The following is a 72,089-nucleotide window of genomic DNA, read 5'->3' on the forward strand; positions in this document are numbered from 1 at the left end:
CGATGGTCAGAAAATGGAAGCTGTGAACTTCCTCCCATATTTGGGCATACCAGGGGTTGTGACTTTAATATATGTTTGTTATATTTGTGCTGATAAATAAATAAAGGGAGACTAGTATAGATCTATTTCAAGCTATTTAGCTCTCATCAGCTAGCCATACCCTTGTTGGGAATCGAACCTGTGCTCTATTGCCTCTTAGGCAGATGTGTTAACCATTGAGCTACAGAGCTCGACTCCTTATCAGCCAGGCCAGGGTGAAAGGTATATATTTAAAGTCACAACCCCTGGTATGCTCAAATATGTATATATATTCATTATGGTGCTGTTTATATATATGTTTGTGTATGTATTTGTATGTGTGTGTGTGTGTGTGTGTGTGTGTGTGTATGTATGTATGTATGTATGTATGTATGTATGTATCTTGTGACGAGCTGAAGGACAGAGAATGGAAGTAGTGATCTTCCTCCCATATTTGGGCATACTGGGGGTTATAAAAAATCTAATATATATCCATTACAATGGATAAACAATTATGAATGTGAATGGAACTATGGGATTTTCCCACAGATTTGGAGAAATAATTTTTCAGGAAGTTGGGAGAACTTTAACTATGTTAAAACTAGTTTAATGCCCAGTTAGGTGGCAGGAGCTAAAAAATCTTTGCTGATCTTGAAAAAAGGACTGGTTAGTACTGGAATAACAATAATAAATTAACAGGTAAATATCACTTCCATATTATAATCATGAAAAACCTAGAAGACAAATTCAACTTGACGCAGTCTTTGTCTTTATCTTAATTGCAATGTACATTGTAGTCAACCTTGCCAGAAATTTCGGAAAAAGGAAAACATGTCACTGAATCAACTCTGCTTCACTTGCCTATGTACCATACTGCACTTCCTGGGAGGAATAAGGCTGGAGGAAGAAAGCAAGAAAGCTCTAAAAAAAACAAACCCAGTTACTGTTTCAAATGCAGCAGGTAAAATATTTATAAACTCTTCCTCCTCCAGAGGGAGTTTTCTGCACAAATGGAACATTAACGCCAATCCAGCCTGCTACATAATATATATCCATAATATATATTGTATTGTTTAAAAAAACACTAGAACCTAGAAAAAAGATTGAGTTAATTGAAGAAAAAAGCATTTCCCGTTTCCTCTCAATGTTGGATACGCTTTGCAATATAGACTAAAGGCCCCAGGTTTTAGTTTACTGCTTTGAAGGAATGGAGCAGAAGGAGATGGGGACCAAGGAGCTAAAGGATGTTGGGGAAAAATGCCAAGGACTTCCCTGGGAGCACATGTCCATATATTGTTTCTTTAATTAAATTCTGGCAAATTCAGGAAAGTTTTCTCAATCACTGAATTTGTTCTTTTAATATTCCAGATCTAAATGTAGACAACACATTGTCTTGAGCAAGAACACATTGGTCCCTTCTTTGCCTATCAGCTGGAGAGAAAAAAAACATTGGCTACCAAATTTCCTGTTTGAATGTTTCCAGATATGTGAAAGACCACTTTAAGTGATGATAGCACTAAAATTTCCATGACGATAGCTTAACACAATGTAGTGACCTGCTTCCTGGTCAAGACCTTCTGCTGTGAGTGTCCTCATGAAACGTGTGAACCAGCTGTGAAATGTGTGAACCAGCTGCTGAGTATATAGCCAATATGCAAATATTTGTACACACAAAACACAAACTATCTAGTGACCACATGCCCTCTTCGTTATGTCTACCCAAATTCTCCAATGAAAACAATTTTAAGAAGAAATTGACCGTGTAAAGGTCTTAATTCATGGCAATCAGACTCCCCAAAGTATAATCTGAAAGAACAGAGGATTGAGTGTTAGCAACACGTGGATCTTGCCAAGACTTAAGAACAAGATAGCTCTCGTGTGAATGCAATAAATACACTTTGCTTGATGTAAAGAGCAGCACAAGGAAATCCTAGGGAAGGTTGCCATTTGCAGTACTGAAGGGGGACCCTTCTTCCCTCAAATCTCCCTGCTGGTTCCTAACTGCAAGGGAAGAGAAATTCCTTCCCCCTTTAACCATTACGCAGTTTTGCGGAGAGGAGTAGGCCATTCATGAGGTGAATGCTGATGGTTTCAACAGAAGTAGTTACTTAGTAACGTTTAATTTGAGTTATGGCACCTCCATTTGTCAAGAACAGAGCAAACGAACTCTGGGTGGGGGGGATCTCAATTGTGTTTGGAGTAGTTTCAAATTGTTCTCTTGTTTTGCCTATGGAAAAGTGATGAGGGGGGGTCATCTCAAATGGAAGAGCCGCGAATTCTAAACTGAGGGCAGACAGGTGAGGAGTCCCGGGCTCTTCCGTGTCTGAAACAACCAGACAACTCAAAAGATGCTGTCTTTTCACGCCGCGTCCGGGACGCAGTTTCGTTGTGCAGCCTCGGCGAAAGAGCCGCACCTGGCGAGCTGACCCATTTGCGCGCCAATCCGGTTTCTTGGAGAGGCGGCAATGCGGAGGAAGGTTACGCGCAGCTCCCAGGCTATGGACAAAAGGGACCGTGAGGAGAACGCGGCCGTCTCCCGTCTCGGCGAGTGACCCCGAGCTGTTGCTGGACGCAAGGGCGAGCGCGGGTCGCAGCCGCCTGGTCCCCTCGGCGCCTCTTTGCCACCGCAGCTGGCCAAGGGAGGCGACTCGGCCGGTTGCTTATGCTCGGCCCCCTAGGATGAAGGGGCGGAGCCAGTGCCAATCCAGCACTGCTCTGTCCGCTCGCTTTGCGCGATACGCATCCTCCTCTTGCGGCGGAGAGACGAGGAGAAGCCGACTTCGCCGCTTGGGGATCGGCAACCTCCGGACCCGGGACCGGGACAGCTGAGGCGAAGGACGCGCGAGCGTGAGAAGGGAACGAAGGGAGAACCGGGACGCGGCTGGGCGGAGAGGCGAGGCGAGGCGTGGCGGGCGGGCGGGGGGGGAGGGGTATCCGGTTGCAGGTGTTTTCGAGCAGGATCCCACTGCCGTAAAGGCGACTGTGCTGGCTCGGCTGAAGGGAGGAGGTTTTCCCGAGGTTCCGGCTCGCTGCTCCTCGGAGCGCGGTTCCGGCTAGGTCGAGTGCGGATCCAGAGCGCGGGTACCTAGGGGGCGCCACTCGCCTGTTGGAGCCGCTCCGCCCGTCCCAGCAGGGACTTACTCGGCGAAGGAAGGCGGACGAAGGCAGGAGCGCAAGCCGAGGATGTGGCGGTGGGATGCGCGGGTGACGAATCTCTTCAAGAGGAACCTTCAGCCCACGCTGACCTACTGGAGCGTCTTCTTCAGCTTCGGCCTGTGCATCGCCTTTCTGGGGCCCACCCTGCTCGACCTGCGCTGCCAGACCCAGAGCTCGCTGTCGCAGATCACCTGGGTCTTCTTTTCGCAGCAGTTCTGCCTGCTGATCGGGAGCTGCTTGGGCGGCGTGTTCAAGAGAACGTAAGTCAGCGATTCCCGCTCTGCTCTCACTGTCTCGGGCTCTCGCCGTCGGCATCGCCTGCCGCCTCCATCCTTTGGGAGCGAAGATGCTCTTGGTCGGGCCGGGAGAGATGGAGGGGAGGGAGCCCCTTTCTCTTTTGCCACTTAGGCACCTTTTCAGTATCCAGGAAGGGAATGCCGACCGTCGCTTGTTGGGTGGGATGCGTGCCAAGCTGTGCCCTAGAAATCAGTGCCTGTTTCTACGCCCGCGTCTGTTTTCCGGTGCTACAAGGCTGGAACAGATGTGATGCTGCAGTTCCTGACCGTCTAAATTAACGACCTTAAGCAAAGTTTAAGGCATCTATGCCTGTTGAAATCCATGCCCAGTTTCTCATAAGTCCCATCCACAAGTTCAGGCATAAATCAGGACTTAATTCTCCCTACATGTGTGTTGAATTGACTCCAGCAAGCAGAAACACTGAAGGGATTCTTGTTTTTCTTTAAAAATGACTCGCAGTTTTATTCCTGGCTCCTAAATACATAAGGAGAATCGGTAGACGCCAGGTTCTCTGGCTTGGACTAGAATAAGTCAGGGAAAAACGGAGAAGCCTGCCATACAATGCTTTGTTTGGTGGAAATACATTTTGATGTGCAGGCCACGGTGGTTCACACACAAACTATGACTTAACTTTATGAACATAGCCTATGTGTTGCTGCAGAGACTGGATTTAATGGATGGTACAATCCAGAGGACATTTCTGGTGGGTGGATGTGTGGGTGGATGAGTCAGATTGTGTAGGGGAGCTAACACAGTAGTGGGCAACACCTATTCAAGGAGAACCTGGTCCCTGTGTCTTTAAGAGCAGCACTTCCCTCCAAAATCAAGCAGTTAGTAACTACGTATGTAATTGCTTGTTTAAATGATAGATTACAATGACATAAGATGAAACAATGATAGAGATGCAGTCACAAGGGAAATTTAAAGTCAGTTATCTTAAAAGCAGTTAACCAATATCCCTCTTAGATATGCTTCTTATACAGGCAATTGTAAATGCAACACACACACACACTTTCCCACATTTTATTGCTTTTGCTAGCTAAGTTTGATTTTTTGCAAATTAGGCCAATGTCTGGTTCCAAAATCAATGTGCTTCTTTCTATTCATGAATTATTTAAAACATATCCTTCAATAACTTTCAGAGAGCTTATCCAAATAAAATCAAAGTCAAAGATCAAATACGAACAAGGCCTATGCAAAATGATCCTTATTGTATTGATATGTACCTGTCAGTTGAGAAATCCCACAGAAATCAACCATGTTATTGGATCACCTCCGAGGGCCTACATTAGCAACCCTTGGGTCTGTTCACATGACATCATTGTGGTTATGTGAAGTCTTTTGCCTGCATAGAGGTGGATGCAGACTTGGGGGAAATGGAGCATGTGGCAGGATCCCAGAAGGATTTACAGTGGGGAACCAGCAGAACACAGCATGCCTGATGGACATTGACATAGAAACCTCAGGCTACAGAAATCATGCTGAGAATTTCTCTTTGTAATCTAAGAGGTTTGTTGTAAAGGACTTGTTTTAATAACCTCAATGTCCAAATTCAAGCTGTCTTCTTCTCTGAAAAGTTGGCAGTTAACATCTAGCGGCCAATAAGCATTTAAGTTGATGTACGGTAAAACAGTAAATATTCCATTTTCATACAGAGTTCCAGGACAAGATGATGTTATTCTTTTGAAATCATCAATAAACAATTAATAAGGAAATGGTCCCTGTAAAGCAGAAAACATGAACTGTAATTCCCCATCTCATTCCCAATTTGTGCTGTATAATTGATGCTATATTAATTTGTTCGAAGTTCCCATCTATCAACTGATGTTTAAGCTGGAAAACAGTTTTAACAGTCTACATGTTTTAAATCTTGGTGTGTTAAAGGTATTGACTATATTTTGATCAAGGTTTTCTATAAAACAGTATTTAAAAACCAATTCTTTTAATTCATGGGATGTTTGCATAATATTTAATAGTCTCATGATCAATGCATGTTTTAGAATTTCTTAAATCAAGGCAAGCATACCAAATATTCATGTAACAACAGTTTTGTACACAAAGATATTGTTCCATTACAACAACACTAAATAAAATCAGTCACACTAATTATTCTTTTCAACCTGTAGTAAAAAGAACAGGCCTGCTTAAACTTTTAACTATTTATATGTCTAAACATACATCACCCTATATAATTATTTGACTTCAACTTTATAGTGTGATGTGAAATTGTTCCATAAAATCTTTAGAACATAATTTTTTATAAGTGTATGATTTATGTGGACAAGATCACAGAGTAGCTGTCATTTAATAATGAAAGAGAAATTGTGTGTGAATTGGTTTCAACTATTTTGAGAAAAATATGGGATTACATCTTGATTTCTAATCATTTGTCTTGGCAATATTGGACATTGTCTTCATTGACAGAAACTTGCTCTTTTATTGTCCAGTATCATTCTTCTAAGACATCCCCATAATTTGATTCTGTCCAATAAATCTTTGAAGGAAAAATGAAATTAAAAGCAAATGATTATGGTATTTAGAATAATAAAAGGGCCCTATTCTGTATGTTATGTATATTGCTTGTATTATCTATAGTAACAGAGCCTATTTAAGCATGAAAGAAACGGTTTGGTCATTCATTTTTATCATTAAAGTAAAATTCATTGACAAAATTTCTTAAAGATTCTGTAAGCTAATCATTGTTGATCAATACTGCATTTTTCCCAACCGTCCTAAATATGTCCATTTTTGCTGACTAAATGTAATTCCCAGCATTCCATTAGATGTAGTCTAAGAACCAAGACTGCAATTAACTTGTATACAGTGCAACTAGTAAATCATAGCATTGATGTGCAATTTTCTAAAACCTCAATTGAACTTGAAATAACATTAACTAGTCTTTTAAATTAATCTGTTTTCATCCTACAATATACAATATGTTTCCTGAGTTGTGAAATATGCTGCAATTCTCACTTTACTGGGGAAAAACAGAGATAGAAGGCAACTTCCTAATTGCCAGGTAGACAGCTGTTAATAATTGTGGAATCCTTGGTGCTCTCTCAGCTTGGTTGTTTGCCTGCACCAAGGACTCCTCAATTCAACCCTGAATGACGTATATTGCCCTCTATAGATGTTAACAAACTAATACTGAAGAATTCTATTCTTGTCATCAGATTATTGCAAAGTCGTGTCCGACCCATTGTGACCCCATGGACAATGTCCTCTACCATCCTCTGGAGTCCATTTAAGCTCACACCTACTGCTTTGATGACTCCAGCCAGCCACCTCATTCTTTGTTGTCCCTTTCTTCTTTTGCCCTCAATCTTTCTCAGCATTAAGCTCTTCTCCAGTGAGTCCTTCCTTCTCATTAGGTGGCCAAAGTATTTGAGTTTCATCTTCAGGATCTGGGCTTCTAAAGAGCAGTCAGGGTTGATCTCCTCTAGGACTGACCGGTTTGATCGCTTTGCAGTCCAAGGGACTTGCAGGAGTCTTCTCCAGCACCATAGTTCAAAGGCCTCAATTCTTTGGTGCTCAGCCTTTCTTATGTTCCAGCTTTCATAGCCATTCATTGCAACTGGGAAAACTATAGCCTTGACTATACACACTTTTGCTGTCAGGGTGCTTTTTAGTATGCTGTCTAGATAATCATCAGATAATCAGGTACATTTGGAAGCAGAAATGTTGATGGTTGTGCTTAACACAGTTGTGGAGAGCTAATTGACCCAGAGAACAAAATACTTTTGAATGCCTTTTAGTTCTCCACCCACTCCCATGAAATCCTTAATGTTCCATCATCCAGATCTCAGCAGTTACTTTTCAAGACACTATAAAAATGATGGCTTGTCTCATACAGTGTTTGGAAAACACATGTTTCTCTAACTGATGCTATCTTCCAGGATGTTATTTGAACTGATGATATTGACTTAGATGGCATTTTTACATCTAAAAATTAATTTTCCAACTAAGTCCTAAAACTAAGATCCATTGACATGGGAGCATAGTTGTCCAAAATCTGATATGTCATTTTCTGTTGACTCTGTCACAACATTCTTAATTGAATCTACAGAGGTGATAGGTTATTGTGTAATGGAATTAGAAGTATTCACTTAAATGACCTCGATTATTAATTCAAAGGAGAAATTATTTTTATCCCCAGATAAATTGGGCTTATTTGGGAGCTAAGATAACTTTGCCCATGTATCCATGCTAAGGACCACTTGTAAGTAACCTGTCTCTATATGATTGAGGCAAATTCCTAGAGAGGCCCTTTAAACAGGTTTCCTCTAGCACCCCATTGTGGCTGCCTTTTTAGAGTCATCTACACTTAACTAGTCTGCTCTAACACACATTCCATTCCCTATACATGCCAACAAGAGGAAGAATGATAAATCCACAGCCGCTGCCCCCCCACCTCACCAATCTGCAGTGCAACTGGCCCACTGTTTAATCTGCATTCAAAGAAACAGTAATTGTCAGGTACAAGAAACCAGGAGCCGAGATAGAGTTCAAAAGTGCTACAAGTTTATTTCATGCTACCTATGTATATGACCCCTGCCCTCAGGGTCAACCTGGTCATCTCCAACAGGAACATATGAAAAAGCAAACAGCAGCCTCCAATAGCTAGGACTTAGAAAATGGCTGCCAGGGTGGTCTGACTCATGTACTGCTGGTGTAATGAGGGAAGATGATTCAGCAGAGATTCCTTGGGTCAACCAAGACATGTGAATGGGACCTTTGGGTCCAACCTCTTATTGCAGCATGGCAGGTAATTCATTTAGCAATCTTTTTGCAGCGAGGGAGGCTGCTTGCTTGCTTGTTTGTTATTATTTATTTATTTATTGTCTTTGGGCTTTTCAGATCTGTGTTATGGTGTCCTTGGAGGAAGCAAGATGTTTAGCTCTTTTTAGGCTTGAAACTTTTTATTTTTTTAGAAAAATAGTTAATAAAAACTTGTTAAACCTAATGAAGTATAACACACATTCCATTCCCTATCCATGTGGATAGTATTGAGTTGGATGGATTAATTGCCCGGACTTCCTTCTGCTATTTGATAGGACATAAACATGGATCTCCTAGTCCAACTGCTTTGTTGATATATAATATCCCTAACAGCTGACTTTCCAACTTTTATTTGAATGAATGAGAATGCTTCACTTCTATAACATAATTGGTTACTATGTTTGGGTCTTAGATATTGTAAAACTTGAAGGGGCTTTCATGGGGCTTTCCTATTTGAAGCAGGCTTCTGCATTCCAATGGGCTACCTTCACAAGGGCCAAGAAAAGGATGGTAGGGTAAGAAGGGAATGTAGACAGAGCAAATGAAAATGGCACAAATTTATCTTAAATAAATCTATGAATTAAAAAAAATGTTTATCTCACTAATGCAGTCAGATGATCTGAAGATGCACCTTTAAGATATGTGATGAATGTTTTTATAGCAGATACTGTGTCCAAGTTTTTCATGTGCCAATTGTTCAGCTTTTCAATTGTATGTACATTCAGTTCAGTTCATAGTGGTTGTTGATGTCTTTACATTGTATTTTGTAGATGGCACCTGTTTTTCCTTCTGGGGCTTCTGGGGCTTTTGGTTTGCTTAGAAAGTTTTGGAGGGCTTTAATTGGTTTGATTCCATGAAGTTATAATAGTCTGTTGGTGGTTTCTGAGATTTTTTTATGTTGGCAGTGTTATCTTTTTTTATTACTTGTATTGGTTGTGCTGTATTGGTTGAGTGGTCACGCACTTTTTGATGAAGTTGCACTGATATCCATTTTGTTGGAAGATGTGTTTCCTTTTTCTGCTGTTCAGAGTTTCTGCAGTGTGTTCGTACTCATCTAAATAAAGTTTTTACAGCTTTTCTTGTAGGAGGTTGCATTATTACTTTGATAGTGGAGCATTTGATTGGTGTGGGTGGTTTTTTGGTACACTTGTGTTCCTAGTTTGCCATCGTAGTCTCTGCTGATCAAGATATCCAGGAAGGTTAGTGAGTTGTTGTTTTCTTTTTCTCTGGTGAATTAGATTCCTTTGAAGATGTTGTTGATGGTTTTGTAGGTATTCCCTAATTGATCCTTTTTATTATGATGATGATGCCATCTACATATTTGTGGGGCAGCTATCGATTCTAGATATTGCATTATGACCTCCACTATGAGTCCCGAAAGTAGTGATCCTATAGGTTCCCACAGGAATCACCTACCACATACAGTGTAAAAACTGCAACAGTCAATACTTAGCACAAACACACTGAAGACTAACAGAAAGCATCCATGAACACCAATTAGCAGTCAGAAGACCTGATAAAAACTCTTTAATGTCACAGCCTATGGACAGACTTAATCATAGTTTCAACTGGGAAACTGTGACCATCCTAGACCAAGTCAAGTTCAAAAACATGAGATAATTCCTGGGAGCCTGGAGAATATAAATTCAGAACAAACCCACTCCTTACTAGCACTGATCATGTTACCTAGTTTTAATAATGAAATGTCTGCAGAAAAAAAAACAAGCTCAGAGAGCACCAAGGACCCCACAGTTCAATCCTGAGCTACAAATATTCTCCTTTTTTGGTACAAGCAAAGAATATTGAGGCTTTAGATCCTCCTCCCAAGCAGATTTTCAAATCAAGTCAATTTGTGCTAAAATCTACTCTGAAGTGGTGGCCTCAAAAAGGATCATTCCATTATTTAAACTACTGCAAATGAACATCCTTAAATTCTTGGGTTTAGAGGAAAATCTTCTTACTATATTTGGAAAGAGAAATGCAATTACCCCTTGCTGGAGATGTATGCTGGAAGACACACCCTTAAACTAACAGCTGCAGACCCCAGTGCTCACAAAATATCAGTCTCCTATCATGAAGATTTTGTCTTGCACTACATGTGATGCTTAGATCATCCAAAAAGATTCCATTATTTTTATTGGCATCCTTGTTTTGACCCATCAGGGGTTTGGAATTTATACTTCTCTTGGAGGATATGAGATCTCAGAAGAATATGAAAGAAACTCATCTTAAATTCATAAGTCTCTAAATGTGTGCTAGCAATGGAGTGGGGGGATAGATAATTAAAGATGATGAGACATATCACAAGAGTTGGCAGTACTGTATATCCATTTTGTTTTTGTGAACAATTTTTCCCTAAAAGCAAAGAGTAGTGCTTTTAAGCTCATTCTGTATTATACTGTATTTAGTGTGCCACTCTTTTACGATTAAGCACATTCATAGATTTCAGTACACATTGCTTTCTGTATTACACATCCTTAATTCTTTTTGTTGAAATTACAAAGAAGTATATGATAGGCTCTTTTTTGGTCTTTTTTTAAAAAATCAAAGAAGGAAACACTTTTTGTTAATGGGCCAATGCCTTATTAACAATTCTGAGGTTGAAAGTTGAGAGTGACATTAGGGAAATATTTTTATTATGATGACTATTAACAATTTTATGGTCAGAATAGACAATCAGAAGAAACATACAGGCCACACATTTCTCTAAACGACAATATGGTTTGTTTTTCACTTCATATAGTGATAAACTTTAAAAACTATTGGATTTTAAAGCATGATTTATCTCTTAATATTTACCCAGGAACTCAGATAGGGTACCTTTGATCAATTCCAGCAAGACTTGATTCTTGGCACATGCATGGACAAATGCATAGGTCTTCCAAGAATGTGCTGTAATTTCTTGATTCTGTCTAGTCATCTTAACAGAGAAGTAAATAATTTCTTCTTCAGTTGTGACTGACTGGTTTTTGTTGCAGTCCATGATATTCTGTGGCAGTCGCTACCTACTGATCCCTAATTTGAAGATCTCTGTCTTCTTTCTCTCACTGTTTCTTGTCATAGTTTCTACATTATCAATGAAAAGACCATTGGTTTAAGATTATGAGATTAAGATCCTCTTTAATTAATAATGCATCTTTTCTTGAGCCTAAGCAAACAACACTATTTATCACCTTTCCTTTTTTGCCACCCATTTAAAGTTTACTAATTAAGTTGATTGATATTAAGCTTGTATTAATGTTTTGCAGGAATCTGGACTTTTCACATTCCTTTTTTATTTTTGCTTTCATTATCTTTCAGCTTCATATTTTCATTCAGGACATCACCTTTCCAATATTGCTATTTATAAGAACAGATTCATTGAACATAAAGAGGAATGGGGATAACAAGTAGGCTAATCTCACCCTTTCCCCTGTGTTTCTCCAAACTCAGTTCTTGCAGTACGTTTTGTTATAGTAATTGTACTTGTTAAATATATTTTTAAAAAACACTTTGGAAGAGTAATCAGGTGTTCTGGGATACCAATCAGTCTTATCAATAAAGGAGAAAATTTGTAGCTCAGGGTTGAAATGAGGGGTCTTTGGTACTCTCTGAACTTGGTTGTTTTCTTGCAGATATTTCATTACCCAAACTAGGTAATATCATTGCTAAAGTGCTACCACTGATGATATTACTGTCAGCATTCTGGAAGAAACAAAATAATCTTCTACGGTGCCAGTTACCGAGTTTGGTTGTTTCCTTGCAGAAGTTTCGCTACCCAAATTCAGAGAATGATGAGGAGCCCTCAATCAGTCTTAATACATTGCACATTCTCAGGTGTTCTACACACAGGCCTTGCTATAGCATCTTGTATTCTCTATTCTTCTATTTAACCCATCTTTTGTTAGCTATGCGGGTATAGGGTTAAAATACAAATACAGGTAGTCTTGACCATTATTCATTCAGACCATTCAAAGTTATTATGGCATTGAACAAATTTTGGTTATAACCTGTTCTTGGAGTTCCAGCCGTCCTAGCACACCCATGATCACAAGATTGCAATCTAGGTAGTTGACAACCAGATCCTACTTATGGTGATTGCCATGTAATTGCCATGTGTGACCTTTCCTAGCAGCTTCCTTGTAAACTCAATGGGGAACCTGGCAGGGAAGGTTGCAAATGGCTGGGATAAATCCCCCTCAGCCTCATTGTGCTCCTGCTGTGCTGGCCACTCATGCTGCGCACCCTCTCCAACTCTTACCTCCATCACAACCTTCTATGCCCTCCCTGACACTCACACCCTTTTGTGCCACAATTGTGAGAAGGGAGCAACCCCAAACAACACCCCGATCCTCACCATGGCTTGCTCATACCTTTGGGTACTCTCACAGACTTTCATTGTACTTCCTTGGACCCTCGCACACCTTCCTCACCTCCTCCTCCTCCTCACACCCTCATGCCTCTCTCACCAGGCAGCAGTCACTTCCCTTCTTGCGAGCCACCTGGGACTTGCTATTTCCTGTCAGCTTTCCCATTGATTTGCTTGTTTCTTCACCTAATGACCATTGGATTTGGTTAACAATGGCATTTCTGACTGCCTCACCAAACAGTGCGTTCCTGCTTTATGACTTAATGATGGAAATCCCACTCTCAATTGCTACCTATATTTGGACTACCTATATATGAATCCAGCCATTAAATAGAGAGAGTCCTGGATAAAGAAACTCTGAAAATACTAACATCTCTTTAAATATATTGGTCCTGTGGCTCTGGTTATATTTATCTGTACCCCACATTTTAAAATAAATTCACATATACCATGTTTCCCCAAAAATAAGACAGGGTCTTATTTTCTTTTGAAATAAGTGCTTGGCCTTATTTGGGGGGAGATCTTATTATTTTTGAGGTGCAGGAGGTGTCGAGCATGGTCACCTCATGGCTGCTGCTGTGTTGCAATATTTTCAGGGAGGACTTATTTTAGCACATGCACTCAAAAGCCCAATTGGGCTTATTATCTTAGAAGGGCTTATTTTCGGGAAAACAGGGTACATACAATGCATTAAATAATAAATGTGGTCCTCAGATCACAATAGCTCTGTATCACTAGTGTGGGTGTCCTTAGGTGGCTAGGAAATTCTGGGAGTAGAAGTCTACATATCTTCACATTGGTAAGTTGGAAAAGCACTGATTTAGCACAATATAGTGTTTGTGTCATCACCATTTTATATCTATCTGTAGTTGTCTTTCCTCTTAAATGCTCCTTCCAGCTACAGCCTTTCCCCATTTCATACTTTAGGCTTTTTTTTAATTAAAAACTAGTTCACATTTTTTGGATCCTACACTCTCTAAAAAGATGGAGCAGTTGTTGAATCCACCCAAGGTGCTTTAAAGCTATTACAGTTATTTAACAATGTTGTGTTCCTTTCTAAATTTCAAATCATACTTTTGTGCAGGACTTTGAAAAGGTTTAGGTTTTAATCTATTTATGAAAGTATAAATTTTTGTTCAGCTGTCTGGAAGATTATTTCAGAATATATGAGTGTTGTTAACATGGCTGGATACTGACTGTGAAGAATCCTTTTAGTTGAGGCCTAGTGCCTGTCAGTTTCAAGGCTCAGTTTCTAAGATGCCAACCACATGTCTCTGACAAGCAAGCAAGCGAGATAGTCTTGTTTCTCCCACACATCTATTGTCCAAAAGATTGAAATGTGAAGATTACAATTAGAATGAATCATATTGTTCTAGTCATTTAAAAAATACATTTGGAAGAGTTATCTACCTTCCTCTTATGGGAATTCCACCTTAGGAATTATTTAGGGCAATTCCTTATGATTGTGGACAAATACTCACTATCTCAACCTATGTATAGTAGAAACTTGTAGCTCTAACAAAGGCAGTTCTGTAATTCTTTGATACCATCAATCTACTTATCAGTTTCCCTTCTTTCACTTCTCCCATATTTGCAAAACAGTAATATGTTTTTTTCTGACATTGATTTGCATCACATGCCTGCTTGCATATCATCATCTTCTCAGGGGAGTAACAATTTGTTCCAGGATTGATTGATGATTTTTTCTTGCAGCCCACAGTATTCCTAGCAACCATTTCCGGACCTATGCTTGAAAGCCTTTTGAAGACCATTTGTGCTATTTATGTTAGGGAAGTTCTTTTAGCAGAAAATCAAATTTACATTTCAATTTGTAGTACATGCTTTATCCTTATAGCACAGGCAGGTGAAGCTGATTTTGTGGCATTTGTGAAAATGTTCATTTTCCTGTGCCGCTCCTAGTTGTAATTTAAAGTCATACAGGAAGTGTCAGTAAGATATTGTACACTCTGCAATGATTAGGGTGTGCAATACAGATCCCTGTGTACAGTGACTCTTAGCTACTCATCCGTACCTGGGTAGTTGCTTGTAATTCTGACTAATTCCTTCTTTGAAGTTATTGCCTCATTTTATTTGGATTAAAGTTGAAAGGATTAACCAATAGATTAAGTTTTTCTTTACCACCTATTTTTTATGTAGTTAGGAATTTGCCTTAGACTGAATTTGTCTATCGGTTTCACGTAATTAAATTCTGATGATATTAGATGGTAGCAATGCTAGGGTTTAAAGCAGAGGTTTTTCTTGGCCCCTAGGATTGGACATGGGATGGTCTGCATTGAAAGCCTGACTATTCCACCAGGATATAGCCCTCCTGTAGTGCAGGAAGAGTATGACCCCTTTGCATAACAATGTAAATTAGAAATCTAAAAAGCTTATCCACTTGCTATGATTTAAACTTTTTAGATACTTTTGGCCTGGATGATTGAGTTTTCATTTATATGTTGCTTTTCATTTTGGGAAGAAACTCTGCAGTCCGTTTAGCAAGAGTTGGTTCATTCCAACAACTCTCTGCCTACCCAATTTTTTCATTTTGACTGAAGAAGCTATTTGGATGAGTAACGAAACATCTCCGTTTTCCATTTGCTGTGATGTAACCTTTTTAGATAGAAATCTAGTGCTTGTGTTCACATAATATGATAAGCTTGATTAGTTTCATATTTAAATTGAGATTGCAAAAGTTTCTTTATGCTTTATTAAAATGAAGTTTCTATAACAAATTATCTTACTATATCAGACCACTTACCATACTTATTTACCTAATTGATATAGCCGCCGAGCTCACAAAATGCTAAAGTTACCGGATATACTTGCATATATGGCTGTCTTGTGCAGAAGCTGACCATCAATTGTTTAACCCAACTATGGTGAAAAATGTGCCATCTGCAGACAAATCAATCCATATTTTTCATGGTATTTTGGTCAAATATTTAAGGGTAGGCTTTTCCATGTTTAGGCTTATATGTGAGTACATAGAGGAAATATAGGTGTTTTTTTAAAACCATTACTGTATATACTTGTGGATAAGTCCATCCATGTATAAGCCAAACCTTGTTTTATCTCAGGTTCTCTGCAAGTATATATGGTACATCTTCCACACAACCTGAAAGTTGCAGGTAGTCCTGGTGAAACAATTACTTATTGTCATGGTAGGCTCAGATTTGGAATCAGAGGAGGGGACTAATAATGAGTAGAAAGTGCCGGACCCAGCTTCAAAAGTGCTGACAGATGAGGAACAGTGAACTCCCGTGCTACCAGATGGACTGCCATCTGAGCAGGCAGAAGTGGTGGAACAAAACAGCAACCAGCAGTTAGAGCTGCTGTCCCTCTCTGAAGATGAGGGTGTGGCATTACTGCAAGTGTTCGGCAGGCTGCAAAGAGATTGGAACAAAGGCGTTCTGTGAGATTGTTCAGCAGAAGAAGTCTTGCCCCATTAAATAAGCTATACCAGGGCTGTTTCTGTTAAAATGGAGCATCAAGCACAAAGTTCTCCATTAAGAATAAATGTCCATTAATTCTCATGCCATTGACTTGACTTGTGAACCTTGCAATCCAGATTTTGAACCTGGAACAGCCAATGAATCCGCTACAAGCTGTGACCCTTGGACTCCACCTGACAATTGTTCTGCCTACCACTTTGATTTAGAAAACTTGTAAGCCAGGCTTGCTGAATGTTTGGAGGCAACTTGTCTGTATACTGCAAATGTATGTATTTGCAAGCCTAGTTTAGTGAAGAGAACAAATCCATGCTTTCGTGTATTTATGTGATATTGGTTTAGGACAGGACTCTCATTAAGTGATGGTTTGAAGTTACAACAATTGAATTAGGGTCTGTGGTCTTATGATAAGTTGTGGCCATTGCAGTATCCCCAGAATGTAATCGCAATTCAGATGCTCAACAACAACAATGGTCACAGTGTCCCAAAGTCACATGATTGCCATTTGCAACCTTCATTGCTAGCTTCCAAAAAGGGAAGTCAATGAGGAAGCTGGCAGGAGATCATAAATGGTTATCATGTGACCATGACTCTGTGACCACATGGGGTTCATCTAATGACAGCAGCTGGCATTTCCATAACTGCTCTCCTAAGATGGAATGATCATTTGATGGCATACTTTATTACTGCATTGCTTAGCAACAGAATTGCCAATCCTACTTATCAGAATTAAGCAAGTACTACTTGTATTCATTTTGTCATTTATGAAATATAAAATCTTGCCTATCTCAGTAAAATAATGAGTTCTCAATTATATGTTTCTGAGTGATGAGTTTTGCTTAATTTGAGTTAGTAAAATTTATATACCCTATACACTAAGTAATATATATTTTAAGAAGGACTTATACCTGTTTGAGTAATATGATTTAAATTTGATTAGGGATTAATCCATGTTTTTGTCATTTTGCATAATTTTCAACAATTATTGATATAAGAAATTCTTTTACTTAATTTTTACTGTTTCTATTTTCTCAATACCAGCATAATAGTTTTTTGTTGAATGGGCAGCTATATATAGTTGATTAATACAAAAAATAAATAAAAATTATACTCAGGTTGTCCCCATAATTCTCCATAATAGATCTTAATAACTGTTTCACTAGCTTCTGTAGAAGTTGATCTGCTTCTAATTCAATGCAAATGGAAGCAAATATGAGCAGTTTATTGTCCAATTTCTCTTTAACAAAAATACAACTCCTTACTTTAAAATTAGCTTTAAATAGAATTTCAACCCCTCTAAATAATTTGTTACTGCTGAAAGATATTGTTTATCAAAATAATTTTCTACATGTTCTGTTTTGCATGTTTCTTGAAGTAACTTCTTCCCATATAGTATGTGTTGCTAAATACAGTAATAAATTTATCTTTCTAAACAAAAGCAAAACCATCATAATAGATTGATTACTCCTCCCCTTTTGCTGTATTCCTTCCTTTCTTTATCTCACATGTCCTTTTGTCTTCCCATAGCCAATCCCACCATCCTAATTTAGAAAATGAACTTCAGTAGGTTAAAAGCAAATTCTGTCCAGAGCTCCTTGCTTGGTCTAATAATTACTTTTAACTCTTTGGTGGTCTAATGTTTACTGGTAGTTTTAAACTTGATTAGATCTGTTAAGGGAGGGGAATTGGGGGATGATTTAGTACAGATATGTCTGTATATTGTATGAGTTCAGATCATTTGGTCATTTAGTGTATTTGAGTATCCAATTCACAGAAACCACTAAATCAGATAATTAAATAAAGAGGAGAGGGTTTTGTATTAATGTTGTCCATATTATTCACCAGGATGGCTTCTTTGTGATCCCAAGGCCTCCAGAGAATATAGATCTATATTAAGTAAATCTTGCAATCCTAAAGAGCTTCTGAAGTTCCCAATTGGAACTTGAAAGTGGACTCTTAAGAGAAATGGAGAGTTGAATTCTGGGCACAATAATGAACAAACTATTCCTCTGTTTTCCCCAGAGGTTTGTTGCAGTGATATAAGATGTGTCGACGTCAACCCACATGCTGGTTGGGGAAATTCTGGGAGGTGAAGTCCATACATTTTAAAGTTGCTGTGTTTGAGAAATTTGGATTATTTTAAATTTTACCTGCTTTTCCACCATATAGCTGTTGATGTTGTTCTAAAGAAATTGGCAATTAATGTTTAACATGTCATTGTGTTCTTAAGCCAGTTGAGTGTAGAAGGTAGCTGTTCTCCTTTGACAAGGCTCATGTGTAGCATTCCAGTTTTGGCACACTGCCCATTCCTAGTTGTTAGCATCTGCATATTTATTCCCCAACTAGCTCTTTTTGTATCCCAGAGGTATGACTTTTATAGCTCTGAGCCTGTTGCTGACACATCACTAGCACTTAGCAGTTGTTGTTTTTTGCTTGCTGCTCCTATTTTTATATGTATTTTTCATTTCTCTGTAAATCAATACCAAGTTCCAATTTGGGGCCCTAGCTGGATATAATGCAAGACTTTTCAGAATCAGTTATTTATAAGAGGTTCCATGTAACTGATCTGTAGATTGTCCTATCTTATTTTGTTCTTTCTAGAATGAAATCTATCCTATTTGATGCATTGTTTACCATGTTTGAAATTTAGTGGGAAGGATTTGTTTTTCATATACATCAGGATATCAATTACATTATGTGTCTTGTGTCAGATTCATAACAAGCATTAGTCAATTTAAAGCTAGACATAATTCTACTGATGAACAAGTAGGGGAAGTTACTCCTTTGCAGGAAGTGGAAACAGATCTACCATAGCAATCCTCATTATAGTCATCTTACTCTATTCCTATTGAGAAAATATCATAGCAAAATGGCTGGGAATGACAAAAAAAGTTATAATCCAGCACAATATATATCATGGGTTGGGAAAGTCTCTTTTTAAAATCTCTCTTAAAAATCACTGGCTTCCAATGCATCTCATTACTATAGTGACCATATTATTTTATTTATATTTATATTCATTTATTTTAATTTATTATAACCAACAACTCTGATAGATTCATGGCACCTTAACAAAATACAAGAAAGTGTTAAAAAAAACCAGTTTAAAAACATCCTACAGCATAGACAGCCTGGATTAAAATAACTAAAATAACCTCGATCATAACAAAGAATCACAATAATGATCTCAAAACACAATAGCCCTAGCACTAAGGCCAGGTTTTGAGGGCTTTTCACTACCCCAAGAGAGAGGGCACCATCCATACTCTGGAGGGTGCGGTTCCAGAAGGCAGGAGCTGCAACAGTTAAGTTAGTACCATGTTGAATCAAATGTCCTATATTAGAAAACCTGAACAAAACCATTATAGTCCTTATAGTAGTGCTTGGAATGACTGGCCTATGATGCAGCAACATAAATAACTTGTGTCTTTTCTTTTCCAGGTTGGCACAGTCTCTGCTCGCTCTCTTTGCTTCATCCCTTGCTATTTCTGTGGTTTTTGCCATCATCCCTGTCTGTCACAATGTGGTGGTTCTTGCGGTGGTCATGGCTGTGGCTGGGCTGGCCATGGGCTGCATCGACACACTTTCCAATATGCAGCTGGTGAAGATTTATCAGAAGGATTCAGCGGTCTTCCTGCAGGTGAGAAGGAGACTGGTGGATGCTGGGCCTAATTTTGTACCCCTGTTTGTGTGCTTGTATTCCCTACTTCTCCATTGATTCATAACTGTTCAAGGTTCCCTAGTCCTTGCCATGATGAGGAATGTTTTCCTCTGATGGGGAAATATGAAGATATATAAGCCGAGACCCTTCTTTATTTTTACTCTAGGAAGAAGAAAGAAAAAAAATCACTGTACTGAGCTTGGATGGTTTATTTTCTTCAGTGCAACATGGAGGGGAAACCTCAACTTTCTTGGTGCTTTCAAAAAGACAGGATCTTCCTAAATACTATATTAGAACAGTGATCTGTGATTAGAAATTGTAAATGCTGCTGCATCTGGGCATCTCTTGCTTTCTCTTGTGTCCCAAATACCCATATATTTTCTTTTCTGCACCCTCCATGTTGCATTTTGGAATATACCATAATATTTTCATTTCCTTTCAGTTTCTATTGCGAGATATGCATGCAAATGCAAGTAGATAAATAGGTACCACTTTGGTGGGAAAGTAACAGTGCTCTGTGACATCATGCTGGCCACATGACTGCAGAAATCTCTTCGGACAGCCCTGGGTCAATGGCCTTGAAATGGAGATGAACACCAACCCAACAATTAGCAGAGTAAACTTTACAGGGACTCCTTACCTCCATTATATATATATATATATATATATATATATATATATATATATATATATATATATATATATATATATATATATATATATATATATATATATATATATATATATATATATATATATATATATATATATATATATATATATATATATATATATATATATATATATATATATATATATATATATATATATATATATGTTATATTTATGCTGATAAATAAATAAAGGGAGACTAGTATAGATCTATTTCAAGCTATTTAGCTCTCATCAGCTAGCCACACCCTTGTTGGGAATCGAACCTGTGCTCTATTGCCTCTTAGGCAGATGTGTTAACCATTGAGCTACAGAGCTCGACTCCTTATCAGCCAGCCAGGGCGAGAGGTATATATTTAAAGTCACAACCCCTGGTATGCCCAAATATGGGAGGAAGGTCACACTTCCACTCTCTGTCTTCGGCTCGTCATGTTACATTGTTAACAAATGTAACAAAAAAGGCAACAGTAAAAAATATTGGGTTTCTGTCTGGATGGTCTCTTGTGACGAGCCGAAGACAGAGAGTGGAAGTGTGACCTTCCTCCCATATTTGGGCATACCAGGGGTTGTGACTATATAGCTAGATAGATAGATAGATAGATAGATAGAGAGAGAGAGAGAGAGAGAGAGAGAGAGAGAGAGAGAGAGAGAGAGAGAGAGAGAGAGAGATACATGTGTGTGTGTGTATTAGCACAAATACAACATATATATACATACATACATACATATACACCATATACATATACATATACATATACATATACATATACATATACATATACATATACATATACATATACATATACATATACATATACATATACATATACATATACATATACATATACATATACATATATATATATATATATATATATATATATATATATATATATATATATATATGTTTAGTTCAAGCAAGAAGATATGTGCCCTATACCATCCTTCTCCCCAGATGAACAGTTGGATACAAAACTAGAAGTAAAGGCATGTTGACTCCAAACAGAAGCATGATATAGAACTAGGGAATCCTGCAAATAATGAATAGATGCAGTCATTTCAATGTTGATCTGGCATTCAGACCAGTCAAGAGAACCAGACCATGAACTTCAAAAGCAACTGAATTGAGTGCATCAAATTATAACTTGTTTCTGAATAAGTAAGATAAGATGTAAGTACTACATTGTGTTAGAATAATGAATGTACAATCCTTTATCAATAGAGGTTAATCTGTGGGTCAGAAGTGGGTTGCTCCCGGTTTTACTACCGGTTTGCTTTGCACGTGCTCGCTTCACTTGCTCGTGTGCCAAATGCGTGCTGTGCATGCGTGCGCATTTCAATGTAAATTGTTCTTCACACATGCACAAAACAATTTACAGTGAACTGTGCATGCACGTGCACTACTAAACAACATGCTGGCAACAGAAGCAGTGACCAGGGAGCCAGTTTGGGGGCATGGTGAGCCTGGGTCGCTGCCGGTTCTGCGACCCAGGCAAAAATGCCATTACTAGTTTGGCCGAACCGGGCCAAACCAGGAGCAACCCACCTCTGCTGTGGATACATTTTAGCAATAAAAATAGCATTTAGACTTATATACCACTTCATAATACTTTGCAGCCCTCTCTAAGCAGTTTACAAAGTCATCATATTGTCCCCAGCAATCTGGGTCCTCATTTTACTGACCTTAGAAAGATAGAAAGCTGCATTAACCTTCAGTCGGTCACAATCAAACTTCTGGCAGTGAGTAGAATTAGGCTGTAATACTGCATTCTAACATTGCACCACCATCTTCTGCTACCAAGAGATAGAGGCCTGTTACAACATTTTCCTGGAGGATTAGTCTTTGCTTAGCCATAAAATAGCCATTAATCCTATCTTGGGTAATACACCAGCTGTGGTTAAAGCAAGCTAATCTATAGCCACAACTATAAACTGAGATTAAATTATTCCTACTCCACCACAATCAAGCAATTATCTAGTTTAGATGATACAATAAACCAAACCATAATATCATTTAGTATGTTATATTGAACAGAATTATGATATTGATTTGCGTCACACCTGAGGTCAGCATCATAATTGTGCTGGCTTATCCTCTGGTTCTTCTGTGGTATAGGAGATATCCATAGTTCTAGTCTCCTGAATAGGAGGAGCCAAATGTCAAAAGCACTTGGGTAGCATATGAAGTTTATGGCACACAGCACACAGCCTTGTAAAGCCTGTCTCTAGAACCCAGATGAATTTAGCGATAAACTATTAATTCATTCTGAACCCGATTCATTTCGTCTAGCCAGATTTGTTATTGGCAATGTTGGATATCACCATCTTTTCTCTTTGTCGTTCTCTGTAGGCCCTTCATTTTTTTGTGGGCTTTGGTGCCCTGCTAAGCCCTCTGATTGCTGATCCCTTTCTATCAGACACCAACTGCATCCTGCCGAATGGCACAGCCAGTGTTAGCAGCAACCTCCCTCACATCCGGAAGTCATTGGTCCCACATCATCCTGGGAACCTGACACATTATGACCTACCCATAAAAGGACTGGTGGTGACCAGAGTGTCTTATGCTTTCTGGATTATAGCTCTGATCAACGTAAGTATGGCCAGGTCAGTTGTTCCGTGTATAATGTTCATACACATCTTCAGAGTAATGCAAGTAGAAGCTTTTGATCCCAGGTTGCAATTTGTTTTGACACTCCGACAGATCAAAATGTTTCCACCATCATCCTTTCTCCAAATATGACAGTCATCCAAAGCTTTATTTTAGAGATTTATATCGCATTTCGAGAGGGCATGAACATAAAATCAACATTCAATAGACTGTTCTGCCTCTGCCAAAATTATCAGATTCACAAGGAATAGATTGCCTAAGTGGTTTGCTACAGAAGAAGCATATTGTGCCTGATATTTAAATCTTCCTAATCCAGGAAACAAATTCATAATCCTCCCCAGTCCCTTTTGAAACAAACGCTGCCTTTTCTTCCTCTTTTACAGAGGCCAGTTAGGTTAATTCACACTTTTCCTATTTTCCCTTGTAAATAAAATTCCACATTTCAAGGTATAAAGTCTGGGAGGATTAGTTAATGACTGTGATCCGTACCATTTCAAGATGGTGTTTACTGATTTCAATATCCTTGAGCTTGTTGGAACTGATAGAACAGGTTGTTAGAACAGCCTGAGGTTATATGTTCCCTTGCAGCCCCCTATCTTTTATGTGGGTATTTCTTTTATTTTTACCAATCTTAATGAACGTATATGTTTACATTATATAATGAATACCACTCAGTTCATGGTGACCGACTCTAAAGTTGGTGTACTATTGAGAATTTGAGTGGCATGCCAAAGGTGAAGCAGTGGAGGTAATCTGTCTTGGTTACAGGCAATAAGAGTGAGCGTTAATTGGCAACTTGGAGATGATAAGGAGGCAATTTGGAAGGTTGGTGGCAATTGTGGAGTCAGGTGCACTGACAGCAGTAGGCAATCAATTCCTACATTGAATAGACAGAGAAATTTAACTAAATCTACCCTGTACCCAGTCAGTCATAGCAATGGCAGCTTTATTTTTTTATGAGAATGTGGGGAAGGGAAAGGTTGAAAGGGAAGAATTAAATCTCCCTTTTCTCCATAACTGCAAGCATGTTGTACTGTAGGAATAAACGTAAAAGAGGAAAATTGAAATGGCAACAGACATTGCTATTATGGCAGCACACAGATTAAACTCCAACAATTAAGATAGTGGGGCTTTTGATATTGTCCCAAATTAGGGGGCAGTTGCAGCGTGGGTTTTGATATGTTTTGTTAATATGTTTTGAAATTCTTAATGCATTTGTACAATTTCAGTACAATTATACCTATGTAGTATTAATTAAGAATTGATACTCCATTATTTAAGATAACCGAGACTGTAGTAATAAAGTAAAATGAAATATTCTGTCAATTTAGGATCACAGTTTTTGAAAGATGGCATTATTTGACTTTTTCAACCAAACTGAATATAACATTAGAAAAACAAAACTGCTGTTGCTTGCATCAAAATATTTGTTATATAGTAAAATTGTCATTCTTGAGCTGATTACTTACTATTGAAGTCATCATCGTATTGTTACTTAATAGTTTTAAATATTACTAAAGAGAGAGAATATAGGTAAGCAAATTTAACAGCAATTAAAATTCCAAAAAAGGAAAACAACTGCTGATTTACAGTGTTTGTAAACATTTTAGTTTCTGGAAAGCTAGACTGTAAAGGCTTGTAGTTGCCATGCTGGGAAATATATTGCATATAGGGAAATCATTCCTGCTAAATTTGATTAAACCTCAATTTTATATACTGTTAGGTTTGCCATTATTTCATATTCTCCAAATTTAAGTTTCCAGTCAGATATTGATGGAGTTATGCTTCTTCCTGTCTGGGGCAAGATTTATTCTTGCTGCTGTAAGCATATATTTCATTAAATCATGGTGATTGTTTTCTAATAATATATACCTCATAAGAAAAGTTGTGGCTTCAGTTCAAATTTAAATCCCAGAGGTTTTTCCGCATTGTATTATGTATATCTTTCTAATAATTTGGATTTTTTAAACATGTCTACCAGATGTGATAAAACATTCTTTCTATATTGAGTCATTTCCAAAATTTATTAGAATATCATCCCACATTGTTATAAGTCTTTTTTGTTAGGTACAGCAAAGACTTTTGGCAGAAATGGGAATTTAAAGGAAGTGCAAATCACACTGTTGTAGTATTCCTGTTATGAGTTTCATATATGAGTAGGTTATAATCTCATCATGTTATATGCTTGGAAAAGGTAGTCCTCAATTTACGACAATAATCGAACCCAAAATTTCTGTTAACAGAGACATTTCTTAAGAGAGTTTTGCCTCATTTTACGGCCTTTCTTGCCACAGATATTAAGTGAATCAGTGCAGTTATTAAGTTAGTAACAAGGTTGTTAAGCGAATATGGCTTCCCCATTGACTTTGTTTTTCAGAAGGTCGCAAAAGGTGATCACATGATCCTGGGACACTCCATCATAAATATGAACCAGTTGCCAAGCAACTGCATTTTGATCAAGTGGCCGTGGGGATCAGTGGTGGGTTTCCATTTTTTTACTACCAGTTTGCTCATGTGCGCACGTACACATGCAGCTTCTGCACATGCGCAGAAGCATCCAGGCAGGTGGGCAGACCCTCCCGCCACTGCCACTATCGGTTCACCCAATCTGGGCCGAACCAGCAGAAACCCACCTATGATGGGGATGCTGCAATGGTTGTAAACATGAAAAACAGTCATAAGTCCCTTTTTTCAGTGGCATTGTAACTTTGAACAGTCACTAAATGAACTGTTTTAAGTCGAGGACTACCTGTATTCTAAATCAGTATTTAGAATGAGATTTGGGGAACTACTGCCATTTTACTAAATGAGGAAAGACAAGTTGTAGACAACAATTATTGACAAAAATCCTTTCTAATTTTCACTTGTAGCTGACTGACTTTCTGTCTGCCCGTTTCTCTGCTGTTCCTGCTTCCTGAGAATAGAAAATTGAACAGTGTGACTCAGCAGAGTTTGGGGGCGGGCGGGGGGGGGGGGAGAAACCACTTGAGGGCCAAAATCTTGGCTGTACACATAGTGAGGTTGACATCTGAATGACATGGGCATCATTGAGTTGAAGAGTCCTTATGCTGAGAAAAGCTATTTCTTTTCTTTTTAAAAAATGTACTTGTTTTAAAAGAGGCAAAAAAAAAAACCTATTAATTTTAAAACTCTAACTTCTCCTGGGTGACAGTCTCATAAGACCTGTTACTGGAGGGAATAGCTTGTTATGATTCTCTGCTGTGGTATTGCAAATCTTAAATCTGCAATGTGCTTGCACAATTTTTAACACTTCACAGCCTCTGCAGGTTTTCCAGCACTTGGGTGGGTGGCACAGCTTCTATTTTCTGTCTCTCTTGGGAAATATAAGACAAATCTACTTTACATGCCAAGTATGATGTAGATGAGCAAAGCATATGGAGCTAGTGGAACATAAGAAATGAATATTCTTCTTCAAAAGGGAAAGTGGTTTTCTTTTCTTTTTTTTCAAATTAAGCAATATGGTGATAGAGTGGGCAGGGTGTGAGAATTCAGTCTGAAATTCTGTAAAGTGTAAGAAAATATGTGGGATTGGTATGAGTGACACCTGCATTGGGTTATACTTACACATAGGCACAAAATAAATATAAAATGTGGGGTTATTTATTTATTTTTTAATCAGAGGAATGCTATGGAGGTTTCAGATTCAAAGACAGAAGACCAAATACTGAGAAATTAGTGGGGGCAGCATGTCAGGCAGAGCAACATTTTTGCAATCCAGTGCTTATAATTTAACACAATAAATCACATCCAGCTGTTTTGAATAGTTGGTCAACAAGAAAGGATGGCCAACTTGGAGGCCTTACACCTCATTTTACCAATCTCAGAAGGATGACGACTGAATCAAACTTGACTTGGTCTGGGTTAGGGTTAGGGTAGGGTTCTACAGGCTCTGGGCAGAGTTTGCCTGCAATACTGCACTTCAACCACTGCACTACCAGGGCTCCTATAATAATGGTCAAAATGCATTTAAATTAACCTAGAGCTACTCAATGAGCTTGGTTAAAGAAAAGTATAATTGTAGCACTGTTAAAAAGTGACAAGGTTTTTATATGATGTGATTTCCATCACACCTACTTGTTGAGTAAAGGAGAGCATACATGAATGAAGTGGAAAATAGTGACAACTGCTAACTCTGCTAACCTTGAAGTGATTTGTGTGGGTCGTCTTTTTTCTGACACTGGATGTGTGCCTTAAATGTTTTTGTGTATTAAGTGTGGCCCGAGTTCATTGGATGAATTGGATGAATTTCTAAGAGCCAAGGTGGCGCAGTGGTTAAATGCAGCACTGCAGGCTACTGCTAGATCAGCAGGTCAGCGGTTCAAATCTCACCGGCTCAGGGTTGACTCAGCCTTCCATCCTTCCGAGGTGGGTAAAATGAGGACCCAGATTGTTGGGGGCAATATGCTGACTCTCTGTAAACCGCTTAGAGAGGCCTGAAAGGCCTATGAAGCGGTATATAAGTCTACTGCTATTGCTATTGCTATATTGAATTTTCCCATTGGGTTGCTGCTGTAATTCAATTCCTGTTCATTCATTCATCCATCCCATCATACCCTTAAATAGTATTCCTTGGTTTCTTTGTGATTTTCTAGCATTAGCTGCAGTTTGTCCTAAATTTCATTTGTTCTGTGGTAGAAAATAAGGGCAGGGTATCTTCTATGGGAAATGATAGCATGTGGTCTCTGAATTGCACTTTAAAGAAACACACTAGTGCGCATACAGAAAATAGAAAAGATGCTAGACCAGTGATGGCTAACCTTTTTCCCATCGTGTGCCAAAAGTGGGGGGAGCGTAGGGGGGTGTATGCAAGCGTGCCCACACCCCTAATTCCATGTGTGACACCCCCCCATACACCTCTGGTCTCCCACTGATTTTGGCATGCGATGGACCCGGTTTTTGCCTCCCCAGGATCCAGAGGCTTTCCAGAAGCCAGGGGAGAGCAAAAATGGCCTCCCCCAGCCCCTCGGAGGGCTTCCCTGAAGGCTCTGGAGGGTGAAAAATGGTCCTACGGGCAAGTCAGAAGGCTGTTCCCAAACTTCCGGTTTGCACGTTGGGTTGTTTTTCGCCCCCCAGAGGCTTCAGGCACAAAATGAAGGCTGAAGTCAGCATGCGAATGCATGTTGGAACTAAGAGGGCAATGCCTCACGTGCCCTAACAAATGGCTCTGCAGGCCACCTATGGCACGTGTGCCATAGGTTTGCCATCAGGGTGCTAGACTATGTGATAGATTGAGTCCAGTTTCTCCTATAGAGATAGGACACTAAACAAAGACTTTTCAGATTGAAAAGCCTTTTGATTGGTCCTCAGTACATTTTTTCAGTAGTTTCTTGACAATTTCCATGGGATCGGGTGGAAAGGGAATGGAGCTTCATCTGCTAAAATTTCCTCTTCAGCAGATTTTTCTTAAAAGCAGTGGAATAAGGCTGGGGGAGAATCTTGACAAGATAAGGTCATTCCTTTCTTCTAATGTTTGATTGAAAACTAACCCTAGGGATGTTTTCCTGTGTTGATTACCCAGCTTCTTAATGGGTCAAATGATATTACTGTGTATAAATGTTGATCAAAAACGATTTCCCTGAGATAGATGGGTGATAGTTATCAGCAATAGAAGTGTTGATGTCAGTACCCCTTCTCACTGGTCAGAGGGGTAATAACACCTAAACTGTTTGGGAAGCAAACACTGCTTATTTGTTCACTATTTATTTGATCTGATTTGAAAAATTAGTTCAGGCCATGGTAGGTCATATAAGATATTACTATTTGTTATGTGGAATGTTGCAACAATCCACCACATCCACAGGGGAGGGGAAGATTTCTTTGAAGTAGACTCTCTGCTGTGAAGGCATTTAACAGCTTTCCCAGTCTCCTCCAGATTTGTTGGATTTATAGTGTCTGGAGGTTGATGGGAGTTGACGTTCAGTTCATCTCTGCTGGGATAATAGGGGAATCCATTGTTTGCATTCTCTGTTTATGCTACATGGGTGCAAAGATGTTAGCCTTGTAGGCAGAGCATTAGTGAAACATAAAACACAAAAGTGATTCTGAATGTGCTGTTTGTTTCGCCTTCTAGTAGGCTGGTGAATCTGGCACCCATGGTTTGTTATTAAGCAACAGAGCCATATTACCGATGTCACTCTAAAAGCAAATTGTGAGATCCTGCAATAAAGTGTCTTGGCTCTGGCCATATGTATCTTGGCAGAGAAACCAGCAGTAGAAGCCAAATTGGCTGATCAGCACCATTTCACTGTTAGAATTAAAGGTGAAAGATAAGCAAAATTCAGAGGAAGAAGAGAATTGAACAGTTGTGTTTGTAGAATACTTAGATTGAGGTAGAAGAATGTTACTTGAGTGTAGGAAGAGCAAATTCAGTTACAGGACAAGATAATGTCTTTTAAAAAGTGCTATCCCTTAAGATATTCAGATATTTCTTTTTTTATTTTTGTTCAAAGTCAAGTGGTACTTTTCCTGGTATGGTAGCTTTACAGTATTTTTTTTCTGAGAGAGGAAGATCCAACTATAGCAATTGTTGCCTTAATCCCTTCTTATTTAAATTCTTGTAACAGACTCCTAAGGCTACTTTTCAGAAGCAACTAGAAACAACAACTAATGCAGCATCTACGTTTTTGTGTCTTTTCACTTGCAATGTGCAGAATATGCCTTTCAACGTCTCTGGGAGCTATTCAGTTGGGATGTATCATGTTAAAGTTCCTGTAGGTGAACTTTAACTTTTCTTAAATAAGGAAGTTTTATATGTGGCATAGAGTGTTAAACTAGGCCTAGCAATCTTCATTCCAATCTCTTGTTTCATGAGAATCTGGTTGACCTCAGGCTATTTTTTTTCTCTCCTAAGAAGAGTTTTGCTGCAAAGACTAGAGCCCTACTGAGTTCAGCATTTTGGTCTTCATAGATTGACCTCATAGATTGTAAATAAGCAGACACCAAAGGTATGCCATTAGAAAACAATCAGAAAAAAAGAACAGGAGTACATTATTCTTGGAGGTATGGTGGAGAAAAAATATCTTAATATCACTGTTGTCAGATGTTTCCAGCATGGGGGTGGAATAATAAGTAAATGAACCAAATATCATTTTCATAGTCACTTTAATTAAAAACCAAATCTTGGAAAGAAAGAAACAAGTTTCTTATTGTAATTCCTTCCTATGGGTTTGCTTGTTTATTCCCAATTTACAGTATAGAGCCTTACTATAAATCAGGGGTGGGTTCCTGCCAGTTCTAACCTCTTCTATAGAAGAGGTTCCATAAATCTACAGTGCCATTTAGAACTGGTTCTAGCTCCCTCCCCCCCGCCGGTCCGCACATCATCAAGAAGAAGAGCAAGAGGAGGAATTCTGGAGTTGAAGTCAACAAGTCTTAAAGCTGTCAAGTTGAACACCCATGGATTTTTTTTCCTAAAGGGTTAGGGGTGCAAAGGGTTAGGAGTGCAAGGATCTTGTAACTTGACAGCTTTAAGACTTGCATGCTTCAAATGCCAGTTTCTGAGCCAACATTTTGGTTGCTAAGCAAGAGCGTTGTTAAGTGAGTTTCACCATATTTTACAAGTTGGCCATGCCCACCCAGTCACATGGCTGGCAAGCCACTCCTACCCGGTCATGTGGCTGGCAAGTCACTCCCACCCAGTCACATGGCCAGCAAGCCACTCCCACAAAGCAGGCCACACCTACTGAAGAGGTTCTAAAAAAATTTGAAACCCACCACTGGTACAAATGATCCTCAATTTATGACCATAAGTGAGCCAGGAATTATGCTCATAAGTCATGATGAGAGAATTACCATGTGACCATACTTAATTGTACAACTGCTTTTCTGGCAGTCCATAAGCAAATGAGACAGTCGATAAGTGAACACTGTGGCCATTAACAAAACACCAAAAACAAAACCTGTTTTCTCTAATTGGTGTTTTTTCCCAGAAATTGGAAACTAACAAAAACTGCCAAAAATTGTTTTCATGTGACTGGGAGATAATAGAACTGATTGCAAATGAGAACTGATTGTCAAGTGCCCAAAATATGATCACACATGCCTTACAGCAGTGGTCTCCAACCTTGGCAACTTTAAGACTTGTGGACTTCAACTCCCAGAGTTCCTCAGCCAGCTTTGCTGGCTGAGGAACTCTGGGAGTTGAAGTCCACAGGTCTTAAAGTTGCCAAGGTTGGAGACCACTGCCTTACAGGACGTGTGTGTCACCATTGGAACGTCGAAATGGGTTGTAAGTAATTCTGGGGAGCTTCATTATAACTCACTAAGCAACTGGTCCAGGGGTGGTTTCCAGCAGTTATTACTGCCAGTTCACTCATGGGCGGGGATGCGTGCGCATGCACAGTACAATAAAAATCGTTCTGCACATGCACAGAAGCAAAAAACAAGATGGCGGCACCTATGGTGCCATCCAGAGAACCTATTTGGGGTCATGGCAGGCCTGGGTCACTTCTGGTTCCAGCAACCCATGCCACCAAACCTCTACTGGTTCAGCCCAAACCGGTCCGAATCGGTAGGAACCCACCATTGAACTGGTCATTAAGCAAAGACTACATGCATCCTTCCTGCAATAGGTTTATGTAATGTTGGAATGTTATTGTGAATGTTGACATCCAGCTAATAGATCTGCAAAAGGAGATTAGAAACAAGCAGAACAGAATCAGAGATTAGAGCAGGACTTCCTTAAACTGGCAGCTTCAAGAACTTATAATTTATAAGATACGTCATTCCCATAACTTCTAATAGTATTGGCTTCAGACTGAAAAGATGAACAATTCTTGGTCTTTCCAATTGGATGGAAGCTTATGACATGAATTATGATGGCAGTGTTGAAGATCTATATTTCTTGACATTAGTCCACCAGAAATGAAAAGCAACTGTGAAATTGAGGACAAGGGAAGTTTGGTGGTGAAGTCAGTATTTCAAGTCAGTGCTATTTACATAACGTGTTTGAAGGAAAGCTATTGTAAACATCTGATTCTTTGTGCCTGTGAGCTATTTCTTCTTCTTGACCCAGTTTGACCTCACTTAGCAAAATGATGCACTTTAGCAAGACAATTTGCCTGATTTTACCAATGAAGGGGAATATCAGAAGTGGTATTCAGCCAGTTCTGGCCGGTTCTGGCAAACCGGTAGGGAAATTTTGAGTAGTTCAGAGAACCAGCAAATGCCACCTCTGGCTGGCTCCCAGCTGATCGGCATACCAGCTGATCGGCTGGGTCTTCTTCTGTTGCCCTGCACAGGAGAACAGAGCTGGAAAGCAGGATAGTGGATGGAGAGGGAATGGGGATTTTACAGTATCCTTGCCCTGGAGTGGGGTGGAAATGGTGATTTTATGGTATCCTTCCCCTGGAGTGGGGAGGAAAGGGAATTGAGATTTTGCAATTATCCTTCCCTTGGAGTGGGGTGGGAATGGGGATTTTGCAGTATCTTCCCCTGCTATGGCCACCAAGCCACGCCACACCTCGTCCACAGAACCGATAGTAAAATAATTTTGAATCCCACCACTAGGGAATATGTAATATGGGACAACCATTAATACCATTTCAGTTATTTGGTTTTGGATTTCTATGAGTTCTTGTATATAATTCATGATTCAGATTATCCTTGCTGCTATCTGGTACTTGTTCTAAATTATTTTATATGCCATGTTAATTTTGTTTGGCAATCTCCTTCAAGGTTGCAGCCAAGATAATAGCTACATGGACTGGCCTTCCTCAGTTTTGTAGGTCTCACATACACTGAACCATTGCTCTCTTTCATCCTTGCATCCATCTGCAAGTGGATTGTTATTCCAATCATATAGGAATAGTCCAACACGTAACAGAGACTGTTTGCCCAATATTTTATGGCTTGGCATTGTTTAAATGATCTATGAAATATGCATCTGTTTTTGCTGTTCTCATTTTCATAGCAAATTTGCCATTAACCTGACCTCCGGAAAGATTCTAACTATTAAAGGAAAATGTTTTACTTCCATGGGGCTGAACTAGCTGTTCTTGTTTCTATTGTTCTATGAACAATAGAGACCTCTTAAATGAATTCAGTTGAGGAGAGGAGAGCAGGCAGAGCTCCATACCTTGAAATAACTCTGTGAGCCAACAAAAATCAGGAAATGTGGATTTACAGCTCTCTTAAGTCACAGACAGAAAAAAAAAACAATCTTAGAGCAATCACTCATTAATTATGAATGTTCTAGCAGTCACCATCAATCAGATGGGACAGGAAAAATATAGCTTCAATTAACATTACTTAATTACTTTCAGATACAACTTCCACCCTGCCAACACACAAAATATTTCACTAGGATTAGCAAAATCAGTGTGCATTTAACAAACCTTTTTATATTGTGGCAAAAGCCACAAAGGGAAGCTGTTTTCATACGTATATCTGAATGCAACAATGTAAAGTAGTAGTGATGAAGTGTCCTCGGGAACTTTCTGGGATCCATGCCTGATCTTTAGACAATGCCTGTCCAGATGGAGTGCAAAATTTAGTTGCAGTCATTAAATACAAGCCTGAATGTTCATGTAGAATGCAAAGCTATTTTCACTGCGGGTACCAAAATTGCTAGCATCTGTGATCCTGGCCTGTCACCTGCTGGCAGACTGAGAAACTGCATTTTGTTTCTTCTGTTGGCAGAGTTTATTTATTTTAAAATGCATGATGTAATTTAAGTGACAAAAAAAACCCCTATCGGATAAGATTTTCTGAAAAACACATCCAATATTATATTTGGGTTGAGTTTTACAGCTTGTCATTTGGAGAGCCAAGCATGCTACTTATAATGGCTGTAATGCATCTCCTCTATTGATCAGCTGAAGCTCAGGTGTATTTTTATGCACTACACATATGCCTATCTTATGCCATAGATATGGAAGATCAAGAGAGGGCCTTTGCATAGTTCCATTTCATGTACAGTTCACCTGGATCAGTCAGCCCCCCAGCCAGTTACTCCCTGACACTTCACAGTTTGACTATAGCTACACATTCTACATGAGGTTGTCCTTGAATACTATTTATAACCTTCAACTGGTCCAGGATGCAGCAGCTCAGGCAGTGATGGACAGGTCTTAGTATACCTATGTGGCACCTCTGTTTTGCAAGCTGTAATGGTTACCAGTATGCTTCCAGATGTGATTCAAGATGCTGGTTGTAACTTATAAACCTTACATGGCATGGAGCCTGGTTATTCAAGGAACCCCCAAACTCTGTTATCTGCCTAGCTAGTAAGAGCTAAGTGAGAGGGCATACTTCAGGTCTCCTTGATTAAATAGTGTCATCTCTTAGCAATCAGAAAGTATATCCTCTGGAATGAGTTCCCTCTTGAGATCGGTATAGTCCCTAACCTGATTGCATTGTTAAAGACCAGACAATTTATTCAGGGTTTAGGATAGGATGGATGGAATTACCTTCTTTGTGATGTCTTATGTCTGCTTTGTAGTCAGGAAGCTATCTTGGAGTAGGGGTGGGGGGTTGTAATTATTTTTGCATTGTTTTGACTAAAATTCTATATTCAGCCATTTTTATGTTGTTAGTTGCCCCAAGCTACTTGGAATTGGGCAACATCCGAATTGAATTAAATCAATTAAAATGTGTTGCTGTCTATATGTTCTAGTGGAACCTGTTCTTTTTTAAAACCTTTATAAAAATGTAGCAAAAGAAACTTCGTAAAGGCAACTTTTTCAATATTCTCACCAGTAGAAGCCGCAGTTGCAAACATTTTTTGCTCCAATTCACTGATTTAAAATCAGGAAATCTATGCTTATCTATATGCAATCATGCTACCTATACCTCTTAGTATATGCTAGGAAAAGATGATGCTATACCCACAAGTAACGTCAGAGAGTTTCCTGAGGGGGAAAAAATCAAATCAGTCCCTTTCAGTAGAACAACTAACATACAACCTATACAGTGGATATAGTACAACGTAGGTCTGCTTGGCTAACTGTCCTTTCTATTTTCTATTGCTTTATAGCTGCCTGTCCCCATTGCAGTATTCTTTTTGCTGTACAAGGAAAGGCTTGTGCCGTGTTGCCCCACTGGCAGCCCTCCACTGTTACCTGCAGATGAATTGGCGATGGAGACACGGATAACTGACAAAGATGACTCTTCTACTTCCTCATCAAAAATACAAGTAGAAATGGGTGAGAACAATTATTCCAGTTTGGGTCTACTTTGCTTTCAGCAAAACCAAGAGAGCGTGATGTGCTGCTCTATGAAGGTCTGGCACTTATACATAATGTTAAAGCAGGCTTATTAAATCATGGTTTATTGTACTAGCCTGAATTGGCCACAGTTCCTGCAACAGAATCAGCCAAAATGGAACAAATCATATAATAGCTGTGTTCGCACAACACATGGGATCAAATAAATTACCTATAATGTACCTCAGGATGTTCAGGCACAGCTTGGATTTATATCCTCTTAAGTGACATAAGTTCAGTGTATGAAAAAGAAAATTGGGTTAATTGAATACAGCAGAGGTGGGTTCCTAACAATTCAGCAGAACCGATAGTGGTATGGTGACTGGGTCGCTGGAACCAGCAGCGACCCAGGCCTGCCACACATACACCCCAAACTGGTTCCTGGTCGCTGCCGTCACCATCTTGTTTTTGAGTTCTGCGCATGCGCAGAACAATTTTAATTGAATTGTGTATGTGCATGCAGCGCATCCAATGTACACACACGCCTGAGTGAGCATGCAATATAATTGCAATAGATTGTCTTGTGGACTGCATTTAGCACAGTTGTTTGTATTTGTCCATTAAAAAAAACTCTTGTTTGTTGAAAATGAGGCTCCATATTCACTTTGGAAGCCATTTTTCACTGGCAAAAAGTAACTCTATCCCTATGCTGCAATAAGTCTCATTAATAAAAAAGGCAATTATTTCACAGTGTGTAGTTTGAAGTTGAAGAGCAATCAGTATATGCCTAGAAGGTTACTTCTAATAGGAAGCAATTTTCTCTATGTATTCTAAAGCTGTGTTGCTTTATTTATTTGATAGCTTCGCAGCAACATCTATCAACTTACACCTTAAGAACTTCAGAAGCATGTGCTTGCATTTTATGGTGGCTTTAAGTAGACCTCATTAAGCCATGCAGTTAACTGCAATACCTGCCAATATGCCTTAGGTGCATATGACAAATGAAGAAACGTTGACATTAGCTTGGGAAGCAAAAACCATGAGAGCAAAGCAGCTTTTAGAAGCAATGAAAAATAATAAGAATCTTGCTGGGTCATACAAACTGCTATCAACTGAATGTTGGAAGGTTTCCAGCAGAACTGCAATGCTCCTGAATTGATTGCACAAATTATTTTGTCACATATTGACTATACCTTTTGTTTCACTTAGATCTAGTGCTTCATATCCATAGTTGCACTTTAATGATAATACATAGGATATGAAACTCTTGGGGATTAAATGAAGGACTGGTAGCATATACCATATTTTTCGGAGTATATGACACAACTTTTCCCCTCAAAAAAGAGGCTGAAAATCTGGGTGCATCTTATAAACTGAATACAGCATGTTTTATGTGCTAAAACCCCACCCCTTCACCAAAATGGTCGTTCATAGCCTTTAGGAGGCTTTCAGAGTGCCCCTGGGAGCTGGGGAGGGCAGAAATGAGTGTAAAAGGCCCATTTTTTGCCCACATTTGCTGCCTCCCCAGCCCCCAGGAGCACTCTATAAGCCTCCTAAAGGCTATTGATATCCTTTTTTTAAATAAAAAAAACAGGCCCATTTTCGTGAAAAACGGACCATTTTGGGGAGATCTGCAGAGTGCAAAACCTTTTATTAAAATTTACCTTTTCATAATCTTGGTGCATCTTATACTCTGAAAAATACAATAGATTCCATCATTGCCTCCTTTTCCTGAAAGTTGCACCTTTCCCAATGGGTGGCTTTCTTCAACCCTAATAAAAGGTATAATTTTTATGAATAGTGGAATATTAGAATTGAGGAAGAAAGATCCAGTTATCTCCTCCAAGAAAATCATCCCTTGCGCTATAATGATGAGTGAAAAAAGGGCTTCTCATTGGTTTCAGTTTTTAAAAAAAACAGATTTTTTCTCTAGAAAGCCCAACTAATTGACGAAGGAAGGTACATTTGAGTGCAGGAGATAGGAGAAGAATGTGAGATTCCATCCACAACTGGCATGAGGCTCCAAGGGTTAATCACAAGAGAATACAACCTTCAGTGCAAAACATTTATCCATATCTCAACTAGAGAAATAATTTATATTATAGCAATAGCAATAGCACTTAGACTTTATACCACTTCACAGTGCTTTTACAGGCCTCTCTAAGTGGTTTACAAAGTCAGCATATTACCCCCAACAATCTGGGTCCTCATTTTACCCATCTCAGAAGGATGGAAAGCTGAGTAAACCTTGAGCCTGGCGAAAATCAAACTGCTGGCAGTCAGCAGAATTAACCTGCAATATGCCATTATTCTTCCTTTCTCTTGCTGGTGGTACCCTTCAGGCTCCTTATCACCATCTATTGACTAATTTGACTAGAAAGCATTAGCACTACGGTCTAACCCACCTGGACATCTTTTGCAGATAAGGAATATATTCATTTTAAAATTTATATCTTTTGTATAAACTTATATAGCCTTGGTTAGTTTTTTTCTCCTTGTAATAATTACAGATTTACAGCAGAGATTGGTGAAGTAAGAATGATACCATACGGTCCTTTAATACCAACACTGTGCTTTGAAACCAACAAACTGTGGGACACAAAAAATATTGCCCTTCTTTTTTTTTTAATACACTAGCAATGGCCAACCAGAATTTTTTGGAATGGCGCATAAAGAAATAAAATTTATAAATACATAAACTAAATATAAAGTGATGAAAATGAGAGTTGTTGTTCAGCTCCTCAATGTGAGTTATGCTAACCTATGTGTAGAAAGTGGCTGGCTATACAGTACTCGCAGTTTAACCAATACATTTACATGGCATTGTTTTCTCTCCTCAGGACACGATGACCTCTTTGGGTGCTGCCAAAGCAAGAATTTCAGAGGACTTCCTTGCTCTTATTTTGGTGTCCATATTACTGGAGCTCTTCTCCTTTTTATGACAGATGGGATCCTGGTAAGGGCAAGTGACAAAGAAAACATCAGGCCCACATCTGTCCGACAAGAGTAGCTTTTCCAGGTCCAATCAAGCTGCTTGGGAGATTGGGGCTTGCTGAGTTGGAGAATGCAAGGAGGCTAACAAAGATGCTAAGCAACTACTATGTAGACAATTCAATTTTGTTCCAGATGTGATCTCAGCAGCTGGCCTAAAATGTTCATATGTCACAAAATCAAAGAGTAGTTTTCAACCATAAACATTTAATGTTTCCTTTTTTTTCTTTTCCAAGTTTGCTGATTGTTGGTTGTTGCTCTGTTGGTAAAATTCTTTGGCAAGGACAGAACACTTTTTACCTTGCTACTTACCTTTTTAAAAAGAAAATTGTATTTCTCCCCTACTTTTATTTCATTGCCAGCATCTAGTACCTTATTCTTACAAGTTATTTTTACAAATTAAGTGATTCTGGGAATTGTTTTTAAAAAAAGTAAAATATTTCAAAATGACTTTTTAAAATCTATCTTTTGATTTAAATTGTGCCAGATAGTACAACACCATTATTTTAACTGTTTTTATCCATTGTCTAGAGAACTGTAATTATATATTATTAATCTGAATGAATAAAAGATGAATGCTACAGTCATTGCTCAATACAGAAAATATAATGAATATAATGCAAATATAATGAATCATGTTTTCATCTCTTCAGGGTGAATACTCTGGCTTTGTATACAGCTATGCAGTAGAGGAACCACTCTCAGTGGGGCACAAGAGGGCTGGCTATCTGCCGAGTCTCTTTTGGGGATTCATTACACTGGGCAGACTCATTTCCATCCCTGTCTCCTACAGAATGAAGCCAGCAACCATGGTTTTCATCAACGTGGTATGGCCAAATCTTATTCACCTAGTAAATGACAAACTAGTGTTCATTGTAATTATAAATAAGTGTTATGTATCTCAATACATCTGGAGGGCATCATGTTTGGAATTGATGGGGATAGATTGATATACTGGTCCTTTGGGGAGTCATATGAACTACAGGTCTAAATGAAAGCTTACAATTTCCAACAAAGCAATCTTTATATATATATATATATATTTCAATTCCAGAAGTTCTTCTGGAGTTGTTATGCCAGTTCTTCTTTTTTTAAAAAAAAAAATAAAGGCCGTAATGAATAGTATGATTATATTCTTTTCCTAAAAATATTTGTGTTTTGGACAAAATAAAACACTTCTCTTCTCTCTATAATTCAATATAACAATGTTAATTAAGACAAAGTACTACTGTAAAGCAATTGCTAATTATGATTCCGATAATTCAGATCCAGAAGTATATTTCAACAAATGGAACATTATTCATAGAAGAATAAAGGATCTCTCCTATAGCGGAAGGTTGCAATGTATGCAGGTGTTCTTATCAGTTCCCCTGTTGCCATGTATCCTACCTTCCTTTCTGTATGACAGGTTCCCTATTTTTTCCTAAACTCTGAAAAATACTTCTCTGAATTAGATTTAGTAAAAACAAAACAATGGCATTAACCATACAGAGTATATGTTAAGAAAATTACACTACAGACAATACAGTAGCAAAATCCTGGAGGAAAATAGTATCAATCACTCAAAATGTTGGCTCCCATTTCAGTTCTTTGCTGCAGGTGTCAAGGTACGAAGTTGAAGTAAGAGAGCAATGAGATGGCATGTTAGTCAATCAGAATGTTAGTCAATCTCTCTCCTGAAAATTTCCTGCAGAATCTGAAATGGTGTCAAGCAAAGAGTTTTGGAACATTTTTGTCAGGCACAAAGACCCAGGACCATACGTTAAGCTCCAATTAAGAAGATTTATAGCACAAACTTATACACAAAGTCAACTAATGGTCAGCAGTAATTTAGTACTAGATAAAAAGTTAACAAAATTCAAGTAGGGGAGTAGACTTGGATCACTTGTGGAAACTTAATGACTCCAGATTGATTCCTCTCTTGACTCCTCCCCCAGACTCTGTCTAAACTTTTCCTACAATTTTAGATGCTGATTTCAAAATCCATAGAGTAGTATTTATTATTTTCTCTCTGATATATTTTTATAATTGCTATTCCTTCTTTCACAGCTGACTTTGACTGTCTTGATTCCTCTACTTTCCCTTTTAATGTCATTGCAGGTTGGAGTGCTTATAACATTCTTCCTGCTCCTAATTTTTTCAACCAGTGTGGTTTTTCTCTTTGTGGGGACTGCCTCTCTTGGCCTCTTCCTCAGCAGCACATTCCCCAGTGTGCTGGCCTATACTGAGGACATCCTCCAGTACAAAGGTAAAGTCTCCCCACGTTTTCTTTTGCTAAAATGAGTGGCTGGAGAATGTCAGTTTAGGAAAACAGGTGATAGGACCCATAGAAGGAACGCATTAATGACTTACTACCTTCTAGAGTCACTGAACCATTATTGTTCTGAAACAGCAGAAAGATTGGTTTACATTGGCTCAGATCTTGCTGAGTGATGCTAAATTAGTCAGTAATGTAGATTCTGCCTATCTCACTCTCATTTTGTGCAAATAAATTCCTGATATTCTGCCAGCCTTTCTAAGAGAGAATGGTTTGAATTATCTGATTTGCTTTGTTTGCCACACCTTATTTCTCCCATTCTGGGTATTATTTGCTTTGCCCCAAATTTGATTGCACATATTGTTAAATGCAATACAATATTGTATATACTATACAATATTATTGTATAACATAATGTAATATATTACTGAAGTTGAATTCAACAACTGATGATTTTATTGAAATGCCCATGACATTTTCTTGGAAATCAAATGGAAGTAGTTTCTTGTTCCTTCTTCTGGGAGGTTTACTCAACTTCTCAGTCTTCTCTACTGCCCTGATATTTTGTAATCATTCCCATCGTAATACAACAAGGACGACACCTTCTTAGGGTTTTTTAAATCAGCCAAGATCAGCTAAATGCTACCACATTATTGGGTAAATGTTGAAAGTGAAAAGACACAGAATGGTTCTCAAGGGATTAATTTTTTTCTTCCAGGGTGAATAAACCACAAATCCTGATGCTTTTTTCTTCCTTATTTGTTTTGATAGGGACACATTAACGCTGAATGTTTATCTTCAGCACAAGACAGGTGGCATTCTTGACAAGTCATTTATATTAGAGATTAATTTTTACCATTTACATTTGAATGTTTCAGTCATAGACTACAATATTATATCATCTGCATAATTAAAACAGATGCCAACTTTTTAATTCCAGGCTGTGCCACTACTGTATTGGTGACAGGAGCAGGAATTGGAGAGATGGTTCTACAGTTGCTGGTAGGGTCGGTAAGTATATTAGATATCAAAATGACACTCTGCTGGATGTAAATTAACATCTAACTACCTCCCAGAAAATAAAGAGAACATTTCAACCGCTGAAGATAAAATTGAAATTTTATCCCAAGACTGTTAATAATGTCTGCACCAACTGAATGTCAGAAAAGTATCTGAAAAACCTTATATGGAGATGTCCCATGTGAGCGTTTTAAATAAATAAAATGCTGTAAACTATATATGGAATTTGGGGCACAGAAGCATATTATGGACCACTAATGTATCTTCTAGCATAGGTGGCAGCTTTTAGAGAGGGTGCAAAGAAAGCTAGCAAAATTCTGTAAGACATATTTCTAATATGTGGAAAGACTGGCCAGTAGTAATCGTATGTTGCAAAGTGTGCATATTTCCACTGAATTGTGATCTGCTAGTAGATTGAAGCTTAGAGCTCATGTTTAAATTGAAGAAATGGAAAAAGCATTTCTGCATGTAACCATGTTGCTTCTGAGCTTTTGGCACTTCTTGAATTGCAAGTCTTTCCATGCACATACAAACACAGAGTGGAAACACACACTAATGTCCAGCAGGTAGAAACCCTGGGGAAACAGATGGCATTTGCTACTTTCCCTGAAGGTCAGACAGTCTGGCACAAACTTCTTCTGTAGGGAAATGAAGTCTGCATAACCTCAGTCAGCAATACTGGAGCACTTTAACATTAGACAATAAGCTGTGCTCATTAGTTTTTAAGACAGTATCCAAAGCTTGAAAACCTAAATTACCTTGTTTTCTTTCTGTTAGATCATTCATGATCAAGGAAGCTATAGTTTCCTGGTGTGTGGAACCATCTTTGGAGCTTTTGCCTTTACTTTCTACGTCTTCCTTCTATTTTTCCACAGGATTCACCCTCAGTCCCAATCAGGTGAGACTTCAGCTCCCCCCCCCCCCTACCAGCAGCAATTCTGAAAAGAAAGGAAGGCAGATCAGGTGGAAGAGAGTGTATGTTCCTAAAGAACAGACAGGGAAACACTCTGAATTTTATAAAAAATCAAGGAAGTGTTTATTTTACAGCTGCTTCCTTTCCCCCTTTCCTGCTTGGATTGGACTGAATGCCCAAGCACCACATAGCCCTTGACTTTCCTTATTCTTGGACAAGGAGACTATGAAAAATAAAGCTAAGAAAGAAAAGTCTACAAACACTAAATAAATAAGCAGTAGTTAGTTTTCTTTGCTATGTTTAGAGGAGATTAAAACCTCCAGCGATGTACATTTTCAAATTACAGTTGCCACCATTTCCATTGAAGAACTAAGGAAGCATGGATATAAGGAATCTGAAATTATACATCAAGAACCTAAGGCCTTCCATTTCCAGGCTGCACAATCCAGCATGTCCTAATTTGAAGGATTAATAGTCCAGCATCCTATAGGAAGGCACGATTTCCCATTTCTGTAATGTAACATAGAATCGTCTATTAAATGCTGTCAGAATTATTTTTAATTATTAGTATTAATTATGTTCAAGGGCACAATTTTTCAAGCCAAGTACAGAAATGAATCTTCCTACTGCTGTGCGCTTTAGGAAGGAGGTTTACCTCAGTAGTCATGAATCCACATAAACTGTCCCATTTAGAAGTCAATTGCATGCAAGACTTGGTTCTACTTTATGAGGTATCCTGGGTACCAGTACATATATGAAGGAATAATGTATGTATGAGTTGGAGAATACACATTTTGAAGAACAGCACCTGCCAAAATTGATGTCTAGAAGTACGAGTCTTAATCCTCATCTATTGTATGTTGTAAACCAGTATAATAGTACTTCATAAATCAAGTAGGGGGGGAAAGTATGTGGTATTTTAATGAATTTTTTAAACAGCCAGTGAAAGACATTTGGTACTTTATTTTAAATGACAGCTTCAAAATCTTGTTTTGTAGATATGGATATATCACCTGACAAGCAGCCAACAATAGGGGAACACGGACTTTATCAGAGCTAAATAAAACAGCAAATTCTTACATGGATCAAGCACATGGTCATTTCAGCTGAAAGATTTGTTATCAAAGCCTGATTTGAATCTACCTGATTTTTCTACAACTGAACTCCTTGATTACAATTCATTCCCATTTATGATTAGAAGGGAATGGTCATAACAATGATTGAGGGACAATCTGCAGAATCCTAGAGGCCAAACTTTTGATATACGATCAATTAAAGTCCATTCAAAAGCTCAGTTGGGAAAAAAAAGTACTACTGTCATTTTACAAACCTTGCTGACAGGAAATTGGGGATAGGGATGGGGATATAGTAGTATTTTATATGTAGGAAGTTTTGGAAAGCACCCTTCTTAATTATGTACGCTGAAAACTCTTTAATTGCAGGAAAAATTTAAAAATCTCTACCCTTCGTGTTGTACATAGCCAGAATAAATCTGTTGTTATAAAATTGCCACCCAGCTTGAAGTATTCAAGTTTTGTCTGTCCCCAAATGGGACTTTACTATGTACTGGTGGTAAAAAGCCCTAGACGCTGTAGATAGTACAGTATATAGTTTAAGTAAAAGTGGGTTAAGTTTGATTGAATCAGTATAAGCTGGCCTTTTAACGTTAGCCTACTAAATGGTATAAGCCAGATGGGCTACTTTGTCAGAAAAGCCCAAGTTCTGAAGTATTACCAAATTTAAAGTACATGAACACAAATGTTATGTTTCTTGCAATTGTGCAATATTGTAAAATAGGTGCCTTCCAGGAAGAGAACTAGAAAAGTACTAAGTAAGTGATGGCTATTCTCATGACTGGCTCAAATGAAGGTAATGGGATAGGTAGGAATTGCAAATGCTGTCCCAGGGGGTATACATCTGTTATGTATATATGAAGGAATGTTAAATATAGTATTGTTGCATGAACTTGTGAATTGACCAAGATGGGACCCAGCAACATTACTTAAGCTATTTTTCCTAAGAGGCTTGTTGCACTTCTCATTTCAAAATTGTATATTTATACTAAATTTGTATTGCAATGTGGCTTTTGGATTGCTATGTTGCATGGGTATGCACCCTCATCTTTGATTTCCATGTTGTTTAAACCTTAAAATGCACTGTCCTTATTACAGAGCACGTGTACTCACGTTTATATATTCAGATGACTGTAAACTTTTCTAATTGCCCATTTCTAGATTTTTAGATTTCTAGACCAGAAGGTCAATATGAATATCAATTTCATGTGTGAAAATTCTGGCATTATGCAAAGCTGAAACTGATGAAGACAGAAGCTTCTGCTGCTACAAAAGAAAGGTCTCCATACTGTTTTATCTTCAAGCTATTTTTAATATGTGAGAGTAAAAAATTAATTTTACAGGTAATATATTAAAATTAAGAATGAATTTCAGTTTTCCCACCTACTTGCTGGAGTACAGCATCCAATCGATCACTTAATAGCCAAATATAGCTCATACCAAAATACAAACCAGGATTGAAAATTTGAAAAAATTTAACCTTCAATCATCTTGTTTGCTTGATTTGCATTTATAAATCACAGTTTATTTTGATTGTATTTATAAATCACAGTTTTTTTGATTGCAGTTCGAACCAGAGATTGTGGTTTGTAAGAGATGGTTTAGTATGTCATATAAATGCAACCAATTGTGATTTATTCTATAACCCACATTAAGCAAAATATGGATTAACATAATGTGTGAACTCAGTCTGAGTAAAACAATCTGCAACAAGTGTTTTTTGTAGATGCAGCCTAAGGCAAAAAATATGAAAAAACTATTAACAATCTTTGCTTTGGAGAGTCTTTATCAATTGTTTTAATATATAAAAGTATAAATGGGCAAAACATTATGAATAAAGTAATTATTCCTGTTTCAAATATGAAACGGGCTACTTGGAGCAGGCTGCATTTCAAAAGTGTTGCATCAGGAAAGCAAGTGTTCCAAATCTGAGGTACAGGAGGTCCTGAATTAGGTTGTTATCTTTAAAATTATATTTAATTAGCAAACCTGCATCAAACTGAGCACACGCTGTATCTGGATTATGCACCTGAAAACCTGATTTGTTGCTTTATTCATTGTTTTCTAGACTGCTCAATAGCCAAAGGTCTTTGGGTGGTTTATACTAAAAATACAATTTGAATAAAAATAAATAAATAAAATCAAATAACATAAAAACAAAAACACTAGTAGGTGCACAAAAATAATTCAAAGAAATAGAATTAAAGTTCAATTGAAGAGCCTTGGGGGAAAAAAACGTCTTTATCTGGAACTAAATGATGCAAACGGGGTGCCAGTCTAGCTTTCTTAGGAAAAGATCCATAAATTGGTATCCACCATAGAAAAAGTTCTCTCCCTTGTAAAGACCTGTTGGAGGAGACCTAGAGAGCCTCATGGGATGACTTTAAGGCCTGGGATACATATGAGAAATAACCTGAAGTACAGACACCCATTAGGACAGGCAGGGCACCATTTGGCTGGACAGACCTGCCACCCATAAACAGGATTTCTGTCTTGTCTATACTAAGTCTCAGTTTATTGGCCATCATCTAGTCCATTTCTTGCCAACCACTAGTTTAGAACACCAAGTACCTCACCTGGTTAGATAAAAAGGAGAGGTGGAGCTGAATGTCATCTGCTTATTAATGACTGACATATGCTCATCTTACACTCTCCCAGCAGTCATATGTAGATCAGTGTTTCTCAACCTCAGGAACTTTTAAGATGTGTGGACTTCAACTCCCAGAATTCCCCAGTCAGAGCAGAAGTTGAAATCCACACATCTTAAATTTGCTCAGGTTGAGAACCATTGATGGAGGTATTAAAAAACATAGCTGAGTTCTGAAAGGTTCAGACAGCCAACCGCCATGAGGCAGAAATCACACAGAGTTGTCGGGAGTTGAATAGCGTATACATTTAATAAATCCTTCTGGATTTCTGGAAATCCTAATGAAGTGGTCAAATAAAATGGAATCATTCTAGTACTGTGTGCTTCCCAACTCTGATAGTTCTAGGAGAATATCAATCAATGCTATTGAAAGCCACTGAGAGGTCCAAGTCATCCTACAGGATGACTTCCTTTTCCATAATCAAGCCTGAAACCAGACTGAAATGGATCTAAAAAGTCAGTTTCACCTACTAAAGTCTGGAATTTATAAACTACCACCCACTGAAGCACTTTGCCACATTGACAAAGTAGCACAATCTACAATGAGAACTTGGCAACTGGGAGGCTGTGAAATAGATATGCTCTAACTGATATATGGTATATGAAAACGAAACACTGCATTGATCAGTTATTGGAAACATAGGAAGAAAGGGATTTGGATTCAGTCATTTTAAAAGCAAGGTATATAAATAGGACAAAATAATCCCAATCTAGTGAAAAGGGACTATATTCAGCCCTTGGTGCTAGATCGTTTCACACTGCAATCCAAAAGGAAACCTCAGAAGACACAGTCACCTTGCCTGGTTGGTTGCTTGCTTGCTTGCTTGCTTGTTGCTCATCAAGACCTTCAGAGCCAATTCTGAGAGGTAGGAGAGGCGCTAGTTACATTTTGATTTGGCAGTCATACACTTATCATTGCCACAGGATATCCTTTACACTTATTTCTCTGGTCTTATTTCTTTGAGAGGGCAAGCTTCACTATCCATAAAATAATCATAATCTGCAAATATCTCTGAAAACATTAAAGATATATTAAAGAGGGGTTGTTCTCTTCTTGCAAAGCAAGATTTTCAAACTGAATCCTAACAATACAGTAGTATTTTAATTTAGAAGCCTCAGATTTCAATAGGGTACTCTATGATGAATATGTGTCATTTAATTACCTTCAAATTCAAGAACAGTACCATAGAAGCAGGCTATAAAATTCACTTCTGGCAAAATATTTTTAAATTGTACTGTTGTGGCATATTCTGTCTACCATGGAAGAAAATAATATTCCAAGATAATTTTTTGTTAAAAAATATTTATTTTTAAAAATACAATTGTTCTGTAAGTCTTCTTGCACATACATATTAACATGATTTACTACAACGTTTAAAACAAACCTACATTATTAGACAAAGTAAATCCCTCAATCAGTTCTTAAAGAAAATATTTAACACTTTCCCCAACTCTTGTAAAAAGAAAGAGTGCCATAACTTTTTTCTTGCAAAAAATCTAATAATAGAAAAAAAACAGACTGATTTTTCAAGGAACTTCATTATGTTAGGATGTGCAGTAACTAATATATCATTTTTTTAAGCAATTAGGCCTCCAAACTGTGCATGAGAAATGTAAGATTAACCTTGCAAAGCTCTGAATCAGATTTGGTAATTAAAATTATTATTGAAGATACATATTTTTCTCTTTTCTTATAAACACCTTAAGATTATAAAAGTCTTCCTAATGCCTTCTCTAAATATGCTTGTATTCAAGAAAATAACACTGAAAACTTACTTAGAACTTTGGCTATTCATGCAATTTTATTATATATTAACATTATTTTACGCAATGGTAATATACTACATATATAAAACGTATAGGTTTTCATTTTTTTAAAGGAACAAGAAGCTACACTTCCCTAGATAAATTCACTTGAGTCTTGTGGCAAAAGGCTGAACGTCTGACAAATATTAAGAAATCCTTAATATTTTCAACCCATCCCATAGATGTACCAACATGGGTATTGCAGAATACATCCAAACCCATGAGAATTTACCTAAGGGCATAGGATGAGGGAAGAGAAGCTAGAACTGATTTTTATATCCTTTAAAGGCCCCACAAAGGCCACAGGAAGCTGTGAAGGTTTTCTACTAGGCAATTGCACTAAGAAAAAGCTCAAGAACCTGGCCTTACCCACTCTCATTCTTTCTGGACTAACCATCATAGTGGATTATCTTCTCCAAAATTAAGATAATTCCACTTTTGTCTGCAATATATATGCTGGGCAAAAATAATCACTGAAATAGAAAAGAACAAAAACCAAGTGCTGTACATGTTTGTAAACTAAAATGGCAATTGCAGGAACATTAGCAAATACCAGAGCAAATCGAACAAAGTAGCTTTCATTCATCAACATAAGCCAGAGATTCCATAGCAGGTTTCATGATTACCAATCCCTTACAGAGAACTCCACTAATTGCAGTTGCAGTGTAGGTACTAGCCAAACAGCATTCTAGCAGAAGCATTTGTGAAGCACTTGAAGTACTTCAACAATATTTAATTGTGTCAGCTTTCATTTCTGAAAAATGCTTGTTATATCAACATATACATCAAGGCCTAGTCTAATTTCTTCAACTCCTCCACCACCTCGATTTTCCCTTGTATATTCTTACAACATGCATGAACATGTCAACTGTGAATAGAAACAATATTAAAAAAAATCTCTTCACAACCACTGTGTGTACATAAAATCATTTGGTAACTACATTAAAATACAAACATTGTTACTGGATTTAGAAGAAGAGGCTTTCTCATACACGTTTTAGCAAGTATTTTGTTATTCTAATATTTCTAGTATTTAAAATCCTGTGCAGCTGAACAGAGAGATACCAAATATCAACTAAACTTAAAGCACTACCAAAAACAAAATATTGCAGCTTAAAGGATCTATTGGAAAACTTTGTTACTTCTTCCCTAATTACACAAGGCATACTAAAGACAGTTTTTATTTAAAGACAAAAAATAAAACAAGATATGAAGACAGTTTTAAAATAAAAACTTCCAGTTATTAATGCAGTGCACAAGTAATATTAAGGAACTTGCTCCATATCAGACTTTAAGATGGCTTTGAAATGGGATACAGTAAAATTGGGACAAGAATAACTGGGTATTCAGTTATAATTGAGGGCCACAATGAAATCTATTTATTTATATTTCACATTTCTTTCAAGAGTCCAAAGCGGCATATCTATTGGACCTTCCTCTCAATTCCACTTATCAACCTCATATTACCTTAAAGCTGTGTTTCTGGTCTTCCTAGTACATTGTGACTGATCGTGGATTAGTAAAATCTTTGGTGAAATCCAGATTATTATTTTTCTAATAATCTCTGCAAAATGATTCCAAATTAAGGCTCACACTGAAGAATGCACTAATTATAAAACTTTGGAGGTTTATCATTACACAGAAATCTTATTTTGAGCCAATGTTTTTTCAACAGCATGAAAATAAATGATAGTAAACCAATTAAATAAAATATTTCATTTGCAAATGTAAAAAAGCTGCTTCAAGCAAAGATACATTCATATGATAACAACTATTTCAACCATTCAGGTTATTTATATGACAGACACAGTTGTATGAGTGATGCTACCCTTTAACTCATCATTAGAAAATTGGTTTAAGATACTTTTGGAGAAAATGATGATAGCTTCAAAATTATGTTTTAATAAATAGAGAAATATGACACAATGATCTATAGTATTAGAAACCCTGAATGTGCAACTCATTTTAAAAACTGCAGCCATAAAGTGCAGTACCTTTCAATCACGTTTAATAAAACAATCTGAATATCATTACAATTGTTTAACTCTACAAAATATTGCCTTAGGTATCAATTTCTCCAAGCAATAGAATTAGCTTCATCACTCTGATTAATAACATTGCAAAGCATTGTAAGAGTGATCTGAAAAGAAAACTCTTAAACAATGCTCAGCAACTACCATATCATGGCAGCAGTTCCATAGTCTGACATATGTTCAGATTTTGTCAAGATCAGTCAAGTCTTGATAGTAGCATTTTGAGCTACTTTCAGAAGCATTTTTTTCTGGAAATAAAAAGCAAATAGCTATTCAAAGAAAAAGTCAAGATACTCTTAGCATTAGTGCAAATCCTAATTAATGAGTCTAGAGCAGGAGCGTCAATCTAATGGCCAACGGCTAGATGCCGTTGAATAGGCCATCCCAGCTCTGCGAAGGGAAAAAAATGTCACGATATGTCACGTGACGGCAACGTGACATGAGTTTGACATGTGTGATCTAGAGAAGTTTTCCAACCATAGTTTCCTAGGCTGCATTGAGTGAAGACAAATTGTCTTGGACTGCATATAAAATACATAATATAATTACTGTATATAAATAACAAAGTTCATTTATTTTTTAATATTTATTATTATCTTATGGGTTTGCCAGGGACCACATACAGCCAGCAGACTGGTCACATCACATCTGATCTAGAGCCATAAAACCAGCTTTATCACTTTTAACTTCTTCAAGATGGCTATGTTCTATAACATATTCATATTTATTAAAATCAGTGGGACTCAAGTAAACAATACACCAGCTTGACTCACTCACTGATAATTACTGATAGTCAATGCCGGTTTTTATTTTGAAAAAGTACTCTAGCCCTTAAGACCTATACCTCACTTTTTTCCAGTACCATGAGTATTATCCTAATGCTTCTTTCTAAACAAAAATTTGGAAATATCAACAAGCTCAAGGAAGTATTTGGTTATTAAATTAAAATGTTACTGATTTACATTCACAAAACATTAGCATGACAGCAAAGGAGAATTAAAAGTTCTTTGGCATTTCCTCACATTAATATTTACTTTAGGACCTCTCACAATCTGTTTTCATACCAGTTACGAGGTGGAGAAGGGATATTTCACAAATGTAGTTTGTGAAAGATAAAATTTTCACTGCTTACATTAATTCTTGAAAAGTAATATCCAATTTAGTATTCCCTTTAAAAACATAGAGCTCTAACAAGTATAATCTGGACAGGCTATTGAGATCTTTTGAATGAATGATTGTTTATATGTGATTACATATAAAAATGCAATAGAAGAGTAGCAAAAATTTTATATAATGAATTATTTAGGAGTCTCAACATTTGTCCAAACGCTAACTGATTAGGTAAAAACCTATGAATATCAATTCATGCTAACATATACAATAATATTGTAAAGATAAATGTAGAGATCATTGTTTTCTCTAATTATCAGATAAAGAAAATACAGCATTAAGAAAAGTTAATAAAGTACCAGATATTTCTTAATCAGTAATCATATCTAAGTAAGATATCATCTGACTAATGTGTTTGTTAACATGATCTAGAAGCTGAAAACATGAAAATGTTTATTATCTAACACAATTAAAGAAATCATACATGAAAAGCAAAATAAAATCTAGATCTGGAAATTAAAATATTCTATATTATCTGGGGTGTAAAATGGAGGTTAACCCTTTACTCTCTCTCTACCTGCATTTCCTCCATCCTCGATAGTCAGAGTGGAGTTTTCACATTTACTAAATGTGCGTTTGGAAAATAGCAATGAAGTATCTAGGTGAACAGTTGCAATAGAACAAAAGATTTATACAAAATGTAAGCATATGAAATTAAAAAAAGAAAATAGCAGGTCTACTGGAAGTAGACCAGTATAAAGTATCTCTCTAAATAAATCACAGAAAAGTTTGCAACTGGGAATGTGGTGGGTGTTTTTTTTTAATATAGAGGGAAGCTTCTCTAGGTAATGCAGCTATGTATTGGCTATTATCTTCCATACCAAATATAGTAGCCACCTCCCGTTCTGGCTCCCAAAGCTCATTCTTAAATAGAAAATAATTTATTGATGATGAAGCAAGAAGAGAGAAATTCAAATTTTCTCTACACCTAAATCTCCCATAAAATAAAAAGACAGTTCTGTTAAGTCACTAAAAACGGAAACGCTATACCTAGATCTTAGCATAAGAAGGCCAGTGGTTTATAGCAGAACATTTTTTTCTGAGAAAAAATTCTATTGGGACTAGCTTGTGAAACTAGGATAAACAAACTACTTTCAGGATGATCTAAGTTTTGGTTCACTTGCAAACCTAAATACATGTATTATTACCAGTTGCTCCTTGTACGACATAGGAAAGGACAATGCTGGAAAAGGGAGACTCCCAAGGAAAGCAGAAGCCATTCAGGCCAGTGTTTCTCAACCTTGGCAACTTTCAAATGTGTGGACGTCAACCCCAAGAATTTCCCAACCAATGCTGGCTGAGAAAGTCTAGATGTTGAAGCATCCATGCAAATGGTTCAGTCCATCAGATATTATTTTTTTAACATTTAATTAAAATCTGCCAGTCCTTTCTAAGAATGCAAGTTATCTACTTTTTTGTTTATTTTTACTTATGCATTTTGAAGCTGAAGCTTAAATATTTTGGCCACCAAATGAGAAGCGAGGACTCATTGGAAAAAACCCTGATGTTGGGAAAGATTGAAGGCAAAGGGGGAAGGAATCAGCAGAGAATGAGATAGTTAGATAGTGCCAGCAACACACTGAGTGTAATTTTGGAAGGACTCCAGGAGATAGTGGAGGACAGGAGACCTGGCTGCTGTAGTCCATGGGGTCACAAGGAGTCAGACACAACTTAGCAACAACAAATCCCACCTTTATAATTTTTACGAAGAATCAACAAACCTTGAAGTAAGTTGGCCTGAGAGAGAGAGACTGACTGGCCCAAGATCACCCAATTGGTTTTAATAGATAAGGTGACACATCCTGCTTTCTAGATTTCTAACCACTAAACCAAACTGACTCTCTCTTGCTATCTGCCATCAATGTTTTGCATGTCTATACTGAAATAGATCAACATATACTCAATTAGGTACAAGAAGAGATAGGAGTGGGCCTTTTGAATCCCTGCCTGGTCAAGGACGCCAAATACAGTTTAATGCAGACAAATCAGCAAATGTCTCCTACTTTAGTCTGTTATGTTATCCTGAGGCACTACTGCATACCAATCAACTTCTGAGGCCTGTTCAGAATAAGTATATGAATCAAAACCCACAGGTTGATCGCCCTTTTCAAACCAAGCCCACCTCGACAAAGAAAAAAGGATTATAATGCTTTACTGATATCTACTTCAACTTTCTAACAAGCTATTGAAGCGACAAGATTTAGAGTGTTTTCTGAAATATAGCAGAGCCTGAATATAAATATTATGTAGAAAGAGTGAATCTTCTTTAAATTCAACTGAGGGATAACTACTATTAGTGGTGTTAGATCTATCCATTTTACTTTCACTTTCTAGGCCCCCAAATAAGCCTCCCACTTTAGCAAGTCATCATTATGTTACCATATGTTTGCAAAGAAGTCTCAACTACCATCATGCTAAAGTTGTTATCCAATAAATATCTTCCCACAAGATTAAGTACAGGCTAAAACCTCATTTTACTCCTTTTAGATTTCAAACAGCATGTGCCACTTTGTGCTTACCCCCTCTAGTTTCAAACATTTAATCAAAATACTTTCTAATAATGGCACACTTCTAATTTTAAAGGCTTGAATATTCAAAACTTCAATCTACTTATATTTCAAAGAACACCTAGATATGCAGGTGGCCAAGAGAAGGTATGTCTCTTTCCCTCTTAAAGAGGGAGAAAGAACAAACCATAAATGTTCACTCCCCAAATGTCACACTTACATACAATATTAACAAGAAGCAAGACAAAAATAACCCACTGCATGTCAAATAAATGCTTATTAATTCAGTGCCACCATAAATCCACTGCCAGTTTCTTTAATTAGTTCAATCTGCTAAATTGTTTATTAAACAACAAGGGATTTGCTTTTATTTTTCCTGACTTGGCTTATCAAATATTAACACCTTTAAATATTTTGGGAAGATCAAAGCAATTCAATCCATGATCTATGCAGAACTATGCCATTCAAGCATACATAATACCATACTATTATGTGAGGATGAACTGACAATTTTTGCCAAAGAAAAAAGAGCTTTCTTATCCATAGCAACCATTCTTAAAATTTTTGCTCAACTCTACACTACTATAAGTTGCAATGCTAAAACCTTTTAAGGTCATTGGAATTCACTGTAAAAAATAAATCTTCTTATTCACTTTCCAAGTATTTCTTGGAATGCCAGCTTCCATGAAATCATATTTTAACATAAAAAACAAAAAGCAAAGGAATGGAAGGATATCAGTCAAAAACCATCTGATATCAGTTGGCTGTTCTCTCCAATACCTCATTATAATACAAAAATGTGTTCTTTGTTAAAAGAAGCCTTCTTCATTCAAAAGAAGCAGTAAGGGGAGATAGAAACTCTGGAGAAGAATCTCCACAATTAAGGCACTTCCTTATGAATTCTCATATGTCTTAAAGAGAATTTTGCAAAGGCATCTGAACTGGGAATAGCAAAAACCAAGTAAATTGCCTCTATGGAATTAAAAACTGTGTTTTAAAACCTGGATTGCACCATTTTTAATAAAACCTCTTCTCTTTTTAGTCCAAGCTGTCCATTTTCAAAAAGGCTGTATGTTAAGTCTTCTGCAAATCTGGGGAGAAAGGGCCAGGAGTGAAAGGCCCATCCATTCCCGACAAAGTAAATGGTCCATGAGTATTCAGCACTGATGGAAACTATAAAACAGAAACAGAAATTAATGTTACAGTTGTCTATAAGGTAATATCTGTATTTTCAGTTAGCTTTTCCATTGGTTTGCTTTTGTCATCAGCAAAACACCCACAGGCTTCAGTTTCTTCAGCTTAAGACAAAGTAACAATTTCATATTCATACTTTCTTCAAGAGGGAAGTCTACCCAGCCATTTATTCAAATGAAATTCATCAAAATGGCTTCAAAAGACAAGCACTCAAGTTACCAAGTCATTTCTTCTAGCATGATACAGTAAAATCCTAAAATGCAAGGACCTTTATAGTTATTGATTTTTTCACTTTGGTTATTTTTTTCAAAAATATTGAATTCCCTTAAATCTCTCAAATCAAGCAAAAAACTCCCAAACCTCCAGGTAGTATCCTGTTCCAAGAGCCCGATTCTAGGATAATGATGTTACCAAATGGTTTCATAGGACTAATTACCAGGTTGGATGTGACCAAGATGCAGTACTGTGTAATTTTATTGCATAGTAAAGCATCACACAATCTTATTTATCAACTAGAAGGTGTTTGAGCTTTACAAACTCCCCACAGGGGTGATCAACCTAGAAGGTCATTTTACTCTGTTCATGCTGTCCTTGTAGCTATTTCACGAACAGGAAAGTTCCTATGGCAGCCATTTTCTTGACTATACCTACTACATCTCGAGTCCCTTCCCCAAGGCAGTAGCTATCCCTGATCAACATGGAGCCCCTGATACAGATAAGCACATTTATTTTAAATCTTAAAAATAGGAAGAAAAGCACAAATAATCTCAACAATGACACCTATCTCTATTACGATAATATTTTCCATAGTAAGAGGCCAACCTTCTTATAACACTGAAAAATTAAATATAACACTGTTCCTTAAATGTGTAAAGATTAGAAAGTCCTCAATGCAGAGTCAGGGTCACCATCTACATTTGGAGGGTGAAGCTTTGGCTGAGATAGTTGCTCTGCATCTTCTTTTTTGTTCTTCAAATATAACAAGCTTTGAGCTTTGAACCCATAGGATTCTACAATGTAGATTAAATTAGTAATTGAATGGGGCATCTGCTGAAAAATTCATAAGTGTTAGCAAGACTAACTTTTAAAAAACATATTGAAAGGCAACATCTGTTTACATTTGTTTTGACACAGTGATCAGAAGAGTGGGTTCAATTCAAGGCATTGAATTCAAGCTTTTGTTTTAACTGTAGTCTCACTTAGTCTATAGACTAATTCCTTTACCTATCACAGAATAAGGTATTGAATTGAATTGAATTGAATTTATTATATTTCTATGCCGCCCTTTTCCCAGAAGGGATTCAGGGCGGCTCACAACCCAAGTCAGGGGGGGATCGGGGATACAAATAGGGGGGAAAAAGACATGGACAAACAATACCACAATTTAAAAACAATTCAACAGCCACACCATTCGAGCAGGGACAGGAACTCATCAGCCCCAGGCCTGTTGGAACAGCCAGGTTTTAAGGGCTTTGCGGAAAGCCTGGAGGGTGGTGAGGGTCCAAATCTCCATGGGGAGCTCGTTCCAGAGGGCCGGAGCAGCAGGTATTGGCCTTCCTCAACTTTTAATTTACACAAACATAAGTTAAACAACAAACTTGCCTGGGAATATAGGAGTTGGGAGTCCGAATTTATCTGAAGGACACCAGGTTGGGGAAGACTGAATTATTCTGTTAAAGTGCTAAACCTAGCAGCTGCAAACAGTTAGGAAATATGAGTGATTTACATGGAGCTTTGCTGCTAAATTAAGAGTGTAAAAGCTGTCCAATCTCCTAAGATCATCTTTGAATATAGCTGTCAACTGCAGTTCTTAATATAATACAAGGAATGAATAAAATGTAATAAGTAATAATATTAGTTGTAGTTAAATCTAAAGTAATTGTCCTATTCTTGCTCACTCCTTTGTCACCTTCTTGACTTTTTTTGGAGCTCAGTCACCAAACTCCTTCCAAGTTGCTCCATAAAAGCCAAGTCTAACCCTTGGTTTAAATAAAGTTGCACAATCTTGTCCTAATGAAGAAAAAGGCTCTTACATGACTATTTTAGCTATTAGACTATTTAGACTTTGTTTGCTGTCATGAGCTGAAACTTACCTGGAAGAGGGTATTAGCACCTTGTAATCTTGCTGGACTGAGAGGAGCAACTGGACTGAGAGTACTCCAAAAATGGATACTGGAGAGCAAGGGGCTTGGTGTCAGTAAAATGGGTGTCTGTGGGACATACAGAGCAATAGCATAAAATTAATCATTTGGAAGTGCACATTAAGCTCAATATGACTAACAAGCATATAATACCACAAGGCAAGACATCTGTTTTAAATTCACTAGTCTGGGATCAGACACCAATATGACAGTTAATAAAGGGTAGAAAATCAAACTGGTTCTGTCTAGTCTAGGAACTAAAAATGATGGCACACCTCAGAAACAGGAAGACAATTTGATTAGCTATCTTCTTTTTCCAGATACAGCAAGAGAAGATGAACAGAGATTTTCTCCATCTCAATGTCAGATTTTAACAGGTATGATAAGATGGAGGGGAAATCTAATAGTTTTAAATTATTTTATTTGCTGTCCAAGCAACAAGTAATGGCTCAAAAATAAAGGAAGTGACCTATATAAACAATTTTTAACAAACTGCCCTGTACAGATGGTCATAAAATAGAAATAGACAGAATTCACATTATTATTTTTAATTTCTTCTAAGACAAAGTGGTCATATTCTGATATATTCACTAAATTCCACCAATCTAAAGCATTAGCTTGAGATTGTTACTCTGATTTCACTTTTGTTTTCATTCTGATCAACTGTTTTCTGGAACTTTACAGCTTGGGGTGCTGATCCCTAAAAATTAGATTGATTATATTTTACAAAACTATCTAAGGTTTCCATTTTGGGATTAAATCCAAACTATTTAATCATAGTTAAATCATTCTATTGGATTGCCTATTCGCCAACATCTCTCTATTTTTCATGACATTCAACTCACTTGCTTACTCATTTCACTCTATTTTTATATCTGAAGCAAAATTAACTATAGCTCTATAGCTAAAAGTACATCAGGGTCCCTGCTTAATTTAGAATATGAATACCTAGAAATAGATTTTTAAACTGCTATGTTAAGTAAAAATTATTCTGCATATAATCTTGCTGTAGCTATAATAATGAAACATGGTCTTAATCGGTCGAAGAAATTTCTTCTTAAAAGAGAGAGAGAAGATAGCAACTCCAAATTAGGTAACCATGATTAAATAGTGAAACGTTAACTTTTGTCCTTTTTTAAAATCTTCCATTCAATCGTGTCCAATTTTAAGAGACTACCTGTTAATGACCCTGAAGTTTTTTTGACAAGGATTTTCAGAAATGGTTTGCCACTGCTTCCTTCCTAGCACTGAGAGCACGTTACTGGCCCAAGAACACTTCGTGTCCAAGGCACGACTGGAATTCTGTCTCCTAGTTTCTAGGCGGATGCCTTAACCACTACACCCAACTGTCCCTTTTGTCCTAACCAGAATACAAAATATCTAGGAAGCTCAGGTCTCTTAAGGAAAAGTAAACACCCAACATTAAGTATTCTGCATTAACTCCTCAAGCACAAACTAAAATATACTGTAAACAGATTAGGTCAATTTTCGGATCAATGACAACCCTGAGCTAAATAGCCATCCAGCCTCTTAAATTCCTACTTTTATTCCCAAACTTAAACCAAAAACAAGAATTAGCACGCAAATTTCTATTCTATTGCAAATTCACATACAGAATTTGGATCCCAAATAAAAAACAGGATTACCTGTGAAAAAAGTGCTGGTGTAAGAGAAGCAGTTGGTAGAGAAGGACTCAGTATTCCCAGTGGACTGGGATCACTTCCAGTAATAACCAGAGTGGGAGTAATCTCCAGTCCTTTGGGCTTTCTAGTTCTGCTATGACGAAGATTCTTTTCAAACATGGAGGAACTCATCTCTTTACCCTCCAAGACGTGATTCTGAAAGTGCTCTAACTGCTGGCCAACTACAGACTCGGTTTCTGTGTCTACAACCAGATCAGAATTAGAACGTAATGGTGGCAAAGGAGATTTGGGTGGAACCCGGAGACTAGGAGATGTGGAGATTGCAGGAGATGTAGAATTAAAATTAGAGGTCAAAGATGCTGAACTTTCAGTGGCTGCACCTTTAGATGTTGCTAGAGATTCCAAGGCCTGGAGGCTTTCATTTGAACCTGAAGGTACGATAGAGGCAGCTGAGATAGTAGAGGTCAGTTGAGTAGCTGAGGCTAGGGGAGATACAGAAGGCCTTTTAGAGGACATGGTTACAAATTTTATGACTGAAGGTGTTGAATCCTGAGTTCTTTTTTCTGTCAGCTTCTCAGCTGAATTCTCCATCTTAAACAGTTTTGTACAAGAGGAGGAATTAAGAGAGTTCAAAGTAAATGAAGAATATAGGCCTGAGTGGATATAGTCATTGCGACTGGAGGATTTCACACTGGCCTGATGCTTTTCTTTCCCATAAGTTTCAATGTCCTTCATAGAGTTGCTAGTATCAACAAAGCCAGCCTCTGCCTCAGCTTCACCCTCAATCTTGCCAACAACCAGCAGATCCATATTCAATATCTCTGGGTAAGATACAAACTTGTAAACAAACTTTTGACCATTAACCTTTTTGATGATGTTCTGTGAAAACATCAAAAATAAAACAGAGATTAGGCACCTCCTCTTTGAATACTTGTCCAAGACATAGTTCAGCTAGTCAAGGAGGCAATATGATTGACTAAAGATGAGACAATTGTGGGGCCTATTTAGTCCCATTTATCTCTATGGGATAAAGGATCTCTATGTTCTAGATTCAAACTTATATCTTTCTTCACTTTTGTTTTGGAAGGGATTTGGGGATACACATCCATGTACTAAACAGGACACAAACATCCATTTGTCTAGAAGCAGATAGCACTAGGGAAAATAAGAATGTAGTTTCCCATTTTACTGTGATGCCAGACACATACCAACAAAGCTATCAATAAATAAAAAATGAATTTAAAAACATAGTAGAGCTTTAAAAAAGTTTGCTCATACAAATTGAACATAGTTTCAGTCAACTGCCTATTTTATTACTTTGATTCAAAAGACAGTATAATACAGTGGGACCTCGGGTCACAAACTGCTCAGACCACAACCAAATTGTGTTCCGACCAAAAAAATCACAATTTTTTTGACTCTGGTCACGAACACATTCTCAGGTGGCGACCAAACATGGTTGTAGCTGATTTCCCCTTCCGCGCCATAGAGAAAGTCCTGATTTCTTGAACAAACTTGTCTGCCATTCCACATGTTAAAGTTACCCTTTAATTTTGTTCTCATTGGTTTCTAGCTTGCTTTGTAACTTTTTCCCCAGACAGGCAGACTCTCTCTCTCTCCAACCTCCCCTGGAAGCCCACATGACACCGCAGAAGCATGGCAAGGGTTGGGAACAGAGCCAAGCAAGCTCTGCAGTTGGGAATTCCGGCAGCTTGGAAGCCAGTATCTCCCCCTCCCCCATCTCCCCTCCTCTCTGTCCTCCAGGAGCTGCAGAGTGGCGGCTCTCTGCCTCAGCAGGCCAGTGACCGAAAGGCCCTGGTGCTCTGCTTTGGAGCATGGAAGGAGGGTGTGTGTTGGTCTGCTTCTTCTTGCCGGAGCTTCCTTGCAGAGAAGAAGGCAGGAGGAGCACTGCAGAAGCCAGCCAGGCCAGTCCAAGCCCTCCCGCCTAGATTGTGAGAAAACCAGGCGCCTAAGACGTCTGAGATGAAGGCAGGAGGAGCTATCAGTGTTATTAAAGGATTTTACATTTTATTATTACACTGTGAATTATATGGCATAATTAACTATGTTTGTGCTTAAAAATCTTTTTTTTTAAATTTATATATAGTTCGTAGGGGTCTGGAACAGATTGATCGTATTTACATACAATCCAATGGGAAAATTAGATTCGGGTCACGACCAAATCAGATTGCAACCAAGACTGTGGAATGAATTGTGGTCGTAACCCGAGGTCCCACTGTATCTCAGGCATAATACTTGTATCAATATCAATGGTGCATTTTAACATCAAGATTAAGTATTAAAAGCTGACTGTACATAAAATTTTAATGTAGCTGAAGGGAAATGAACATATGAAATATTCAGCAGAATAGTTTGAACTACAGCCATTTCAAAGTCTCCAGACAGTATTCAATGGCTTCCACGTTGTTCTATAGCAGTGGTTCCCAAACTTGGCAACTTTAAACTTGGCTCTGCTGGCTGGAGAATTCTGGGAGTTGAAGTCCACAAGTCTTAAAGTTGCCAAGTTTGGGAACCACTATTCTATAGCAATGTGCTGAGTGCTACAATTCATATATCATAAAATTACAAGCAGCATTTAATAGTCAAGTCAACGTTATTCCAAATTAAATTCTAATAAGCATATCAGCTGAAGCTTTTCAGAACATACCGAGAATTTTCCAGAAAACATTAGGGGAGGAAATCATACTGTATGCATTCACATATTCCATGGAAATTCTGCATAAAATATTACTTACTTTTATTTATTAATATAATAGCATTTAACATATTTTAAAAATCTGAGAATGCAAATGAATAAAAAAAATGTCAAATAATAGAACTCTGGGTTACACAAACCTATTTCAAAACAAGAACAAGTGATTGGGTAGAACAGTAGAGATGATTGTTGCTAAATCATGAAACAAGTACATTTACTCAGACAGGCAAGCAACTTTATCTGTTTCCAGTTTAGTTCAATAAACTCTCATGACATTACCAACATTCCTGCCTTTGAAATCAGAGAGGGAAAAACCACTAATTCTAGAGCCACTGGAATACAATGTAAGTTAAACATTTGAGGCAAACAAAAGGCCAAGTTACCTTTACATAATAATATCTGAGTGCACGACTGAGTTTGTCATAGTTCATGCTGGGCTTGTTTTTACGGATTCCCCAAAGGCGGGCAACCTCTTCTGCTTGCAAAAGTTTGAATTCTCCATCATTTGAGGTCCAGCAAATAATGTCTTTATTTCGAGATTCCTGAAGAAGTTGCAAAAGGAACTGCCACAAGGTGATAGCACTGTCCATAGCAATGAACTGAAATTTGGAAGAGAGGAGATAAGATTGACATCAAGATCATGCACAATACTTTGGGAACAAATGCATCTCCAGTGGTGAGCAGTCAACCCAAAGTCAACTCACATTCAGGGGACCCATATTTGCTATACAATCTGGTTTCCTGCTTCTTTTCTTAAGATTCCTTTGCTAAATCAGATGAATTGGGAGAAATCTAATTTTGAGAAAGGGGGGATAGGTTCATTTTAGATTTCTAAAAACGATGACAATGGAGACTGAAAAAATTATTTCCCTACAATCTTACATTCAGAGTCATCTTCCTTTCAGGTAAATACCAAACATGAATAACCTCCTCTTGGCTTTCCAAATTTATTTTTACATTATTTTTCTCCAAATTTCTACATCTGAATAATACAGGGAGGATCCCAGTGATATTCAACAGTGGAATAGGAAGAGTCTTTTATAGATATAAATATTGACATTATGGCCTTGTTTTTCCTTCTTCTTTTGAACACTATAAACATACCTTCTACAAAAATCCACATGTCTAATGAAGATAAGATCCCAGCAGCCCCAGCCAGTAAGGCCAATGATAAGGATTTCCAAAAGTTGTGAACCCAAACATCTGGAAGGCAGCAAGTATAAATGGATTTTCACTTTGGTACTCAATCCTCCAGGTTACGAAAAAGTTGTGAAAGAGGAATCAAGATCTAGAGACAAGTGACAAAAATTTTTGAAGGGAAAAAAATAGGAAGACGCCTTAGCCAATTACTTTCCAAATAACATAAATAATACAATTTGTTTGCAATTGTATTAAAAATTTATAGAATTTAACTGTTTAGATAATGATTCTTTTAATAGTTATATTATTTAGATAGTAATGTTTTTACAAGTACTAAGAGAAATATTACATTACTAATTCTAGATATTACAAAGCGGCCTATTAAGAAAACATACTGGAAAAGTATCTGCATAATGCTTAAGTAGAGTTCAACATTTTCATTTAAAGTACCCACTGGGGAAACTATCTCGTTCCTTGAGATATAATTTATCATTTTGACTGTTTTTAACACTGTAAATTTTTCAAGTAAAGGAACTCAAAATACTTTCCAAGATGATTTGTGACATTTGATGCCCACAGGCTGCCCAGTTAAGAAAACAGGCAGAAATAGAGGTCATAGGAAAACAGAAAAAAGCCCCTTTCTTTCTACGTCTTTTTCCTTAAGCAGGCTTAGTATGATCAGAGAGAAAAAAATCCAAATCCAACTGCAGAATGCTTGATGTATATTTCTGCATATTTTAGTATATTTTCCCTTACAATTCAAATTGAAACTTACAATTTAAAAGTCAAGCATTCCAGAAATCACTACATGAGATGCACACATAAGAATTGTTTGGAGCCCTTAAAGGATCTTTTGCTATTGCTTCTGGAAAGTTAAATAACAGGGAAGCCACTTTCCTTTTTAAAATTGCTTTGTCCATTTAGCCTTGAAACTGAAGAACAAACTTCAAAGACCTCTATCTACTACAAAAGTTTTTTTAAAAAAGTTCTTCCCTACACAAGCAAATAATCATGCTGCAAAGCTAGATCTTGGCAAGCATATACTGTTATTTCATTCTGTTCTTTTTAATCTTTTTAAATCTATAAGCCTGCAAAAAAAATGTTTTTGTGACAGTTGTCACATTAATGGTGACTTAAGTAGAAAAAGTAATAACCTGAAAAACCAGAGAAAGCAAATAGCACTTAGGTTCTTAGCTAGCTTCCACCGAGTTGGTGTTTTCTGTATATATTGTAGGTTTCCCAGATAGAATGGGAATAGCTTGTTATTTTATTCTCACAATAAACTCTATGAGGTAGCCTGAGTTTAGAAAACTGTCACAAAATCACCCTGTGAGCTTTATGGTGCAATGATAAAAGTCCAATGTACCAGTTGCAATGAATAGATGAATTACGTGGAAAATGGGATGAGCACCATCACAATATGTCTTCTGACCCCCATTTCTTCTCAGTGAAGTAAAGAAAGTGCAAGCATACTGCCGTTGAGGGATGCTAATTGAGAAAAAGAAGCAGGGTTTCCCCCCCCCCTTTTTTTTTTACATAGCATGTGCTCACATTATATTATACTTTTTAGGTACTAAGCTAAAAGCATCTGGGCAGCCCCACATGATTTCTTGCCTTATGAAATATGCAACCAGTGCAAAATGTAATGCCCATGCCCATAAATCTTGCAGAAATTTCAAAGACAGCTTGCTTACCATGCATGGTCAGCATCTGGTACTTGTCATAAAGGCAATAACTAGAAGTGTATGAAGGAGAGCACCCTGGATTCCAGAAGACCCATGACAACAGAATATGAAGACTTGAAGTTAGGAAAATCTCAGCAAGTTTCAGAAGCCACATCTGAGGGTCTCAAAGCAGAAAAAGAAGGGAGAGTTAAGGCTCATAGGCCGAGATTGAGTGGTAGGGAAATGTCGAAATATCAGAGGATCTAATATAAATCTCTACCGTAGATACAGATTTGATTTGTTTAGCTCAGGGAGACATTTCCAAATCCTTAGCCGAGCGGCCGTGTTGGCATATCGTGGCACATTTATTGGCCGTTGTTCACATATCATGGCAAAGCAGAATTAATGAAACATACGACAACTGTTGCATGGAAATACTTCTCGGAAAACAATTAACAAAACAGCTAACTATAATGAACAGAGAGAGAAACCCGGGCTTCTGCCAAGGCGGAGCTGAGCACGTCAAAACTTCGCCTGCTTGTGAGTCGGAATCTGGAAGTCCGGGGGATGCGGGGAAGCGAGAGGACGAGGAGCGTCATATGCGCTTAATGCGCGCTTTCTTTCTGGGAAGGGACTCTCTGGGCATACGCAGAGTGTCTTTCGCTAGTGCCACCGTTCAAGAAACTCCGCACGCGCGGGAGAGTGGCGGCCAGGGCGCGCAGATCGCCCAACGCCGCCTTGCAGGATTCAGCAGCATCGGGGAAGGAGAGAGAAAAGGGTCCCAAGCCGACCCTGGACTCACCCAGGCGGACAGCCCCCTCCCGCGCCAAGCCTTTCCTGTGCAATGGCAGGTGCTGAGCTGCTCCCTGCCGAATGCTCGCCTTTCATGGCCAGCGGCCTCCGCGGAGACTCGAAATCTGACTGCCCATCTCTCTGTGGGCAAAACCGAAACAAGAAGAAGCCAAGTGCCAAGACCAGGCTGGCCGACCAGGCATTTACTCCGGAACACATAGATTTTCCCAGCCCAATTACGGCCACCGTACTCCGCATTTCCGCCACTCCCCTGTGGAAAGGAAGGCAAGAGCCCAATCTCGACACCCTGGGTTATTTATTGGGCCAATGAGAAGTTTCTTCCCGCCTCCTTTCCGCAAGGCTTTCTGGTCATTGCAGTATGTTGTAAGTGGGAGTTTTGCTGTTATCAGACAGTCAGAAAAACAGCAGAGCTAGAAAGTGCTGAAAGTTATGAGGGTTAGAGCTACAGTACTTGCTTATTAGCAATTCAAAACAAATCATTCTTTAGAGAGCGCTCATTTCGTTTCGTCGCAAACGAGGCCTGGTTTCCTTATTTTTAACAATGTTAATGTTTAATGTTTTAATGTTATCTTTATTAACATTATTACTTCCAACCCTGAAAGTGAAAAAACAGTGGGGGTGGGAGGCTATAGAAGAGGCTTCTGGTTTGAAATTCAGAGAATCTCCCACGCCCTGCATCTTGCATTTCATATAGTGCAGACATAACAGAACCAAGAAGCTAGAACATTTTCATGGTTCACAGACCTTGAAAGTAGCTTATCCAGCCAATTGAGATAAGGTATAAGTTCCAAGGGAGGCTTTTCCTTAGATAAATATTCTCAGAAAACTTAGAAGGAAGCTTCTCATAAAAATAATGTGAGGACAGAAATTGGTGCTGGGTAAAGGGTGGTATTCTATAAGAGGGGCTGATTGGAATGTATATAACCTATGCTAGGTGGAGGGGGTATTTGTGGCTAACCCACCTAATTTCTTGTTGTCATTGCTCATAGATAAAGAATAAAGAGCTTAATTTCATAATATTTTTATCATTACAGATCAGAATAAAGTTGCAATAAATAAAATATTCCAACAAACATAAAAAGAATACAGATTTTTTTAAAAGGCAGAGCAGCCTAGACCACACATTTTCCAGCTAGTCAAATCAACAAAATATCTCAAACATGGAGACCGTGTTTAGACACCTGTTCTGGGGAAACAATATATTCAGGCCACCCACTTTCTAATGGGGCAAATGAAGCAAATTCATTTGTCACATGTGATTATGGAAGGACTCTTGGTGCAATAAGAGCAACATAGGAACTATTGTTTAATCCTGCATTATTGGCAAGCTTTGTTGTTTTAGTTGGGTAAAATAGAATATTTTATGTGCCAAGTATGACTAGACACACAAGGAATTTGTCTCTGGTGCAAAAGCTCTCAGTACACGTGCAAAGCAACAGAGTAATCATAATCATAATAATGATACCAAAAAGAAGGGGGAGTAAAGAAGGTGGGAGAGATAATAATACTGCAACACGCAACAAGGATAAATATATTTAAGCATAAGACAGTACTGTGAGAATTAGGGGTTCAGCAGAGTGATGGCACAAGGGAAGAAACTGTCCCTGTGTAAAGTTGTTTTGGCATACAATGCCCTATAGAAGTGATGGAGAACCTTTTTAGCACCGAGTGCCCAAACATGAACACATGCACCAGAGCCCCAGAAACTCAAAGACCAGGTGGCCAGTGCGCATGTGCATGCTGGCAACCTGGTCTTAACTTGACCAGTTAGCCGGTACACATGCCCACACCGCTACCTAGTCTTCTGGTTTCCAGCACGCACATGCGCCCTGGTGTTAGGTTAGGTCTTCGCATGCACCAGAGCCCTGGAAACAGAAAACCAGCTGGTCAGTGCGTGTGCATGCTCTAGCCACCTGGTCTTCAGGTTCCAGGAGTGCACATGTGTGCCAGCCAGCTGGTATTTGTGCGTGCCAGAGTGCTGGAAACCAGGGCTTCCAGAGCTCAGGCAGGTGTGAAGTTTGGCTGGCCTATATGCATGCGCGTGCCGGAAACCAGAAGAGCATTTATGACGGTGTGTGTGCCTACAGAGAGGGCTCTGCATGCCACCTCTTGCACTCGTGCTATAGGTTCGCTATCACGGCCCTATAGCAGCAATGTGAGGAGTTGAAACAATTTTTGTTCAGGATGTAAGGGGTCTATATTTTCTCAGCCCTCCTGGCCTGCATAATTTATAGGTCTTCTATGGGAAGCAGACTGGTTGCCATTGTGCTTTATTTTGTTTTTTGTTTGCAGTCCTAACTACCTCTTGGAGTCTGTATCTGTCCTGTTGGTTTCTGTACCAAATTATATATTATATAGAAATACAGATTACAGCCTCAATAATTCCTCTGTGGAACTGTATCAAGAGCTCCTGGGGCAGGCTGAACTTCCTTAGTTGATGCAGAAAGACCATTCTTTGTTGTGCCTTTTTAATTTAATTTAATTTATTAGATTTATAGGCCGCCCAATCCCGGAGGACTCTGGGCGGCTTACACAGAACAAGAAAAGAAAAACGAACAAAAATAAAAATTAAAAAATTAAAAAATTCTCCAACATGCATACGTTCAAATTGGGGCTGGACCCTACATAATAAGGTCAACAGCCCCAGGCCTGCCAGAACAGTCAGGTTTTAACAGCTTTTCTGAAGGCCATGAGGGTGGGTGAGGTTCGGACCTCTGGGGGCAGCTGATTCCACAGGGTCAGAGCAGCCACAGAGAAGGCCTTCCTCCGAGGTCCCGCCAGCCGACACTGTCTGGCTGACGGCGTCCTAAGGAGGCCCACTCTGTGAGATCTTATCAGCCGTTGGGAGGTATGTGGCAGTAGGCGGTCTCGCAAATACACTGGTCCTGAGCCATATAGGGCTTTAAAGGTAATGACCAACACCTTGAATTGCGTTCGGAGACCAATTGGCAGCCAGTGCAGCTCACGGAGGATAGGTGTAATATGGGTGTATCTCGGTATACCCAATATCGCTCACGCAGCTGCATTCTGGACTAGCTGTAGTCTCCGAACGCTTTTCAGGGGTAGCCCCATGTAGAGCGCATTGCAATAATCCAGCCTTGAGGTGACAAGGGCATGAGTGACTGTTTGAAGTGCACCCTGATCCAAGTAGGGCCGCAATTGATGCACCAGGCGAACCTGGGCAAAGGCCCCCCTGGTCACAGCCGACAAGTGGTGTTCCAATGTCAGCTGTGGATCCAGGAGGACCCCCAAATTGCGGGCCCTCTCTGAGGGGTGTAAGCTTTCACACACACACACACCCAGGATCAAGGATGGACTGTCTGAACTGTCCTTCGGGGGCAGCATCCACAGCCACTCGATCTTGTCGGGATTGAGCATGAGTTTTTTTACCCCCATCCAGATCCTGACAGCTTCCAGGCATCGGCACATCACGTCCACCACTACACTGAGCTGGCACGGGGCAGATAGATACAGTTGCATATCATCTGCATATTGATGGTACTTTATCCATGCCATCGTATGATCTCACCCAGCGGTTTCATGTAGATGTTGAATAGGAGGGGGACAGGACTGAACCCTGTGGCACCCCACAATTGAGGGGCCTAGGGGTCAATCTCTATCCCCCGACCAATACCGACTGCGATCTACCAGAGAGATAGGAGGAGAACCACTGTAGAACGGTGCCTCTCACTCCCACCTCCTCCAGACGTCGCAGAAGGATACCATGGTCGATGGTATCAAAAGCCGTTGAGATGTCAAAAAGCACAAGGATAGAGGAATGCCCTCTATCCCTAGCCCGCCAGAGATCATCGGTCAGAGCGACCAAAGCGGTTTCTGTGCTGTACCCAGGCCTGAAACCAGATTGAAAGGAATCCAGATAATCTATTCTATTGTTAGATGTCCATTTCAAATCCTGGGAGATTATAGGACCCAAAACCTTTAAGAATTCTACTGCTGATATTGTCCTGTCAAATATAGTAAGAGGTAGTAGAGTAGAAAATCTCCTAAAATCCACCCTGACCTCTACATTTTTAAGCATGGTCAGCTCCAGATTGTTCTGGCTGCCCCACAGGGCTAGTTGTTCAACCTCCTGTCTATATGCAGAGTCTTCACTGTCACAAATGAGACCAATGACACTTCTATCATCTGCAAACTTCAGTATTTTAACAGGGGGATCCCTAGAGATGCAGTATTTTGTATACTGTAGAGAGAAAAGAGCAATGGAGAGAGAACACAGCCCTGAAGGGTGTCTGTGCCAGGTACTTGATGTGATTTTTCCTAGCGTCACCTGCTGCTTCTTATCTATCAAAAAGTTAATAATCCACCTACAAGTATGGAGAGACACAGCTAGATGAATCAGTGAGTGAAGGATTTCTGGAATTATAATATTCAATGCAAGCTGAAGTCTACAAAAAGGACCCATGCATTGGTCCCTGGAGATGTTGCAAGATGTAGTGCAGTGCCATATTGACAGGATTATCTGCTGATCTATTTGCTCAGTAGGCAAACTGCAATCTTGTCTTCTTTCCTGCAAGCCTTCTCTTTGGCATGATGTAGTTACTTGAGTTTCCGGCTGTCCCACAGAGCTAGTTGTTCAACCTCCTGTCTACAGTATATGAAGACTCATCACTGTCACAAATGAGACCAATGACAGTTCTATCATCTGCAAACTTCAGTATTGTAACAGGGAGAACCAAGGTATATTATATTATTACATATGCACAAACTCTTGGCAGGCATATACACGTTAGCCACAAGCTAACATATAATGTCACAATATCAGTGAATTCATCCAAGACTTCAGTATTCCACGTTGTTCACTTTAATGAAAAAAATAATTGAAAACATTGCAAACTTAAATATTTTTATCATCCAGACCTTCCGCACAGCCCTTAAGACCTGGCTAGCCCGTCAGGCCTGGGGATAAAGATAATTTGTCCCCACCCGAATGATGAATGAATGTTGCTTGCTATTTTACTTCTATGTATTGTTTGTGTCTATTGTCTGTACCCTCCCTTCCTTATTTTATGTAAGCCGCCCTGAGTCCCCTTAGGGAAAAGGGCGGCCTATAAATATTAATAAACATAAACATAAACATGTAAGTCTAGAAGAACTCACTATGAGTTTTATATTTATTTATTTCAATTATTTAGATTGTTATCCCACCTTTATTACTTTATAAGTAACTCAAGGTGGCAAACATTCATAATACTCTTCCTTCTTTTCCCCACAACAACCACACAACGATTTATACATCTGATTCCCAGTAAAACAGCAGTCTCCAATCTTTGTTCCTTGGCAGCCCGGCTGGGGGCTGGGGATGGAGGGAAAGGGGAAGTGGGTGGCACAAGAAGCAGGATGGATGGTGCATGCACATGCGCACCCACACAGTCCTTGCACAAGTGGTGCACTGGCATGCATGCATGCAGCTTGGCTGCACTCAAGTGCCCATTGTGTGTAAAAATAATTGTAATAAAATGAGGGGAAGGGTGAAAATCATGTAAAACGTTCTCTCTCACACTGCCTCAAAGCTTGAAGGGAAACAGACTGTACGTACCATTCTGTTCCACTCTAGATATTCTGACAACAGCAGTGGGAACCGAAAAGCTCCTAAAGGTAATGCACTATATTTATTCATCTAAAATGCAATGATCAATGAATATTGTAGAGGATCTGAAGCAACATCTGATATGTACATCCAATGGTTCCCAATAAAGATCATGCACCATCTCCCACTGCCTCCTGATGTCAACCTAACTCTTTATAACAGTGGTTCCCAAACTTGGCAACTTTAAGACTTGTGGACTTCAACTCCCAGAATTCTCCAGCCAGAGCTGGCTGGAGAATTCTGGGAGTTGAAGTCCACAAGTCTTAAAGTTGCCAAGTTTGGGAATCACTGCTTTATAACAAGGATAAAAAAAAAATGGCAGCCTTATTGTGCAAGAAAAAAAAAATCCCCCATAAAACATGTAACCAGAGATTACAGAAATCTATCACAACTGTAGAATACACATGAGTTTATATTAGGACTTGCTTTTTAAAAAACAGCATTTTTAAAGAATGATAGAAATTATGGGGAGAAATTAAGTTCTCTGAGTCCACATAACTCCCAAAGGGAAAAGAATTCCGTAATTCCTATGTGTTTATATGTTGGATAAATGCTGTAGTTACATGTGTAAGAATATGCACATGCTATATAATGATGGTATTAATTCAAATCTCATCGAATCAGAGTGTTGAAAGAGGCTATTGAGTCAACATCCTACTCAGGATAGGAATCGAAATTATCCCTAGAAGATAGCTCTTCAGCTTTGTCCTGAACATCTCCTACAATGGAAATCCTACTATTTCTTTGGACAATTAGTTCCACTGTTGAATGCTCTCTTAATTTTATTCTGTTATTTGAAGCTCGATATTTACAACCAATTATAATATATTTCAGCTTCATTTTTCTTCTAGGGAACATGTTACATCAACAGATCCTTGGAAATCAGTTTGCCAATTACTTCTCCTATTCATGAAATAATGAAAAAGAGATGATTTGGGTTGTCAAAAGACATTTTCCATTCAGAAGTAAGGAAGAAAGAAGTAAGGAAGAACTTTGATTCAAGTTTTATCTCTTATTATGATATATGCAAAAATATTTTTATGATTACTGTCTTGTCATTCCTTTACTCTTATTTGTATGTTCTTATTTTAAAATTGTACCATGGTTGTTTTAAATGGTATTATTTAATCTATTTATGCCGCTGAGAGCATTTAAATTGCAACAGCATAGAAATATGCTTAATAAATAAACATATTTGCATAGTTGGGCAAATGACTTCTGGATTTCTGTATCTGCAAATACAACTTGCTTTGAAGATTTTTCAGTACAATTTGTTGTGCCATGGTAGGGCATATTGGAGATGCTTTTAAAATATTTTTGTTATTTATGCCAACAGAATGTTGTTCAGTGGGAAGAGAAAATCGCTGTAGTACACCTTTATACATTATTCAGAGTCCTAGTTAAAGACTGAGAGCGGTCAGAGAGAGAATAATAAACTTGACACAGTACAGATCTCTTGTGGAAAACACTGGACCAAAGAAAGGAGACAGCGGCAATATAAATCATTCAGGCTGGCACACGCTAAAAAATGAAAATCATGCCTATAGGGGAAGGAGACTAAAACATCTAAGGCAAGCTATAACATATCTCAGAATCAG

General features: G+C 38.3%; 2 protein-coding genes across 3 annotated transcripts; one reads left to right on the top strand and one right to left on the bottom strand.

Annotated features, from left to right (window-relative positions):
• The first annotated feature begins 2,970 nt into the window (after nt 1-2,970).
• SLC60A1 (solute carrier family 60 member 1) lies at nt 2,971-44,777 on the top strand. The gene is made up of 10 exons (XM_014072453.2): nt 2,971-3,434; nt 19,492-19,690; nt 22,734-22,973; nt 34,987-35,155; nt 37,996-38,111; nt 38,800-38,973; nt 40,247-40,394; nt 41,344-41,414; nt 42,201-42,321; nt 43,335-44,777. Exons 1-10 carry the CDS (start codon nt 3,202-3,204, stop codon nt 43,394-43,396), a joined length of 1,533 nt encoding a protein of 510 aa, XP_013927928.1. The 5' UTR covers nt 2,971-3,201; the 3' UTR covers nt 43,397-44,777.
• Nucleotides 44,778-54,051: 9,274 nt separating this feature from the next.
• On the bottom strand, nt 54,052-65,463 carry ELK4 (ETS transcription factor ELK4). Of its 2 annotated transcripts, none has more exons than XM_087720068.1 (7): nt 64,873-65,463; nt 64,101-64,245; nt 62,371-62,554; nt 61,650-61,865; nt 58,554-59,429; nt 56,860-56,976; nt 54,052-54,745 (listed from the first exon to the last, which is right to left on the bottom strand). In XM_087720068.1, exons 4-7 carry the CDS (start codon nt 61,854-61,856, stop codon nt 54,647-54,649), a joined length of 1,299 nt encoding a protein of 432 aa, XP_087576194.1. In that variant the 5' UTR covers nt 61,857-61,865; nt 62,371-62,554; nt 64,101-64,245; nt 64,873-65,463; the 3' UTR covers nt 54,052-54,646. The 2 variants fall into 2 exon arrangements, with proteins under 2 accessions (XP_087576194.1, XP_087576193.1); XM_087720067.1 differs by having other exon boundaries at nt 64,101-64,253.
• Between the last annotated feature and the right edge of the window lie 6,626 nt (nt 65,464-72,089).

This window comes from Thamnophis sirtalis, unplaced genomic scaffold, assembly GCF_051295495.1.
Source record: "Thamnophis sirtalis isolate CommonGarterSnake01/CBP01778 unplaced genomic scaffold, rThaSir2_p1.2 scaffold_7, whole genome shotgun sequence".
NCBI lineage: Eukaryota > Metazoa > Chordata > Lepidosauria > Squamata > Natricidae > Thamnophis > Thamnophis sirtalis.

Bases quoted from the DNA above. Each gene is read 5' to 3' on its own strand.
- ELK4 (XM_087720068.1), bottom strand. From the start codon at position 61,856: ATGGACAGTGCTATCACCTTGTGGCAGTTCCTTTTGCAACTTCTTCAG. The intron at 56,977-58,553 runs GTAATCCTGTTT...TATGTCCCACAG, and splicing joins CACCAGCACTTTTTTCACAG to ACACCCATTTTACTGACACC. The intron at 54,746-56,859 runs GTAAGTTTCAGC...TCTGTTTTATAG, and splicing joins GTGCTAATACCCTCTTCCAG to TTTCCATCAGTGCTGAATAC.
- SLC60A1 (XM_014072453.2), top strand. From the start codon at position 3,202: ATGTGGCGGTGGGATGCGCGGGTGACGAATCTCTTCAAGAGGAACCTT. The intron at 35,156-37,995 runs GTGAGAACAATT...TTCTCTCCTCAG, and splicing joins AAAAATACAAGTAGAAATGG to GACACGATGACCTCTTTGGG. The intron at 42,322-43,334 runs GTGAGACTTCAG...CTTGTTTTGTAG, and splicing joins TCACCCTCAGTCCCAATCAG to ATATGGATATATCACCTGAC.